At 27.1% G+C, this 50,949-nt stretch overlaps 6 protein-coding genes and 1 long non-coding RNA gene across 9 annotated transcripts; 2 read left to right on the top strand and 5 right to left on the bottom strand.

Moving 5' to 3' along the window:
* Window positions 1-4,357: 4,357 nt before the first annotated feature.
* On the bottom strand, window positions 4,358-11,925 carry LOC119684083 (heat shock 70 kDa protein cognate 2). Its single transcript, XM_038098032.1, has 3 exons — window positions 11,514-11,925; window positions 4,777-6,258; window positions 4,358-4,711 (listed from the first exon to the last, which is right to left on the bottom strand). The coding sequence occupies exons 1-3, from the start codon at window positions 11,682-11,684 to the stop codon at window positions 4,454-4,456; spliced, it is 1,911 nt and encodes a 636-aa protein (XP_037953960.1). The 5' UTR covers window positions 11,685-11,925; the 3' UTR covers window positions 4,358-4,453.
* A 2,351-nt stretch (window positions 11,926-14,276) lies between these two features.
* Window positions 14,277-15,846, bottom strand: LOC119680230 (small lysine-rich protein 1-like). The gene is made up of 2 exons (XM_038092943.1): window positions 15,664-15,846; window positions 14,277-14,345 (listed from the first exon to the last, which is right to left on the bottom strand). Exons 1-2 carry the CDS (start codon window positions 15,844-15,846, stop codon window positions 14,277-14,279), a joined length of 252 nt encoding a protein of 83 aa, XP_037948871.1.
* Window positions 15,847-18,078: 2,232 nt separating this feature from the next.
* LOC119676552 (serine protease snake-like) lies at window positions 18,079-20,285 on the top strand. Its single transcript, XM_038087792.1, has 5 exons — window positions 18,079-18,111; window positions 18,257-18,778; window positions 18,851-18,987; window positions 19,515-19,624; window positions 19,700-20,285. The coding sequence occupies exons 2-5, from the start codon at window positions 18,478-18,480 to the stop codon at window positions 20,283-20,285; spliced, it is 1,134 nt and encodes a 377-aa protein (XP_037943720.1). The 5' UTR covers window positions 18,079-18,111; window positions 18,257-18,477.
* A 517-nt stretch (window positions 20,286-20,802) lies between these two features.
* On the bottom strand, window positions 20,803-23,487 carry LOC119681097 (serine protease snake-like). The gene is made up of 8 exons (XM_038094172.1): window positions 23,200-23,487; window positions 22,726-23,130; window positions 22,474-22,646; window positions 21,813-21,934; window positions 21,589-21,741; window positions 21,448-21,530; window positions 21,165-21,322; window positions 20,803-21,079 (listed from the first exon to the last, which is right to left on the bottom strand). The coding sequence occupies exons 1-8, from the start codon at window positions 23,309-23,311 to the stop codon at window positions 20,912-20,914; spliced, it is 1,374 nt and encodes a 457-aa protein (XP_037950100.1). The 5' UTR covers window positions 23,312-23,487; the 3' UTR covers window positions 20,803-20,911.
* Window positions 23,488-26,801: 3,314 nt separating this feature from the next.
* Window positions 26,802-43,924, top strand: LOC119678583 (zinc finger BED domain-containing protein 4). Of its 3 annotated transcripts, XM_038090496.1 has the most exons (12): window positions 26,802-27,409; window positions 27,473-27,652; window positions 29,714-29,812; window positions 29,880-29,916; window positions 34,388-34,414; window positions 40,514-40,567; window positions 40,804-41,062; window positions 41,130-41,370; window positions 41,485-41,597; window positions 41,668-41,952; window positions 43,592-43,736; window positions 43,798-43,924. In XM_038090496.1, exons 1-11 carry the CDS (start codon window positions 27,324-27,326, stop codon window positions 43,609-43,611), a joined length of 1,401 nt encoding a protein of 466 aa, XP_037946424.1. In that variant the 5' UTR covers window positions 26,802-27,323; the 3' UTR covers window positions 43,612-43,736; window positions 43,798-43,924. The 3 variants fall into 3 exon arrangements, with proteins under 3 accessions (XP_037946424.1, XP_037946422.1, XP_037946423.1); XM_038090494.1 differs by lacking the exons at window positions 34,388-34,414; window positions 40,514-40,567; window positions 40,804-41,062; ... (3 more) ...; window positions 43,592-43,736; window positions 43,798-43,924 and adding exons at window positions 31,275-32,789; window positions 32,864-33,183 and having other exon boundaries at window positions 27,142-27,176; window positions 27,251-27,409; XM_038090495.1 differs by lacking the exons at window positions 26,802-27,409; window positions 27,473-27,652; window positions 34,388-34,414; ... (5 more) ...; window positions 43,592-43,736; window positions 43,798-43,924 and adding exons at window positions 29,106-29,138; window positions 31,275-32,789; window positions 32,864-33,183.
* On the bottom strand, window positions 35,535-37,019 carry LOC119678586 (putative gustatory receptor 94a). The gene is made up of 3 exons (XM_038090497.1): window positions 35,936-37,019; window positions 35,705-35,863; window positions 35,535-35,639 (listed from the first exon to the last, which is right to left on the bottom strand). Exons 1-3 carry the CDS (start codon window positions 36,902-36,904, stop codon window positions 35,565-35,567), a joined length of 1,203 nt encoding a protein of 400 aa, XP_037946425.1. The 5' UTR covers window positions 36,905-37,019; the 3' UTR covers window positions 35,535-35,564.
* Window positions 37,165-39,830, bottom strand: LOC119678587. Its single transcript, XR_005252346.1, has 3 exons — window positions 39,752-39,830; window positions 38,065-38,481; window positions 37,165-37,928 (listed from the first exon to the last, which is right to left on the bottom strand). It is a non-coding gene; the product is annotated as an uncharacterized LOC119678587 (long non-coding RNA).
* Window positions 43,925-50,949: the final 7,025 nt, after the last annotated feature.

Here is a 50,949-nt window from a genome sequence, read left to right as displayed (position 1 = left end):
GAAAAAATAAATTCTATTTTTTTGCTTTAAAGCCACTATTTTCGCTTTAAGCTAGTACTGACATTAATTTCGCACGAAAAATTAATAGAAAACTCCAAGTAAAAAAAAACGTAATACAAAATGTTGAATTGTTATAAAATTTTTACACTGGTTTACAATTTTGAAAATATATGTTCTATTTTTTCTTTTTAATGCCACTATTTTCGCTTCAAGGTAGTACTGACATCAATTTCGCACGAAAAATTAACAAAAAACTCCATGTAGTAACAATGTAATACAAAATGTTGAATTGATAGAAAATTTTTACACTGGTTTACAATTTTGAAAATATATGTTCTATTTTTTCTTTTTAATGCCACTATTTTCGCCTTAAGCTAGTACTGACATAAATTTCGCACGAAAAATTAACAGAAAACTCCAAGTAAAAAAAATGTAATACAAAATGTTGAATTGATAGAAAATTTTTACACTGCTTTACAATTTTGAAAAAATAAATTCTGTTATTTTTGTTTATCCATTTTCGTTTAAGCTAGTACTGACATCAATTTCGCACGAAAAATTAACAGAAAACTCCATAAAAAAAAAACTAATACAAAATGTTGAATTGTAGAAAATTTTTACACTGGTTTACAATTTTGAAAAAATATGTTCTACTTGGCTTAACTCCAAAATCACACTGTATAATTTTTATTTGGATAAATTTATAAATAATAATAATTAAAATAATAATAATTTATAATTATAATAATAATAATAATTTATAAATAATAATTATAATAATTTTATAAAATAATAATAATAATAATATATTATAATATACAATAATTATTGGGAACTCACTTTCCGAATTTTGGTTGAGCCAAAGTAAATATAAATATGAAAAATTTCTGCTAAGCACGTAGCCAGAAATTCACTTTATATCTTTCAGATAATTTCAGTAAATAAGCAAACATTTTTTTCTTATTAAAAAGTCATACTACATTAATGATAAAAATATATATATATATAAATATAGTCATTCCATTCATGTCTGGCAGCCTCTAGGCTGCTAGCAACGTATCTTGTAGTTGCAATATTCTGTTTCTTTTTAGTTTAGTTCCTGAGATTCATTCAAAATTAACGCAGCTCAACTATACTACTATGGGTTAGAAATTAAATTTTATTCCGATTTTGTATATATACAGATTTAAATAAGTTTTGGCTCTCTAGTTTTTATATACAAACGGGTTGTAATCAGATAAACTAGCAGAATAAAATAATTTAGTATCAATAGAAACTTTAAGAAACAAATTTTTTATTTTGAAACTATAATTTTCATTTCATTTAATTTCAATATTGAAGTATAAAAATCAAAATATTGAATTACAATTCTCATATACTTTAGAATAAAAAGTTTATATAAAAACATTTTGCCATTGTATGTTAATTGTTTGGGAGAGTTTTAATAAAGGGTTATTTATTTTTTATAAAGTTTTGATAGTTTTCTGTACAAAATCCCATTTCTTTTTAACCGAGTACTAGTGATATTTAACTGATGTGTTTTCGTTCATAAGCACGGTTGCCACTTATGGTACTTTAGTACCAAAATTGGTACTTTTTTTCCGTTTGGTACTCTGGTACTCATGTTCAAAAAATGTTACATTTTCGGCGACCCAACTTTATTGTGGATATTGTATTGTTTTATACTTTTTGTACATTTTATATAAATTGTATTTTCTTATAAAAAGACAATAGAAAAATTTTGGACTTTTTTTACAGAAATGGTACCTTTTTAAACCAATTTTGGTACAGAAAAAAATTTTCAAGTGGCAACCGTGTTTATAAGCTCAATAAACAATTGGTGTCGTGTTCCACACCAATATTTTTAAAACATTTTAGTTACTAATTTACACAAATCAGTTTGTTTAAATAGATCAAATCTGGAATAATCTAAATATATCTGAGCTGAGAATTTATTACTAGTTTTTTAGATGAAATGCTTATCGACTTTCATTATTAGGTTTGTCTACAGCCAGATAAATAAAAGAGATTCTCTATAGAGGAACCATAATCGATCTTATGGGTCGCAGTGTATGGTTATTTCTGGGCAATATATGAAAATCAAAAGATTAATTTTTTCAAAGAATTAAAGGGTTTATAAACTTGATAGTCTTTATGATAAATTTCTCTTAGTGTTACAAATATCTTGATGAACTTAATATATATTACATTTTTGTTGATATACATTACATTTTTTTTTTCTTAAATTAGACTATTTATAATTTATAACTTTTTAGTCCGATGAGAGTTTGAAAAATCTTTTTTTTGATCGTTTCTTTTTTATGATCTCTTAATTAAAATTTTTCTATTAATTTTTTATATAAGTAAAGTACCATATATAGTATTGTTAAATATGTTTAATGAAGTACATTTTTTTTTAAATAATACAAAAGAGATATGGGCTTAAAAGACTATTTAATGTATACTTGAATATATAATGTATAGATAGATTATTAAATATGCTAATCTGATGATAGCCGCATAACTTATTGGAACTTACTTTCTATAAGTGGGATGAAAGCATTAAGTACTTTGTGTTAGGATTTGTAAAATAAAAAAACTATTTTAAAAGCTTTCCAGGTAAACTGAGTTATATACGTATTTCCAATTAGATATTTTATTACAAACAATGTATCTATTGTTTTAGGTTTTTTTTTAGATTATTATAAATGGAATTTGTACTTATTCCATTCTTACTATTGATAAAAAATTTCTATTTGAGATGTTTAAATCACTCTTCACTGCATTTGATTAGTTAATCATTAATATTAAATAAAGTTGATATATTTAAATGTTTAATCTAAATATATTTATTGAAATATTATTTAAAGCTAGATAAATATCACTAATGCACTTAGTAATATGTGATTAGTATTATGTTCTTACCAATATATTGATATAAAATGGTACTAAACTATTTAACACCCTTCACATAAGGAGACAGTGGATCATCAGACTGTGATAAAAAAGTAAACATGCCATCAGAATACTAACACATATCATGCTAATGGATTTATAAAGATAATTGAGTTAAAATATTTATACAAAAAATTAGTACCTACTAAGGTCTTAGCCTAATAATAATGAAAGATCTACTTGTACCATATTTATTCCAAAAATAGAGCATCTTATTTGGTGCAATTACTAAAAAACTGAATTATAAAGTGGAAGTATCCCATTGTGACTCAGCGATATACAATATTAATAATTATTAATAAAAAAGAGATTCTTTCTCTATCGACTTTAAAATACCGTTTTTTTTGTAGCTCCGTCTTTATCAATATTTGAGGTTCTTATCACTTTGCAATATGGGCTTCTATTTAAAATTTCTTGTCTAAAAATAAATATGTTTGCTTAGTGCTTGAGAAATGTATTAATCGTATCAGATTTAAATTTAATTATATTGATTAATAGATGTGCTAGCATATATATTTTTTTATTAATCAGTAGAACAATAAAAATAATATTGATAAGAAAATAAAGTTAGGTTTTTGGCCCCTCTTAATCTCTTGATGAAATATCAGGTATTTTGTTTACTTCACATAGTATCAGCAGATTTAGAAAAAATGGCTTGCCGGAGAGTTCCCCTAGAGGTTTCTAGCTAATACAGTAAACAACCACTTAAGTATGTAATTAAAATTAAATAATAAATATAATCTCCTGGACATACATATATGTAGATAATTAGGGTAGTTATTGTTTATAGATATTTTATTTTAAATAAAATATTTTTACTTATATAGTTAATATTAAATGAAATGAGTTTTTTCTGTTTAGTTCCAAAGACCATTAATGATAGATTATTAGTAATATTTGAGAGAATTTTATGGTTGATCTAAGAAAATCGCTTAATTAAAAACTTATTTAACTACAAAAATTTATAAATTTATTTGTTAATAGATACTTTGTTATTGCTATACTATTTAAATTAAATAATTTTTGCTTTTTCAAAATATGAATATTATTATTGTTATATTAAAAAAAATGTTATTACTATCTATAAGAACTTATCATGTTCATATGATATATTAGAATTAGACGATGGTATGTATGTTATAGGAATGTATTACTCATAAGTCATGTATCATTGCCCATAGGTATCTAATAACTGTTTCAGCTCAATAAATATTTAAAAATACCGAAACTTAATATTCATTAAAAAATAATTATAATTTGTAAGTCTTCAATGCTGACTGTTTGGAAAACTAATCTTATCAAATATAGCAATCATTTTACTGTATACAATAAAGCTGCTAATTAGAAGCAAGCGAAATCAATTTAAAGTTATAAAATATTATACAAAAGTTGCATCATGTGTTTAAAAAAAATAGATTTATTTATTAAAAAAAGATAAAACTAAAAGTTCAAAAGTTCAAAAGGTCAAAAACTTAAAACATTTTACAATTTCAACTTTTTAATCAACTTCTTCTACTGTAGGTCCACCACGTCCACCTTGACTTGGTTTTGCGCCTGCATCACCATTACCACCAGAGCCATGCATTTTAGCCATAACAGGACCACAAACACGTTGACAGTCCTTTAAGTGATCATCGAATTCTTCTTTCTCTGCTAAAGTATTCGCATCTAACCAAGACATTTCGGAAGAGCATTTATCGCGGACTGTGGACTTATCAGAATCGGTAAGTTTACCCTCGGGTACATCTTCAATAGCCTGTAAAATTTTAAAATTCTTAATTATTAAAAGGCTTCTCTTTTGTTAAGTCGCACTCCTCATACCTGTTTACAACTGAATATATAACCTTCAAGAGTGTTCCTAGATTGTATGCGTAGTTTTTGTTTTTCATCCTCATCTTTATACTTTTCAGCATCGGATAACATACGATCGATTTCAGCCTTTGACAGACGTCCTTTGTCATTTGTGATTGTAATTTTCTCTGACTTGCCAGTACTATTATCCTTAGCCGATACGTTTAATATACCATCAGCATTCAAATCAAAGGTTACCTCAATTTTAGGCACACCACGTGGTGCTGGTGGTATACCGGTTAAATTGAAGGTACCAAGTAAATTGTTATCCTTAGTCATAGCGCGTTCACCTTCATAAACTTGTATAGTCACAGCATTCTGATTGTCACTGTAAGTGGTAAAGGTTTGTTGTTGTTTGCATGGTATACGGGCATTGCGTTCAATTAGTTTGGTCATGACACCTCCAGCGGTTTCAATACCCAATGACAACGGTGTTACATCAACCAACAAAACATCTTGAATTTGTGAACTGCCAACACCGGTCAAAATAGCCGCTTGTACAGCAGCACCATAAGCAACAGCTTCATCTGGATTTATGGACAAATTCAATTGTTTGCCACAGAAGAAATCTTGCAGCATTTTTTGTATTTTTGGTATACGTGTAGAACCACCGACCAACACAACATCATGTATAGCTGCCTTATCCATTTTCGCATCGGTCAAGGCACGCTCAACTGGCTGCAATGTGGAACGAAACAAATCCATATTCAACTCTTCAAAGCGTGCACGTGATATTTTCGAATAAAAATCGATACCCTCGTGTAGAGCATCTATTTCAATCGATGCTTCAGTGCTAGAGGAGAGTGTACGCTTAGCACGTTCACAAGCCGTACGCAAACGACGTAAAGCACGTACATTTCCTGAAACATCACGTTTATGTTTGCGTTTGAATTCTTCCACAAAATGATTGACTAAACGATTATCGAAATCTTCACCACCCAAATGTGTGTCACCAGCAGTTGATTTCACTTCAAAGAGTGAACCTTCATCGATGGACAGTATGGAAACATCAAAAGTGCCACCACCTAAATCAAAGATAAGTACATTTTTTTCACCTTTGAGATTCTTATCCAAGCCATAGGCTAATGCGGCTGCTGTTGGTTCATTGATTATACGCAATACGTTTAGTCCAGCAATTGAACCGGCATCTTTGGTAGCTTGACGTTGACTATCATTAAAATAAGCTGGCACTGTGATAACTGCATCTGTTACTTTGGTACCCAAGTAGACTTCGGCAACTTCACGCATCTTTGTCAATACCATGGAACTAATTTCTTCGGGTGCAAAACGTTTACGTTCTCCTTTAAATTCTACTTCGATTTTTGGCTTGCCACAATCATTTACAACTTGGAATGGCCAATGCTTCATATCTTCTTGTATTTTTTGATCATCAAATTTACGACCTATTAGACGTTTAGCATCAAAAACTGTATTTCTGGCATTCATTGCTACCTGAAAATATAAGACAAGAGCAATAGGTCTTTAGTCAATAATTGGTAGAAGCAGAACGGCATATGTGATTTTTATTCGTGATATTGTAAGATATAAATTATAGAAATACTTAATTTAATTATGATATGATATTCCCATTTAATTATATAGAAAAAATATTAGAAGTGGTTTCAAAAACTACCTCGAAAATATCCAGTCCTCAATACAAGTCTCTCAAACTTAGAACTAAATGTATGTTAACTTAAAAGATAATCTATATAGAACTTAATTATAATCTATATATATATAAATATTAAGACAATTTTACCTAATGGAGTTTAGCCAATACTTCAGGACCTCTGAGAAGACCTACCACTAATTTCTAGGATTGTATAAGCCAAATTAACATTATAGAACGAATTCAAAAATGCAAATGTGGCTAGATAGAGCATACTGAAAGAATACTAAGTAGCAATATTGCACGATAGGCCTTAAAGTGGATCCCACAAGTCTCTTGGTACCCCTATACGCTGAGCATGACTTGCAAAAAACAGTAGAATGAAAGTTGAGAGATGTGAATTATTTGTGAAATTATATCCGTTACTTATTCCTATAACAGAGTTCTATTTTAGCTGATAGAAAAGGGTTAATGCTCCGCCTAGGGGGACATAATTTGTGTATGTATATGTATATATTAAATTATAAATTGTGTGTTTTTGTTAAAGAATAGTTAGTAATATAGAAAAAATTCTTGTACAACAAATATTTAAAGATAATAAAGTATTAACGTATGATATATATCAATATATATATAAATCTATATATAGACTTTGTATTAATATATCTATCTTAAATAAATAAAGTTTTGTTAAAGAAAAGTCTCGAACATTTGAATATCTATTTACTCATTTAATTAGAGAATTATTAGAGAAATTATTAGTAGGATTATTATTAGTATTACTATTATTATAGTATTATTATTAATCCTTGGATTACTAGACTAAAAAGCCCTATGTCACTCATTTGAATAAATAATTTTTAAGAAATTGAGATTTATATGATTGAAATTTTTGGGCAGACTTTTCTGGCATATTCTATCTAGGTAAAAATTTAAACTTAAACACACTCTTTCTTTACGACTTTTTTCGTTTTTCAAGCCAAGAAGACCCGACACAGCTGCTATCCTTTAATATTAGGGACTTGTGTAAGTGAATAGACTTATTATGTATAGGTTACACTTGAGTGGGGCAGTCGTGCCTTTCAACGTTGTTAGTACGTAGAGCATAATATACGTTTTTTTTGCTTCTTAGATCAAGAAGACCTAATATAGCTGCCGTCATTTAAAATTAGGTATTAGCGAACTTTATGGACTTATCAATTTGAAGAAGGGAGTCATGTTTTTAACGTGGTTTATACGCTGATTTCTGCGATCTTTGCGGTCGTCCTTCTGGTCTGCATATAAAGAACGTTAATTCGTGGGCAATTATTCGAGATCAACTCAAACTTTACTTAACCTTGTCTATGTTAATGTATCACCTCATCAATTTATGTTACTTATTTAGAAAAATTTCTATATGTTCTGTTTTATGAACAGTATTATAAGTAAAGTATTATTATTGGATTTTACTCATCAAATATAGTCTCGCAAAATTTTTAAAAATTAAAAAATTAATTTTCCACAGAAAATTAATAGATTTTCAACAATGAAAAACATATTTTTGCATTTGTTGAAAGCAGAAAAATATTATAAAAATAAACATAATGTCGAATTATTTATAAACATAGAAAAACGATTGCTATATATAAAAAGTTGATCTGATAGAAACAATAAAATTGAAGTAAAGATCACAGAAGCATTCAAGAGATTTAGTACCAGAATGTTCTGAAGAAAAATTATTCACACTCTGAAGATCTGCAATTTTGGGTTGTTGTTGTTTTTATTAGAAATATGTCTGCGATGACACACCTACATAATTACAAAAATAGTTTAAATATTCGATGACTATGAGAACAAATTTATTTTAAGCACTTTTAGTAATTTTAACTTGGTTAAAATGAGTTACTTAAATGGTTACAGCGCAAAATTATGGCTTACAGCATCAGTTAACACGATCAGGCTGACAAATATGGCGGCGTATCGGTGTCTGCCATTTTTGAACACATGTTCGAAGTAACTGGTGCGCTTGTAAAATGGATGAGGTCAAGACAAACTTCTGATGGGAGAGGAAAATTATAATTTTCGCAAAACTAATAAATTACAAAATTAAAAAGTTGTCAAATTATCTTGTAACCAATTTGAAATGCAATCCATTAATTGTTATTTTATTTAATTTAATTTAATTTATTTTTTTTAACATAATTGATTTTAATTAATTTAAATTAAATTTATTTATTTTAATTATTTTTGTTTGAAAGTGAAACAATTTATTTTTAATTTGTGAATGATGTGAAATATTTTTTCTAATTGCAATGATGTGGTTTTATTAAGAGTGCCAAAAGTATTTTTAGTTCACAATTTTAATATATTTTATTATATTTTAAAATTTTGATAATTTTTAATTTATATAAGTAGCAGAGGTAGTGTTGTTAACAGTCTTAACTGATTTGGCATCTTAGCTTGCTTTATCATTTCAACGCGATGTATATGTTTAAATTGATAAAATGTCGTCTTTGCCTAAAGGGGGAGGCAACTTCTAATCACATACTTTGTGAATATTCGGTTTTAAATACCTCTCTGATATCAGAAAATTCTCAATGGGAGACATTCTGGTTTCAGTTCGAAGAGTTCGTAGTATTCTGCTCTAAAGTCAAATTGAATCCCTATAATTTTTTATACTTTCAATTTTATTAAGGAAAAAATATTTATTTATTCATTATGTTGAAGCGAAGACATAAACAACCATTACCAGAGAAAGATATATATATATATATATATATATATATATATATAAGATAGATAGTTATAATGGTATTCAAAATTTCAAAATAAACTAAATTGTGAAATAAATAAATTAAATATATTTTAGAAAAATATATTTTTTAAAATTTGTATAATAATATTATTAAGTGAATTATTTTACTCTCTTAATTTAAAATCAATGAACTTATTAGACTCTATCGGTAGTAATGTTTAAATCTCTACAATTTCATATAAATGTCCAACAGATCATTATTCCTTAATTAACATTCAGGACAGATTTTAAGCAGAGTATTCTTATATATAGTGTTGGACTAATGGGTATGTAAATGGTATATTAATTAAAAAAGGGAATGCCAATAGTACATTCAAAAAGAAAATGATTATATATATCCTTTACTCAAAAAACTCACTCATAAAGTAGGAATATTTAAAATGATGTCCAGATCTCACTCATTACTTTACCTAATACAAATAGAACTTCTTTCTGAATAGACGATAAGATAAACTCTCTTACGCTCTTACTGACTGAAAACTCTAAAAAATAGTTCCACTTATTCCTTGTTGAAAATAATTATAAAAATAACTATTTTATTTTAATTTTTTTATTTTATTTCTGTATTATATATTTAAGTTTAAAAACAAAACAAAAAATAATTGAATTTGCTTTTTTCTTTATTTAGTGTTATTTAATTTTACTTTTGTATTTGCATTATTTATTAATATTTATATTATATATATTTATATTTATTATATTTTTTGTTTTATTTTATTTACTTTATTTTATTTTATAATATTTTAATTTATACTATTTCACTTTATTTAAATTACAGTAAACTACATTATTTTATTATTTTTTTACCTTAATTTATTTAGAATTTTTTTTTTATTTTAATTTACTTTGTCTTACTTTATCTTATATTATTTTATATGATTTTATTTTATTTTATTTTGTTTTATTTTTTATTATTTTATTTTAGTACATTTTATTTTTATTTTATTGTGTTTTATTTTGTTTTATTTTATATTTTACTAACTTATGTTCTTCTTCATTTTATACTATACGTATATAAATGATTAGTTTAATTTAATTTTACTTTATTTTATTTTACTTAATTTTATTGTACTTTATTTTATTTAACTTTATTTTATTTTTTTGTTTTTTATATTATTTTACTTTATTTTAAATTATAGTTTTTGTTTTATTTTACTTTACTTTATTTAGCTTTTTTTTTATTTTAATTTTTATTGTCTTATTTTATCTTACATTATCTTATATAATTTTATTTTATTTTAATTTATTTTATATTATATTATTTTAGTTTATTTTTAATATTTTATTGTATTTTATTTTATTTCGTTTTGTTATATGTTAAACGAACTTTAAAATGTTAAACTAACATTTTATTACATATATATATTATATATGTATTATATATATATAACATTTTATTACACTTTAAATTTATTTTACTTCATTTCATTTTACTTAATTTTATTGTTATTATTTATTTATTTATTTATTGTATTTTAATGTAATTTATTTTTTTATATTATTTTGTTTTAATTTATTTTACTTTATTTTGAATCTGTATTTAAACAAAAGAACAAATAAAGAAATTTATATGCATTCCGAATTGAATATAAAAAAATATATACTAGACATAAAGATATTACCATAATATTAAATGGTATCATTCAACCTTCACCTTTTTCTTTTTTGTTTGAAATGGTCTATATACTGAATAAATATATCAAAAAATTTCAAGTCTTTAAAAAAACATTAAAATAGAATAATAGCTTCATATTAATTTTCAAAATTTATTAATAAACAAAAAATAAAAAATTAGATCTGAAACAAAATTTTGTTTAAGAAATGTGGTCTGATAGTTCTGAAACTTCTATAGCAACAGCTATTATATAGTAGACTAAATATACAGTAGAGTTACTGAACCGCAATATCTATTCAGATTAAAATTTATTTATTTTTAAATTTTATTTATTTTATTTTATTTATTTTTAACTAATTTAATAAATTATTAATTAAAAAAGTTCCTATCAGTTTCTTTTTAATTACATGGAAATGCTTTTAACAAACCCATTAAAATCTATCACGGAGTATCACGGTATATCGAAAGTGAAATGTGTTATAATCTTATGAGGTCTTAGGAGGAGGAGGTCTAGGAGGTCAGTTATTAAAATATTCTTCTTTTATGTAAGAAAGAACCAGTTTAAGTCATTAAAAATAAATTTCATGATATATAGAACAATACTTAAATTCGGAGAAAAGTGTAGGAAAATCTGGTCATATATGGTATATAATACATATACACCATTTTATACATTCATTCATATTTACCTGATTTTTGGCAGCATCACCAATTAATCGTTCAGTATCATTAAATGCAACATAACTGGGAGTTGTGCGGTTACCCTGATCATTGGCAATAATTTCGACTTTATTATTCTGCCAGACGCCTACGCAAGAATAGGTTGTGCCAAGATCGATACCAATTGCAGCTTTCACCATTTTGATATATTAATTAAAGATATTTTATTTGATATAATAATTTTTATAAAACAAATCCAAAAATAGCTAGTGATATCACTACTTTCGACACTGAATGCACAATTTTTTTTTCTTCTAATATATATGTACGTATATAAGTATATTATATATGTTTTTAATTATGTACTTCTTGCACCCGAATCAGAACCGGCAAATATTTCTGTTCCCAACGAAACGCAATGCTAGACTGTGTGATTTTTGAGTGTTCCTCTCGAATTTATCTGTGATTCCATAAACAAAATTCTGCTTCGGATTGTTTCGTTTGAGTTTGTTTACCTTTTTTAATGCCTACGATTGATATTTTTAGTGAACTCGGTACACTCATGGACCAATTCCACTCGTGGACCTTTCAATGTGAACGTTATTTTTCATATCTTCTCAGAGCAATTCATTCCATGCAATTATGTTTATTTTACGATTTTTTTTCGCGATTGTCAAAATTAAAAATGTTTTTCCAAAAAGCTGCAAAATTTGTTGTTTTTAAATAAACAAAAAGTTTCTAGAACATATCTTTTTTTCGTAAATAAATTTATTTGTTTTAAGTGTTTTCGTTTGTCTTCTATTTTCACATTTCTTATATTCTATTTGTGACTTATTATGTTTAATTTTAGATCTTGTGATGTGTTTGACCAAGTTAAGTGGGTGTATTAATAGGGCTCTTTACATTTATGACAATTTGATTCGAATTTAAATATCTAAAATTAAAACACATTAATATTTTGATCCAAATAATTTGATTTATCAATAAACTCTACTCATAGTAAAGAGAGTAATTTTGATGTCATATGAGATGGAATATGTTTCCTGTATTAACTCCGACCTAATTAATAACAGTTTCCAAGCCGAAGTCTTTGTAATTAAAAAAGCTGGCTGACTAATTTCACAATAGAATCTACAAAGGAATATGCTGTGATCTTCTAAAAAGTTAGATTTGCAGTACCTCTACTACTCTGCACCAGCTGAACTGCCCAACAAGCAGTTTAAGACAATTAAAATCAAAGAGTAAACTGGGCTGATTTCACTAGTATCGGTTTCAAAATAAAAGATGGAAAAACAAAGAAATAAAATTTTATTGGTTCCTCTATTGAGAGTGCATTAAGTACCACGGCTATTCATTTTGAAAAGTGTCCCGAAATATATTGAAAACGGTTGACATAAATCCTCTGCCTAACCCTCCCCGTGGGTGTCGACTGGTAATAGAGAGTTCTGATTGCAGACTGTTCTAGCTAAGAATTGGAGTTTGCTCTGATTCATCGGCGTGAGGTCTCTGGGGACAACAGAGATGCACTAGGCTATACCGACGGATTCTTCAGGTCCTTAAGGGCTTCCCTTGTCGGATTGGCTACTGCGGAGCAAAAATTCTGTCCAACGGCCTTTACGGCCAAGTGGTTATAGGGACAGGTGTCAAATTCTTAGGATATCATAATGGACCTCATGGTCTAAGTGAGTCTTCGGACGGCCCCAGTAACCTAACCTAACCTATATTGAAAACATTTTTCGAAGATTAGCCGAAGATTATCCAAGTGACCATACAACAATCTTTAAAAGTCAAATATTATCCAAGATAGAGCCATATTTATCATAATTTTTGATGAATCTTATGGATTCCCTAATATCCGGAGGAAAAGAATGATATTAAATTCCTAAATAACTCTGCAAAAAACAATTAAAATATTGGTATCTAAGTTGAGGAACACCAATACTAACCTCGAATATAAAGTACTTAGAAATATATTAACAGCATTTTTCTAAAACTAACCGAATGTATAATTGTGCGAAATATCCAAGTAAACATAACCATAAAATAATTGTTCAAAAATCAGATATTATTAAAGATATAGCTTATATAGATATAAGATTAAAGATATAAGATATAGTATTAAAACTCTTTCACCTGTTTCGGAATATAAAGGAGATATCAAAAGCACTTTTTTTGAGATTATCCAAAAATATTTTAGTGTAATAAGTCTAAATTCATCATAAATTAGTTTTTTATTACCAGAGATCCTCAAGGATAGGGTTAGAATAAAAGTAACATGACTTGAAGTGGATTTTGGGAATTTTGTAAAAACGGGGGGCCATCAAAAGTACTCTTATGAGGATTGAATGCTGATCTCTGATAAAAAGATTAGCAAAATATATATTTGTGCGAAAATTCCAAATTAACAAGACCATACAACAATCTATTAAAAATCAAGATTCCGCCTATGTAGCACTGAAATAGAAATATCAAAAATCGTGGTGAATTTGATTTGTCTCACCGAGACGTACTGAAATCTTGGGCATCACTTGTAACGTATGTTGCAGTAGCTGCAGATATAAAGACGAAAAATAGACAAATATGTTTTTATTTATTTGTATTAACAATGACATTTTATTCCATATGTACGTAAGATTATTTGAAATATTGGCTTATAATAATATTGATTAATATTTGTAACAATATTGATATTATTAGTAAATAATAATAAGTAATTTTTATACATATATGTTTATACTAAAAAGATGAATATATAGTTTAATATATAGTTAGAGTTATATACTATATATGATTCAACGTTTTCCTTTTTTCTTTTTCTTTTGTCCATCGGGCCAAGCAAAACCTCGCGCTTTCAAAACATCCTAGAAGAAAAATTAATAATATTTACTATAAAGTATTTAAGATTATGAAAATATTTACAAAGAAATGCTTAATATCATTATCTGAAGTCGTTAAATTATACATAGATCGAAAATATCACAATGCAAGAGAATTAGTCTACTAAAAATCACTTCGCTCACTCAAGCAGTTAGTTCTCAACTTAGGTAGGGAATACCTACACAAAACAATTGTTACAAAAGAATAAAAAATTAAAAAAGTGCTATATAATATTACCGAAAAATATAATATTATTACCGAAAAAAAATAAATATACTTTTGCAATGTGAAAAAAAGGCATAAAATACATATATTAAAATAATATAGTTTTAACCTACTTATATATAGATTTTAAAAAACATATACAGATATATCTTATGATATATTTTAGAATAAAATATATTTAATATTAAAAAGAAATTTGAGTACCAAAAATTATATTTATAAAAACAAGCACCCAACTGGAGATTTAACATGATTTAACAGACGTAAGAAACTAGATGCTACGGTATTTCCAATATAGTATCCCTCTCAATTCTTACCATGGTACTGGCAGAATTTCCATATTAAGACCACGGTCGACTATATGCAATTACCTTAACTTAGGAAACCCTGAAATGCATCTGACCAAAACTGAAAACGATTTTTTTTGAATACATTCCGAAATTCATTCTGGTTACGTTTCGTGTTATGTTCTGTACTAATTTCAAGCCGAATATATACTAAATGGAAATTATCCAGAAACTAAGAGTTATATCCTACTATTCCTATAATCATATTCTTAAGTATAATTAAAATATGTTTATTGTAATAATACTGCAACAGTCATATTAATAAATTGGATTAGTAAAGTACCTCTGGTAACCAATTTGAAATGAAGTAACACAAAAAATTACATTAAAAATCGTTTCTGAAACTCATTAGATTTTTCTATAAACATCATTAAATACTCCTTTAAAGTTATGATCAGTGTAAGTTAATTTACAATTGTAAAAAAACGCAGAAACTGATTTTGGGACCATCTAACTTCTATTGCCCCACTTTTGATTATATTTCTTTAAAAGTCAAAGGGTTTAACACAAAATATAACACCTATGGTGATATAGGATTTGAAATAATTTAAATTACATGTGAACTACTATCTTTACGACTTTAATTAGCAACACAATCCTTAGAGATAATAAAAAAAATAAAACTGTACATTTACATCTTTTAGATTTCTTATTTGAATTATAATAATGAAGTCTATAAATATTTAATAAAACAATAGCTTATAATGAAGAAAAGATATATAACACAAACCTGCACATTATGACAAACGTAGTAAGCATTTTCCATTGCTGCATCATTGAGTATGTCACAACCTACAGATTTGGATCCACCGCCAGTTTTTTTCTTACCGCCTTCTTTCTTTTCTGTAGTTTCTTCATTATTGCTGGCTGTAGAATCTTTACTATTCCGTTTCTTCTTTGCTTTGGCACCCATTATTTTCAGAATCTATTATTTACTATATAAATTATTCATTTTTATAAAAAGGTAATGTTTTGTTTTAAAATAAACTTGTTAGTATTGATTAAAAATAAAACAAAGTACTGTTGCTTTAGTAACTTCTTGTTTGTTAGTTCTCTCGATACTTCAAAGGAGAAGTTATTGAGAGAGGTTACACTGAAAAATAATAGAGGAAAACATTGTTTAAAAATAAATAATATATTAAGTGACTTTATTTTTTAAAAAATTATGAATAATAATATCATTATAGTAGTACTAATATAATATTATTATTAACAGAAAATTGTTCTGCGGTGAAAGAAAAAACATCTCTATAGAAGAGCATAGAGATAGAAGTATCTCTATCTATTCCGTGTTCTACCTTTTAGATACTAGTATCTATTTTTAATGTAGTATATGCAACATTTTTTTTCGATCATCTTTCTAATCCCAGGAATAGAGGTTCATTTAGCTTAATTGGTAACTATAGGAATATGATTATTATGAATATTATTATTATGAAAAAAGAAATTTAATAAAAGTTATATATCATTTTATATAATATATATTATGTATTACTTGTATTACTTAAAAGCATAAAAAAAACCATAGCATAATAGTATTTGCTGTTCCAACGCTTTGTGTATATTATCATAAACATTATTTTTACGCTCATTGCTTTAGCCGTGAGATACAACAGTGTTTCATAGAGGATGGGTGTCTTTTGAGACTCAAACCCTGTTAAAGTATTTCAAACTGATTTATAATAATTATAATGGATTTTTTTTCAATTGAATATGTTTACATGAACTTTAAATTAGTTTTAAAAACCTTTCTTGAACAAGTCTTTTTATATGTCACGGCATTTATGGCCCATTTATGGATCTTCCTTAAACAAGTCTTTCTATACGTCACTAATGAGGTAGCGGCATTTATCGCTCCAAGAGTAGAAACATAATTATATTTTATAATAAAAGGAGGTTCCATAGGATGATGTCTTCTTAGTTACTTTTCTGTGGTATGTGTATCAGGCAGGTCTACAGTAAGCAGTATGTATGTTGACCCTTTTTTTCGAGTCAGCGCAACTGGACACTTTTACTCTTTGATAGCTGGGGGTACTACAGGGTCCCACCCATCTCATTGACTAATTTGTATTTGTACTTTTTTGATCATTTGAGAAGTAGTTTTTTATGTTCTTTTACTTTTTTTGTGTGGGGAATTTATTCCTGTCTACATTTTTTTTTCATTGTTACTGATTTTACGTATAGAAAAATTATCCTTAGCTTCTTCTTCCTGTTTGTACTACCACCCTGTCTATACTACAACATTTATCAAAACATTTTAATATATTTTTATTTAGATTTTAATTAGAATATGTCACTAATTGCATCACATTTATTGAGTTAATTGCGAAAGTGTAAACGTATGCTTGGAAATTTACAAACCATTTCGCACATTAACGAAAATTTATATGCTTGATAATTATTAATAATCTAGGAAACACATCTATAACAAATATAAATCTTTATATTATTAGATTATTGTATTAAGACAATAAAATTACTAATCTGCAATATGTGCAAACCTTAATTACGGTCCTATGACCTTTTTTAATTATGTGCATATAGGGTAGATATTCTTTTGTATTATATATTAAAAGCACTTGCTATAATAATAGGGTTCACTAACTGAAGGTAAAATTTTTTGTCCCTAATTCTTAGAAATGCATTTACTTGGCGTCTAAGTTGCGAACAGAAATGTGTATATGTCAGTTGAAAAGTGAGAATCTTTGCAAGAAACTTGCCGAAGTCTGACCATTTTACACGGTATGTTTATAAGTTTCAGGAATTTTGTAACCTAGCAAAATAGTATAAAAGCATTGAATGCTAATAATAAAATACAGTCGTTTAAAAATATTTAAGCAGTTTATATTTTAATATTTGGTTCTTCGAGTATACTTCCATATATATTTTATATACGTACAAAACTTCATATATGTTATTATAGGGTATAACTAGTGATCGACATGACGGATTAAAAAAATGTTCAAAAATATTATTTTGTTAATAATAGGCTTACATTAATCTTACTTATTTCTTTTGTAATTTTTCTTTATTAAGTTTTTGTAAACACATGTTATCAAAAATTTTATATTTTGTTTAATTAAAATCATAAATAAATTATATTTTGTATGAGTGATGTTCATTTTTAAACTAAAGTTACTACTAATTTTGTTATATTTTTTAAGACAAGCTGTACAGGGTAAATATCAATTTAATATTATTACCTAAAAGACTCAAATATAATTAAAAAAAATATTATATATAGTAATATAAAAAACAAAATAATTATTATATTATTATAACATATAATAAATATATAATAAAACTTATTCATATATTTCTAGCATTAAATGTATCTCCAATATATCAGTATCACACCACACGCTACACCTTGGCAAATGGATGGTCACACAATACTAATCAATTTGCTGGGAAGATAACAGCTTCAAATTTATCACGCGTAAAAAAGACTATTAAATCAACCAATCATTTACCAAATAGTCTTAATGTCGAGAGTGAAAATGTACCAGCTACGTCTTCAGTACAACCGAATAATCCGGTACCAATGTTGCAACCTAACCCATTCGCAAATAAGTTTGGTAAAAAAATTAAATTTGTGGATGAGAACCACATTGGACCCGGTAATGAAAATGCACCATTACGTCGTGAAGAAGGTAGCTTTTGTAGACGCCAGTTTGATGGCCGTGGTGGTTATTGTATTTTAGCTTATCAATGCTTACATGTAATTCGGGAATATAGAATGCATAATATTAAAATCGATGTCTGTACGTATAGAAAAAGTATACCTGTCATTTGTTGTCCATTATCGGATAAGCATGTTGATCACGAAAGAATCAGCGCAAAAAGTAAGTGTAATAATTTATTTATTAATTTTATACAAAATGTTTTAAACTAATAATTATAATTATTTATTTAAGAATGTCAAGAGTATCATGAAGTTATAAGAAATGTTAAAATAGGTCAACTACGTAATTTTTCTGGTAGAACTTGTGTACCCAGTGTACCTATGATAGTTGGTGGACATTTAACAAGCACAGTGGAATATCCACATATGGTAAGTACAAAATTTAGTAACGAATATAAACTTTATATAACTTTGAAAACAAAAAAAGTATTGTTTTCGTATTGACTCCGATATCACTAGAAGTGGAATTTTATTTTCTTAAAACAGATTTTATAATTACGGTCTTAATGTGATTCTAATAACATGAATTTCTTCACTTTAAAAAGGCTAAACTTAAAAAATAATAAAAAAATTGAGCCCGTGTTTGGTTTTGATCTTTGAGAATTAGCTCTTCGACTAGACTAACCCCTGTACTGCTATAGCGGTTCAAAACCTGTTCAGTACTTTTTAACTAAATTCACTTTATATTAATCTCTTATTACTTTTTATTTCCATAAAGTCTATATTTACCTAACATTTCTTACAAGTACCTGTTATATATCTCGATCTACAATAACGAAAATGGATAGTGTCCATTTAACGCAAAAAAAAAAACAACCCAATATATAATCCTATAATATATATTCAAAAATATAATCATATAATATAGTTTTAAAAGAAATCAATTTATGCTATAGGCTGCCTTGGGATGGACACAAAACAGTGACGATACTAAATGGGGCTGTGGCGGTACATTAATTAGTGAATTTTTTGTTTTAACTGCTGCGCATTGTATTTCCTCCAGTAGGTAAGTCATAACACTTACAGCTCTACTTTATTATTATATATATAAATTTATTATAAATATTGCTCATTTTTGCAGTAAACCTCCTGATATGGTACGTTTGGGTGCTGTGAATTTAAATATTACGTCCATTTATCAGCAGGATATAAAAATACTTCTAATAATATTACATCCAAAATATCAGTCATCAAGTTATTATCATGATATTGCTTTATTAAAATTGACCAAAAGAGTTAAGTTCTCTAAAGTAGTTCGACCAGCATGTTTATGGCAATTACCAGATATTGAAATATTAAGCACCTCAGCTACTGGTTGGGGGCGTACAGAATTTATGGGTCCAAAATCTCAAGATTTACAAAGAGTTGAGCTTAATATAATTGATCAGAAAGTTTGTAAAGATATATATCAAACCGAAAGACGTTTACCACGTGGTATAGTTGATGAGCAATTATGCGCTGGATATTTAAAAGGGGGCAAAGATACTTGCCAAGGCGATTCAGGAGGACCTTTACATATAGAAATACCAGAATTTAATTGTGTTAAATTTGTGATCGGTATAACATCATTTGGAAAATTTTGTGCTGCTCCTAAAGCTCCTGGTGTTTATACAAAAATATATTCCTATTTGGATTGGATCGAAAAGATCGTTTTTAAAAATATATAATATATATAAATTTTTTATTTCCGTGTTACTATATGTGTATATATATGTAGTATTTGTTAAGTTGGACAAGTATAATATAATATAAAATTAAGCATAAAATATCTGGTTCTTTTAATTAAAATTATAATTAATAAAATAAAATTAATTAAAAATGTGATTTTCTTGAAAAACTATTGCTGTAATCCGTTGTGAGACCCAGGATTCGCCTTGTCTAGCATGTTGTAAGTGATGAGATAAAGATGGTATTTGATAAGAAAAAATTAATTATGAGAGAACTGAAAATGTGAATAGGATGATTGAGCTAAGTTTTAGAAACCTTATGAAAATTTAAATAGATGGGCAAGGCAATGATCTTGAAAACGGCTGTGAATATATCTCGGAGCTATATGTCAAACTTGATAAACAAAAGCAGATACCAATTTGTGTAAAGGGTTTCTCATTAAAAAGTAAATAATTGTTCTATACAAATGATTTTCCAAATTTTATTTTAACTCTGAAATATTCGATATATATTTTTAATTGGTATACATATATATTTTTTTGAATCATTGAACTATTTAGTTAAGACAAAGTTTATCTTCTTTTTTTAAAATTTGATTGTTTTAACGAATAAATAAGTTCTAAAATTATTTCCACACAATATCCTCGATCCAGTCAATATAAGTTGAAATTCTAGTATATACACCTGGTGTACCAGCTGCACAGCCTGAACCAAAAGATGTTAAACCAACTATATATGGCACGATGTTGTTATAATTTGGCAATTTCATCAGTAATGGACCACCCGAATCACCCTGTAATTAGAAAAATATTATAATAAGATTAAATAGTATAAAATGAAAATGAAAAAAGAAAATACATTTAATGAACAATGCTTACCTGACAGGTATCCATAATACCTTGAGGGTCCCCAGCACATATTTGACCGGTCGTTACACCACGTGGTAACTTTTCTTCTTTTTTATAATAATTATTACAATTATCGTTTGTTAAAACACTTAAGAACACTTTAAGTAAAGTATTTGAAGATGGGCCAGCTAAATATATTGTATTATAAAATATTTAAAAATTATTATATATATATATAAAAGCATATATGAACAAGATAAAAATTATAAAATTACTTAAAACGTATTAATAAATAATATATAATTAAAATTACCAAATTTAGTTTGCCCATAACCCATGGCGATAAGAGTTTGTTGAGGTAAAGTTGGTGTAGACCAAAGACATGCTGGTACCTCTCTTCAATAACAAATTAAAAAACAATAGATATTATCAATACTTTAAATTTATATGCTACCTTGAACTTCGTTCCAGTTTAAATATAGCTATATCATTGTAAGACATATTATTATCATAATCTGGATGTTGAGTAATTTCTTTAATTTTCACCATTTCAGCATGACGTTCATCTAAGTTTATACCTCCCAATCTAATAATATTAGGTGGTTCTCTAAAATTAATTCAAATAATCAAAATAAAAGAAAAAACATATTTATATATATAGTATATTATTGAACTTACCCGCCTAAGGTTGCACAATGAGCAGCAGTTAGAACAAATTTAGGAGCAATCAACACGCAGCCGCAGTTATAATTATAAGATTTGCGATGAGTAGGATCAAAACTTTTCCAACCAACTGCACACTGAAGAAACAAAAGAAGGTAATAGAAAATTTGAAAAGTTAAAGAAATATAGATTTATTGGCTATATGTATATATAAAATATGTGAAGGCTTGTAAAATGCTGCAAATGGTTTGTAAGAATCAACAAATAATTTATTTTTTGGTTTTAAAAAATTTCAGGTTGTCCTTGATTCCTACATTATTAACAATGGTTGTCACCTAGGATGTAATAGTATACCTATTTATACCTATACACCTAGTTTTTATTGAACGATATATGTCAGATTTGATAGAAAAATGAAGCGGTGTCAAGATATATTTAACGTTATGCTATATCACTACAGCGCTAACAGCAAACTATTAGACAGTGATATAAATTTAAATGATAAAAAATTTCTATTAACAATTCAGTATATTGTGATTAAGAGTAGACGACAAGGGTCGTTGAAAACTGAATACAATATTATAAAATTCTCTCTAAAACGAGCAAAGAATTGCGTTCGATGATTTTTTAATAATTAAAATAATTCAATAGCTTTTCTTGGAATTTCTGAACTTACCATATAAGGAAATTCACTAATATATGTAGCTACTCCACCTACAGCTTGAGTTCGTGCAAAATCCATTTTTTTCATTTGATCATCCTCTGAAATTGGGCCCTCATTATTAAGTTCTCTTCTAAATCGGTGCTTACGATTACGATGTCCTCTTTCTTCATACATTTTAAAACATTCTACAAATATATATATGTATACATACATAAATATTAAAAGAGTACTAGCTATACCAAAAAAGTTGAAGGAACTTTTTACCTTGTTCACTTATACGCGTATAAGGATTATTCTCTTGATTCCTTCTTGTTATCCCATTATTTTGATCTTGATAATTTTGTTTTGGTGGATAGTGAATTATTGGTGGTTGTTGAGGTATCGGTATTTGTGGTGGCGGTTGTTGTGGCCAAAAAGGTGGTGGATTATAATCAGGGCAGCAAACAAAATGCTCAAATGTTGTACTATAACAAGTTACTGGTGGTATACGATGTTGCTCCCATGACCATACAGCTGTTCCACAGTCTATAAATCGTAAACAGCGTCCTCTCAATGGATTGTTGAAACTGTAACAGTTGCCGTAAGCATCAACTGATACTGTTGGTTGTATTGAACCTAATTGAAATTGATTGTCTTCGTGATGACGATTGCGATGGTGATGACGTTTTGCTAAATAATATTATAAGAATATATTAATGAGAAAGGAGATGCATAATTAATTATTAATTAATTTTTTACCATTTACTGTTGATTGTAGAATTATAAGTATTAAAATTATTGCACCTAAAAATTTGCAAAATTTCGTTCCAATCATACTTAAACGGTAGTCACACATCTTGCTCTGAAGCATAATTTACGAATGATCTTTAGGTTGTGCGTTGATCTCACTAGAATCTATTGCTGCTGTCTATCTTCAATTTTCGTATTCCAAGAAAATCACTTTTATAAAATATTTGTGAGTGATTATAAACAGAATTTTGTTAGTACACTTTCTTGCTCATTTTTGGTTTTTTTCAACAAAATTTAATTTATATTGTTACTGGAATGATCATTAATAATTGATCATAATGCTACAGTAGCGGATTTGCTGTTAAATTTTTTTTCATGAAATATTGTAATATTTTGAAATATGTTTTCATAGATTTATTTTAATAATTGGTTCTTATTTCAGGGTACATTATTATTGTATGGTCGAACAGGTTCAACATCCTCATAAATAATGAAACTTTAACCGAAGTAATAAGTGGTATTTAGTTAAAAAAGATAACTGACTTTGGTTTGGCTGCTCTTCGACATGATTTTTTACCTTATATAAATCCTTATTACCCTCATATCCTTATGACCCCTATATAAATCATATCATATATGGAATTTAGCAGCGTAAAATATATATTTTTAAAAGAAAGTTTCTTCTTGTGCACAATCCTTGCTAGAACACAAATATTGCAAATGCTGCATCTCATCTGAAAAAAGTGTAGTGTAGTTAAAACTGAGTTTGTTTTATAAATATTTATATTTTATTTAATACTTTCGTTTGTATTCTGGAACGGCAAGGGCTAACCATTCTCATAAATATTGAAACTCCAAAGAGAGTGATGAGTGTTACTTGACCATAGATAAGTGACATGACAACGTAGACTCGGTTGCTCGGTGTTTCCAGCCTATCTGAGAAAATGTACACATCACCTTTTACAGAAAATTTATTTTTATTGCTTTAATTCAGCAAATTCGTTAAGCAAAAGCGGAAGGTAATCTATTTACTTCAAATTAAAGTATGCTGACTTTAATGAAGGTCTGCTAATATGGATATGACGCAAATACACTGACACAGTGCTAGTACACATATTTGATGTATACCATTATTATATATAGTTTCATTTCCTTAAATATGTATATATCTTTGATATTTCTTTATTAATTTGGAGTTGATTATTGACTACTTTGAACTGTGGTTGCCTTTGTATATTACTGAATATTACTGAGTTGGTTAGTACTATACACCTCGACTCAATTGGTCTTTTGTGCTATGCATATGCATATACTTTGGATTCCTAATAATAAAATCAAAATATTTTGTTATAGGGAATATTTTACTGCTCGTTATTGTACTAACCGGTAAAATAGAATCTGTGGTAATTGTATCAAATGGCACCGATGCGAAAAACTGATTCTTCCAACCACATTAAACTTTGATCTCCGGTACTTGAGCTGTGATAAAATTATGCTCCTTTTTATTTTACTATTTATTATTCAGATTCGAATTTAATCAATAATAAACTTATATTTATATAGAAAAAATCCTTTACAACAAAATTATAAATAAAACTTTTTTAAATAAATTTATTCAAACGAAAACAGATGGTGGAAAACAAACGTTATTACGAATGAGTTCAAAAGAAAAATAAAAGCACATACTCATATTCACCACAAATATAACATATTAAGGTGAAATTTTTATTTATTTAATAGAGCAGTAAACAATTATTTTGTATATAATCTTATTATAATAATTATTTACAATTAAATTAAATGACAATAAATATATTTTATAACTGTTACTTCTTATTAGCACTTTAATTTTTGCTTGGCAAGCTAAGTAAATCAAAAAACTTTTTCTACAAATCAATGAAAAACACATGAATATTCGCTGCAACAGCGAATATACAACATATAAGCGCAGAATGAAACGCCTTCATCTATATGAAGAAAAAGTATAATAAAAGATATATCAGTGTGAGCACCTTAAAAAAGATATAAATTTAATTGAAAGCAAACAATATATTATTTTCCTATTTATATACATATATATATTCTATATATATAAAAGTTACAAATTGTATTTTTGTTTTAATAAAAAATGAAACACAACCGATTCGTTTAATTCTTCTTTATTGAATTGTTGTGATGTGAATAATAACTTATGTCTAAGCCTTAAGATCTAAGCATCACTTCCAGTCTCGCTTCTAAACATTACCATAAAAGGCAATATTTCACAAAAGATACGTTAATGCTGGGCTTGCAATTTGCAGGCGTCATTTCCAGCCTTTGTTCTGCTGAGCTTATGTTTACAATAAAATAGAAGCGTTGCATCCAATTGAGATTATATTTACGTTAAATAAGAAGTGTGGAATTGTATGCACTACATTATATATTTAAGGTATATTAGTTAGAGGTAAGACTATGTCAGTTTTATATATAAATAATTGTCGATTGCCAAAAAAAAAACTACATATGTATGTTTATATTTTTAGGGTAAAGCCTGGTGCTGATATAAATTCAAATAAAAAAGATATTTCATAAATGTCACATGTTCCTTGACGTTGTAGAAAATATTATTTTATTAAATGATGGATTAACCACTATTTAATTTAAAATAAAAATATTTAGCTAACAATTTGACAAATGAAAACATTTTTGATGAAAATTTGCCAAAAATTTATTCACCATAGTTACATAAGCACTTGCAATAACAATTAAATATTAGTAAATCCTTCGAGGAAACTACAGTACACTTGAATTATTTTAAGGAATAATGAAGGAAAAATAGAATAAGGAGTAATGTTTATGTGATTCAATACAAAATATTGAAAAAATATAAACAGCAAATTAGTTACCATAGACTTACCGAGTCATAACTTAAGTCACAATACTGACTCAATACTGAAGTTAGCAAGGTTGTTGAGATTAGCCAGTACTAAGATATGTGTTACCTTAAAACGGCACTTAAATCTTCGTAATATATTATAAGCTTATTGGTTCGATTTATTATAACAAATATATGTAACTTTGTTTTATTCATAATTTACATTATATACAAATATTATTTCATTTTTCTTAAGCTTGAATTCAAGTTTCCGTTTTAAATATGATTAATATTACTAATAATTTCCTAACAACAATATTGAATAATCGAATTATTGAATAAAATAAATAACTGTTTACTTATAAAATAGAACATCTGATGTATAAATAAAAATTTACTATGATATACATATATAAATATGTAGATTATACTTTAACTGCGTGGTGAATTTTAGTTATGAAATATAAAAAATATATTAAACTTTATATTATATAAACTATTTTCAGTATATAAAGTCTATTTGGTGAATTTTTCTCATGTGTTAATACACGCAGCATATTGCTTATTTACTACAAGGTCATTTTAGAATTATCATTTCCCCTTATTTCAAATAACTGTTTACATTTACCGTTTATCTTTCAATTCATTATTTGTCTCAACAATTCTCAGAGAAAAAGTGCTTTATAACTTTAAAAACTTAGGTTATGTTTTGTGATGCCTATTTTCTATTTTTAATATAAAATTTAATTAAATAAATTTAATCAATATTCAAACGTGCATATAAAATTCTTTTTTCGGAGGGGAATAAAAATTTGACGTTTCGTTTCAGTTCACAATTTCTTTCAACACACCATTTCGATCATTTGTTTTCTGTTTCACTTTGTCTTAAACGTTTGAGTTTGCCGGCTGTGCTTCGAGTTCCAATTGTTTAAATGAAATTAATTGTTACCTTTTTCTTCTTAATATATTAATTAAACTTGATTAATTGGATAAAAAGGGCTTATATTTTAAATTTAATAGAAGTTCTAGTTGATTTTGCATTTATTTTTGTTGTTAAGAATTTAGTGTAAAAAATTTGTGTAATTATAAAATTATTAAGAATATCTTATTAAATCAATGAAAAAATTGAATGGTATGTTTAAAAACTTATTTGAGCAAGTAAATGATCAATTGATGTAAACTTGGAAGAGAACTCGTGTTTAACAGGTTGTATTTTACGTATTTCATCACAAACAACTGCCGAAGGACGTGTGAATCAAGAATTGCAAAAAATTTTTGAATGTCGCGGCAGAATCGCGAGATGATTGACGAAAATCAAAATTCTGTTGGTGCAGAAAATGTGTACAGAGGTTTAGCTGGCCAATTGTAATTAATATAACATTTTACTAATATAAATAAAGAATTAAATAATGAATGCGTTTAATTTAGTGATGCTGAGATAGAATTTGTAGAAATGCTTGATAATCGGATGTATTGCAATATTGAAGTTCCTATGGCAGAATTACAGCAACAACATATTCAACAGGTACAGAATATAAACCAATCGCTACTTTATGATTTTCATCCACAAAACAAGATAGTGGTTGCATCTAACTTCATAGTAAGGAGGTAAGTAGAAATTTATTAGTCCTATTGTTCGTTTATTTAAAACAAACAGGTAAGTATTTGTAGATAATCTGTGTAATTAATGGTAGACAACCTTTGAAATCCAGTAATTCGTTATTACCGATATATTAAATAAATATATATACGTAAGATACATGTGCTTTAAAAGTGTAATAATGTATTAGTAGATATTGAGTTTTAGTTTTATTTAAAATATAATTGCAAATTCTTTTGTTTGTGCCATTTGTGGAACGAAGTATTTGCAAAATTTGCTGTTAATTTTAATGCACAGAGTTGCATTTTTAATATATGAACATGTAATAATTATTATTTGTATATATCATTTTAAATAGAAAATAATGAAGTGCATTATAAAGAACATATAATATATGTTCTATATTCCAATACATAAATATTAAAATAAAAATATGTGTTTTATTAATTTTATTTGCAAGTGATATAAAATAAAAATATGTTTGAAAAAAATGTTTTTTTCAATAAAATAGTAATTAACTGTTTTCGAAATATTTAATAATAGTACTTTTATTCACCATTTTTAATTATCATGCTAAGCTCAAGATAAAATATTAATGTAAACCTGTTAAATACAAGTGATTATTTGTATCAGATATCAACATTTAACATGCCGCAAGTTTACTATTTTCATATAATGTATTACGAGTGGTTTTAAAAGTTTCACTTAGTTCGGTTGAATTTTAAAGTAAAGACTTGCTAAGTTTTTTGGTAGCAACTTAAGACTTAATCATTTTGGCATAAGTTACATAAAGAAAGAAACGTATTTTATACAATTAGTTTTAAATAATAAATTATTGTAAAAGAAAAAAATTTATATTTACGAAAAAGTGTTTATGTACTTGAAAGTAAATAAACAAAAACATAAAATTTGACGAAAAATAACTGCTTTTTATAAATAAAATAAAATAAATTATTCTTAAATAGAAAACAAAGTGATTTTTTGTATATTACCATGGTGTAATAATTATGAGTATGCAGATTCTTAAAGTGAATTTATTAAGTGTGCAATAAAATTTAATAAAAGACGATAGTTGTGTGTTAAATATGTTATGTTATACCGTAATCGGTGTTATAATTAATAATTATTACTTTTATTATTATAAACAAGCTATTAAAGTTATATCGTGTACTGTTAAATGCAATATTATCAAATTAAATTTAGTTTAAATCACTATTTGTTATACTGTAACATGCTCACAAACGATTTACGAAAAATCAAACTTTCAAGCCGCAGTTAAGTATTTAATTAGAGCCACAAATGCAACTCTGAATGTTCTTACTGTGGAACTCATTTTTGGCGTGTGTTTTGTTTACGAGTGCATATAGTTTTCTTTTTATTTTCTAAAGGATACATTTTTCACAGTTTTAATATTTATTTTTTTATAAAGCAAACTAAATAATTGTATAAATTTTGCTTATTTCTTATTTTTTTAATGTCTTGGCACAAAATCTGGTAAATTTTCCTAGTGTAAATTGTAAATAGTGAACATAGCGGCTCTGCCCTTTCCTCCACTTAATATGAGATAACATTTATATTAATGAACATACGCTACATTATATTCGGTTTTTAGATATATTCCGAATATTATTTTTTATAAATAATTAATAAATTTAGATAAATGGTTTTTAAATGTTAAAGTCTCAATTTTGTCCAGTTTTAAAATGTGTGGTTTTTATTAGATTAAATATTTAGTTCCGGGGTTTTGAATATTTCTAGGCATTTTAATTGAAATCTCTAGAGACTTTACGTAACGTAAAAACAATATATAATTATATAGAAAATTGTAATTATATGTAAAATGTATTAGTTTTTAATGAGTTACCTTGTCCGCAGCTTCATAACTTTGTTATTGTTTGCAAATATTTAACAAAAAAACCTTGTTATCGTGTATATCGCTGAGCTCGACATGAGTGATATTTTAAAAGAATTTGTTTGGTAATATCCACACTAAGACATGCAATTTCTATTTTAACATAATTTCAAAATAACTTATGTAATTCTCAACTAAATAAATACATATTTTTTAGTGAGGAATATAAGCCTGCTGTTACGGATGCAGGCAATGATGTACAAGCTCATTCTGATGCTTCCACTGTTGATGAGCCCATTAATGAAGAAGATGTCGTGTAAGTGTGTGAAAATATATATACCATTTAATTTATATAACTAATTTTATTTTTATTGTTATTACAGGCAAGATGACGCTTATGCATATCTGCAAGGATTAAATGTAAGTATAACTTGTTTGTTAAAAATTTATGATTTCAAAAAAATCTATAAAATATGTTGATAAAATAATACACTACTTAAACTGAAATATCGATATATTTTGGTAATTAATTAATGACCATATTTGTATCAATATTCCAAATACCTCTCAATCAGAACTGAGTTACAGTTCATCAGCTTTTAAGAATGTTCGAACCTTCTTGCCCGGATTTAAAAGTCCCATTGATATGTATTATGAAGTATATTAATAGAAATGTCTTAATTAATAGAAGATGTCTTGCTCTGGATTCTAAATTGCTGTTAAAGCTGTTGTACCGGACAGAACTATTATCTTGCAAAATTAGATACCTTGCCAAGTTTATGGACTTGTCAGGTTGGTGCACTTTCCTAGAGTGAGGCAGTTGTGCCTTTTTGTGTTGTGAGTACGCTGACCTCAGGTCTGCATATCTGTAATGGCAATCTGTGATATGAGAAAGGATCATTATTTGCGCTTAAGTAGGCTTTGGTCACAAGATGGTTAGTCCAATCTAACCTGACCTAAGGCTGTTCTGATTTTTCCTAATATACAAATATAATTTTTACGACCAACTGCGGCATTTTTCATAACTTTGATTGACAGTTATGAGAGAAGAGGACTTTCTTTTGCGGAGCAATAAGTTTTAAGTATGTTTAAACCGCGCTTTGAGTTAACAATTCCTTGGCATTCTGCAAATACCCTATGTAGTTGCTTTAAAACTTAAGAAAACTTGATTTTACTTAAAGTTAAAGTATAAAGCAAATAAGTGAAGTTGTTCACAGTAACATTATTTGAATGCTGTTAATTCGATTTTTCTCTCCTGGTACCCTACCGTGTTTTTCTTTCTTGACCAATGAATGAAAGAAAGTTATTGTTGAACTTAAGGCATAATCAATTAAGTATCATTCTAATTGTGTTTGGTTTTCAAATTGATTCGTTTTTTAATTAATATTTTATTTTTATTACTAATTTCATTATATTATTATTTTTAATAATATTTATTTATTAATAATTAAGATTTAATAGTTTTTGTTTATTGTTTCACTAATATTTTACGGTAAAACAATATGAAATGAGTTACTTCTTATATATAAATGGAAATTAAATACGAAATTAATAATCTGGCTTAATATTTAATTATATTGAAGTATTAAATAAACTTATGTATATGTGAAATATATAAGTTTAATAAAAAATTGGTACAGCAGTTTCGATATCATATGTTATTCAAAATTAAGTATTTAAATCAATATAAATTGTTTAAATTTTGCTTACTTTTTATTTATGGTGTATTATTATATAAAAATATAAATATAATTAACTAAATCGGTTTGATGTATTAGCACGACAATGATGATTTTTTGTTGCGAAGGAGAGCACCAAAACGCAAAACAAGTAATATTTGGACACACTATATAGTGCAGGAGGCTGGTAGAGCTAAATGTAAATATTGTAAGTCCTCTCTTTCAACCGCTGGAGGATCGCAAGGAAATCTGCATCGACACATGAGGACGAAACATTCCTCGATATTGCAATTAGAGCGAAAATCATCACCCTTGCAACAAGATGTAGTAGATGTAGAAGAAGCTGCAACTATGGATGTTATAACGACAATAGCTAGTCCTCCCTCATCAGTTGGAAGAGAAGAACAAATCGATAATCAGGTTATAAAAATGATTGCCAAAGGACATCATTCACTGCGAATTGTAGAAGAACCTGAGTTTCGTAAATTGATTACACAAATATCACATTGTTCTGGATACGAATTGCCCACAAGAAAAACAATATTACAAATTCTACTACCTAAGTTGTATGAAAATGTAGAACTTCAATTAAAACAAAAACTTTTAACCACGGAGGCAGTGTGTTTAACAATAGATAATTGGGTATCCCAAGATGGACAAAGTTATATTGCAGTAAAGGTTCATTTTATTAATTTATTTACAAATCTGTGCTCAGGCTTAATCTTGTGCACATCATATGACGAAACAAATGCAATTGAGAGTATTCATACTTATTTGAAGAAAGTAATAGATGATTGGCAATTAACAAATAAAGTAGTCGCTATAGTCACTGAAAATAGTGCAAATATCCTCGCTGCGATTGAAAAGGGTAAATGGCAAAAATTGGAATGCTTTGCACATTGCCTTAATTTGGTAGTTCAAGAAGCTTTGAAAAAAATTGGGGCAACAATACAAAGAGTCAAAAATATTTTTACATATTTTGACAAAAACCCTGAAGCTTGTAAGAAATTAAAAGATTATCAAAAACAAATTGGTATAAATGAAGTCAAAATTAAACAGGATGATACTATGCGTTGGAACTCTACTTACAAAATGCTTACTCATGTTGTGGAAATAAAAGAAGTTTTGATTTCATCTGGTCTTTTGCAAAGAGAACTTAGATTATCTCCACATAATTGGGAGTTAATAGAAGAAGTTTTGGCAATATTGGAGCCATTTTATGAAATAACTATTGAAATATCTGCCGAAGAGGATATAAGTCTTTCGAAAGTAGTTGTAGTTTCCAATTTATTACGAACATTTTTAAGTGAACGTTATCCAAAGAACGCAGGTGCATCAGATTTCTTAAATTGTTTGTTAGAAGAAATGCAAAAACATTTTGAGTCTTTAGATCACAATCATCTTTATGCTGAGTGCACCATATTGGATCCACGTTTTAAGAAACGTGGTTTTAAAAATAAATCAACTTTTGAAAAGGCTGCAAAAGAAATAAGCAAAAAAATTGCATCTTGTGATTATGAATTGCCGACTGATAATACAGATAATACAGATAATACAGACGTGGTAATGGCGAGCACTTCAATTTGGAGTAAATATGATGAGACCTATGTTCAGGTACCTTTTAAAAGTTATTAAATTACTTTTTATTTTCGTTATTATATAAAAGTAATAATAATAAATTTTTAAAGGTAAAGGGAGATGAGGATAAATCTGTTGCTGCTCGCAAAGAATTAGACAAGTACATTAATGAACAATATTTAGAACGTACGAAAGATCCATTGGCTTGGTGGGAACAACACAAGATGCTCTATCCTCGATTGTACCAATTGGTATTAAAAAGATTTTGCATTGTTGCAACATCAGTACCATGTAGCAGGATTTTTCTAAATAACGATCGTATAATAAGTGAACGAAAAGCTTTTCTTAAGTCTGATGAGACGTCCGATTTAGTATTTTTACATAATAATATGTAATATACATTATTATTGACTATAAGTTGTCGTATTTGTTCTTGTGCTTATTATAGTATTTATAATATAATATTTATAATATAATATTTATAATATATAAATATATTATATTTATATATACTTATAATATTTAAATTATTTTATATTCAATAAAAAAATGTGTGTGTTTGAAACTTGAATAATTAATTAGTTTAAATGTTTATTAAGGTTAAACATATATTTGTTATATAGTTTAAATTAATTTCTACATGTAAATTTTATTCAAATAAGTTTTTTTTATATTGTGTTAATTGCATATAATTTTCTTTTCATATAGAGTTAATTGCATTTAACTTTTCTTTTTATATTGTGTTAATTGCATTTAATTTTTTTTTATTATTTATAAACGATGAGTACAAAAGTTATACCAAGTCTTGATTAGTATTCAATATATGGAAAATTTCACTGAAGTATACTCTCACAATAATATAAAAGTTTGATACATGGGGCTAACATCAAAAGTCTCTACTTAGTTCTCCACCTCAAATGCACCTAATCAGGCAAGAGTTCTAGTTCTCTCTTCAATGCAAAGCAACATGTTTTTTCTTTTATATGTATTATATCATATGTTATATAGTTTATTCTGAGTATAATTAATATGACAGATTTATATACATTATAGATTAGATATTAAACTTTTTGACAACTATAGAACGATTATTATTGTTCTAAGTAAATGTTTGTACAGACTTTGTTGAAATGATGCTCTCATAACATATCTCCTAACCATGCAATGTTCTTAGTCTTCAGTTTTCATTTTTCATAATACGTACGTAATTGCTGTTCCTGTCAGATCTGTTGAAACATAGTAGAAGATTTAATGGTATAGTCATGGGTTGGGAGTAGTGTCTGGAACGTTGCATTTTAGATGATATATGCCTATAAATTTAACATACTGAGTTTATAATGGGTTGATGGTAGGGACTGTTAAGTACTATGTAGTGTTATGATTTTTAAGATTTAATATTTATTTATTATCTACAACATAGTAAATTACTTTTGTTACATTATTTCTTTAAAATCGTTTTCCCTTCCCCCTTCTCTGATTTCTTTTATTTTTATGAGGTTAACAATTAAAGAGAGCAAGGGACTATTGTTTATTTAAAATAAAATTTTTTTTAAAATTGTTATTTAAAATTTTATTAAATTTTTTTTATTTATATACAAATATTTTAATTTATTAATTTTTTTTTTTTATTTCAGTCCGAAAATTTAATGCAATTCAGTCAGGTATGTATTTTTTTTTACATATATGCAAAATTATAAAAACTATAATTGGAATGTATATATTTATGAATTTAAAATATATCATATCAAAAACTTCTTTACAGCCAAATTAAAAGTTTTAAAAATAAACCGAATTATACTAGGGAAGATCGAAAGCCATAAGTCTGCTTGTAAAACACATATATTATAATCAGTGCTGCCAATGAACTGTTTTTAATTCCGAACCTAAAAAATGTAATATACGCAGTATGATTAAAAAGTAACAAGAATTTCACATTTATAAAATAATTTATTGAGTTTCAATGTCGTATCCATGAGAACTATTTTCGATATAACATACAACACTTATGCCATCGTAGTTTTCTGCAACACTGTTGTAACGCCCTTTAGATATGGTCTTCATTTGGTTTTATTTTATCTGTTGATGGAAAATATTTTTTGAGAGTCTCTCTCAATTTGAGAAATGAAAAACAGTTTCAGGGTGCTTAAAACTAGATAAGTTGGTTGTGGTATTACAATGTTATGTTTTGTCATGAGATACAATATACAAAGTAGTGAAACAAATTTTGATGTCACTTTATATTCCAAATATTCCTGAATTCTCCTCGCGAGTCACATGATACTCCTATCCTATTTTTTTAGACCTCTGCAATGGTAATTCTTCTATTAGCAAGAGCAGTCTGTTGAATAACTTTCACGTTTTTATCATTCATAGACTTGGTTGGGTATCCAGAACTTAGTCATCTTAAATATCTTCTTGGTCGCCATAAAAGCGTGACAAAGTTTCTTTCATGACAAAGTAATCTGTAGACACTTTGTCATGACAGACCTATGATGGTTACATGGTATCATCGCTAATGCTATTTTTTAATATTTTGAATGCTTTGTTTAACTACAATTTTTTTTTATCATAAAATTTCATATAAACTATGGGCTTCGATATTTTCTTATACAAAAAAATTGGCAAATACATTAATATCTATGACTTATTCATTTGCTTGGCGGAAACCAAGTACCGCGACTGCCTGATAATTAACTCATATTGCACTAGCAGTGCACCAATACATAAAAAACCATGACTTGATAAACAATGTACAACGCGTACAATCTAAAAATTTTTGGTACTTTAACTTATTTTAAATAAATTAAAAATTTATTTTAAAGAAAATCTTAGTGATAAATCGCTTTGTATTAAAATTAGTAAAAAACTGGTGACAGCTGATAGAACCTGTAAATTAAAATAAAATAATTTAGAATATACTTTACAATAAATTTGAAGTGATTTGAACTTACATCGTGTACTAAAGACATATCTATTTGCAGAAAGCCTAAAGGTTCTGTTTTATATTTGGTGACAAGTAACAGTGCTGAAAATGTTTCGGCAGATTGTTTAAAACGTATGTCTACATGAGTTATGTTCATATGTTGTAATATAATGGAGGTGTTACGTACCTAAGCACAGTGAATAATCAATATATATTTAATTATAATTTAATTTAAATAAAATTATAAAGTAAAACTTACAGTCATTACACTCTTGTTGCACATATAAGCCTGTAAAGCAATATCGCAAATAGATACTACCAAAAACACAGAGTTTGTTATAGCATTAAATGCATCATAGCTTTCTTCATTGACTAGCGTTTCCACAATGGCCAGATATTGTGTGAAGAATCCAACAGTAATGCCGAACAAATTGCAGACTAGAGAACAAATAAATGGTACAGCTACCAGATCAAAATATTTAATTGAATCCACACATATTAAAATAAATTTTTCCGTCAGAACATCCATATTATCTGCTAAATCACAAAACCGATGCATACGATAGTAGGGTTTCTGGAGTTTCATTTGCAAATCCGTTTGCAGACAATTTACCTCATTTACTATATTCTGTAGACGTTCATTGAGAATACTAAACAATAGACCACTCACGACTATTGCACCAAAGAAACAATTTGGTAATAAGCTTGCTATTATGGATGGCAATAATAAGAAAAGTGTTCGCACCAGGCTGTCATCCTTGTTGTTTGCATCGTTCCGGTAAAAGCGGATCACTGATACCAAACCAATTGCAACCTGAAATGCTATTGTTTTTGTTAACACTAGAGTAGCCGCCGTTGTAAATACTTTTTTTCCGGCCTCAAAATATGTTATCAACTCAAATAGTTTTACTCGTTGTAAGAATTCAATTGTAGGAACTACCAATGCCACCATGCTAATGTAACTAGCAATAACCGCAGCTACATTCATATAAGTATGCAGTTTACCAACGTTTTTCAAGGCAATCAGGTTTGCATTATAATCGTAGAGGAATTGTTCTCCGTAGAATAAAGTAAACACTGACAAAACCGCTATGGAATAGCAGAGCAGGACTTTGGAAAATATAAACTTCTTTTCTGCTCTAGAAAAGTAACTTATATGTAGGCCTAGTAATGTTAGTAAAGAAATAATTAATATGACTATCAATTGCACTAACTTTTTATTATTCATTTTTGCACTGAGATGTAAGGTGCTACTAATTTTATGAACTTCAGTATTTGGTCTGTAATTTTCTATTGTTTAAGCAATCGAAGAAGTCCATAATAAAAATTAAACCGTTTTTATATTATTTTTTGGTTTTGTATTAATGGCATTTTAATTGCTCTTAGATATTATTTATAAATTAAAGGATTAAAAATGGTTGGTGTGTTTGATAAAGATTCATTTGAAGATAAAATTAATAAAAAAATTTAATAGTAATTGATCCATTAATTAGAGCTATAGGTTTACCGCTAAAACTACATTAAATGTAAGCATTTATTAATTGTTGTGCTAATATAGTAGTTCCATTTGCTTAACTCCAGTAGCAAATCGATAAAAAATAAAATAAATAAAGTTTTTTTCTAACATTCAAAGTGTAAAATGAGCCGAAACCAGAAGTTGAAATATGTCATCACAGTTGATTGTGGTATCGTATTTTCTGTATTGGTTTACCTGTAGGTTTTGTTTCTTTTTGTGTTTTTTTACATTATTATTATTAATATTATTAATAAAAGGAATTGTGCACTGCGACCTAAAAGATGTATTTTGCCACTTACCCGGGTTAGAATGTTTCTCCAAGTCCGATTTCTTTAATGAGAGACAGTATAGAGCCGACCTTTCCTAGACTTGAATCTTTATGATCCATGAAATACCCTCCTAGGTGTTACATCCGCTTGTGCATCAATGCCGGGCACACCCCAAGCACATAGTATGCTGTTTTTTACATGTATGTACATACATTTTTTACATATATATATGTTGTTTTCTTGACCTCATCATATTGTCTGAAAAGAGCACAGTGCTTAGTTGAAAAGTATATCAAATTACCTAACAACCGAACAGAATTTATAAACACTTTAGCTGTATCCTATAATTATCTTATTTTGGTAACCTGAAGAATATATAAGCATTCTATAATGAGTACTTATGTTGACATCCTTGATTACTGCTAATAGAATCTACGTGGGCCTTTATATCGTTACACTTTGATAATCTGAAAAATTTAGAAATGCTTAGTATAGTCTATAATTGTGCTTAATGAGATTAAAGTTTATAAAATATAATTGCAGTTAAAATCTAGTACATTCATTCATTTAATAATAATAATAGTTGTATTAAAAAAAATTTACCACAAAATTTAAACATTGCAGACGATTTTTTTTATATGCGGATTTTTTTTTTCAATTTTTTGTGTGAAATAGATATTAGCACTAGATTTAAGTAGAAAATCTACTGTCATTCTATTTTAAGATTAGGTGTTACATAGACTTAAACACAATTTTTTGCTCAAATTTTGATAACGTTATCAAAAGATCTAATTTTTATTTTAAATAAGTTGATTCATGATAGATGTGAGTCGTCCTTGGTCACGTTTAGTAGTCATCGCCAGTCAGCTCGATCAGTGGCTTGTTGTTGTCAATCGGTTGTAACAAATGTCTTCGTATCGTTAGTCCTTCGACCGAAGATGTGGAGGTTCTTTACTGCGTTTTATAATAACGGCCATTGAATCAAATACTTTTTTAGATGGAGTATTTTCTTCCATTTGCCTGACATAAGCAAGTCAGTGAAGGTTATGAGATTAGCAATAGTGTATTATATTTAAATATGTAACATATATATTTATTTATATTCATATTTATCACATTTTTGTGTTATTGATGTTTGCTAAAAAATAACAACGATGATTAAGTTAATTTTTTTACTTCAGCTAACAAATAAACAGAATCGAAGCATGAGATAGATTAAGTAATAGTACGTTCGTTAAAGTAGTTTATTTGATTTAGGTTACTAATTAAGTTAATTAACGGTCCGAAGAGCTTTTGTGCTTTCCAACATAGTTAAGAATAAATTAAAATAAATTAGTTAAGATTTAAATTAATTACATCGACAACAATATTGCAAAATATATTTCCCAAAAGTGAAATGATCGAAATTTAACATATTTGACACATGAAACAAAGTGTAAATAAACACAAAAAAAAACAAATTAAACAAGCAAGAGGTAAGAATTATTATGTTTGTTTTTCTATAAATATAATATATAAGTTATGTATGAAAATATATAAATAAGTTTATATATCAAATATATATTTGGTATCATCATAGAATTTTATATATTATTTAACAAATTAATTTCAGTTGGATGTCAACTGAAATGTAAATAAACTAGAACTCTCATAGAACTTTTTGACGCATTAAAAGCTCTTTCACATTTTTAAATCAACTAATGCCAATGGAAACGATCAAATTTTAATTCAATTAATATAAATTGATTTCGTTGCAGTGGGAACATGGTATAACTGTCGCTGGTTACAGTAATTGGCGATTCTGCCATTGTTTAATTATAGTCAAACTTCTATAACTCGAGGGTGCAACATGTTTTAGAAGGCAATTTACATAGACTTAACAAATTTATAGACACTTCTTTAATTTGAAGTGTCTATAAGTCGAAACATTTTTTTTAATCCTCATTGTTGCAGTGCTACTGAAATGCATTTGAGAAATTATATTCTTGACAATTTCAGCTACTGTAGTCAGCGACTGTTGTTTAATCGTGCGTTTATCTATTGCATCGATGTCGCTTTTCTTCGTACCAAATAGAAACAATAACACAAAAATGTGAAATATATAATTATATATTGATATATATGTATCTACATATATATTTATTTTTTAATATTATTTACTACTCTCGTAGTAATTTCATCACAATTTTATAAATTTGTTACAGTCCAAGTATATAGTGAGAATCTGAGTATCATATGAGTATGAAAGGAGATACTTTGATATTTAAATTGTTTTTTTTTTCTGTTTTACTTAGTCACTTCGTTGTTATTTCGTGTTTATAATTAGTTTTTTAATATACTCTGTGGTTAAATATTATGGTCTGTTCAACACAAAAGATACTTTTACAATGCAAACCATTTCACTTTGCAAATATCTCAAAGCTGCAAAGTAATTTGCAACTCATAAAAAATAACAAGTTCTTTTGCTTTGTTTCTTTTGATAATTTTTGCCTTTTGACAAGTTTGAACTTGCAAGCATTCCCTTTTGTGTTCCCAGATACATTTACTTCTGGATTGATATGTGTGTATAGATAGATGTGTATGGAATTTTTCATTGATAAAAAAAAAATTACCTTTGATGACGTATGAGTCACTTATAAACATACTACTACTTACTGATTAATGAATAATAAATTTCACAATGCTACAAAGTGACGTCACGATGATGATACATAAAAATATTATTGCAGTGTGGTTATTTACTAAAAATTAAATGAAAACAAAGTCATTTCAAAACAAACTGTGCCACAATGAAGTTGTTGCAGATATATAGGCATAACGTACGTGTGACAACTATAATAATAATAAAATATTTATTTTTAAATTATTATCTATATTATAATCTTAATGTTAAATTATAATTGATGGATTTTTTTTTAATATAATTTTATAAATATTTTTTGTATAATTTATTTTTAAAATTATTTTATTTTTAATATCAATTTATTATTATTAATTTTAATTTATTATAAATTTTATTTTATTAAAAATTTTATTTTATTACTAATTTTAGCAATCGGCGCTGCAGGAGATAATGATTAAAGAACAATTAGATGCAAAATGTTTGGTAAGTTTAAAATACTGTATATATTGTATATAGTATAGTGAAAAAAAGAACTATTAAGCTGCAATAGCAATTGCGTGTGGTTGAGAGAACCATAAGTATTTTATATGAAATATGAAAACTGAGAACTAACAATGTTTATTTATGAATATTGTTTAAATATTTCTCTATATCTATTATATCTATTTTGTTTTTTTTTTTTAATATTTTTTATTAATTTCATTTTCTTTATGTAACAGAATGTAGATGTCTTACCCACATTTGAAGATCATGACATTGGAGGTTATAGATTTCATTTGAATTTGCAGTCTACCCGAGCTATGTTTTCAGAAGCACTGAATAAAGTCTATTTACGGATGAATGAAAATTTTAGCTTAGATGTAGTATATACACCTAAATTACCATTGCAACCTTTACGTTTAAGAGTATTTATGTGTTTTACAAAAGAAGCTAGTAAACCAGTACTTCGATGTCATAATCATATGAGTCTGGAGAAACGTATGTATAATATTAACATTATCAATTTGACACACAACAGTTTCATATATTTGTCATTTAATTATAGAATTGGATTCACAGTTACGAAATAGTCTGTTGCGATCTGAAAATCCTTCAGCAACCTATTGCGGTTCACCTGAAGGCAAAAGTATAAATGAACGCTTCTCAGTGCTTATACCTTTGGGTATCAATGGCATGCCACGTGAAGATAAATCAGTCAAGCAAACGATCGAATTGAAATTTACCTGTCAAAATTCCTGTATAGGTCGTAAAGAGACTAATATTGTATTCCTATTAGAAGCTGCTAAGTGAGTATAAAAATAGTTAATGACTAATTATTATAATTATTATTGTGATTATTATCAAGTTTGTAGAATAAACAAATGTTATGAAATTGTAATAAAAATATGTATTATCTTTAGCGGAGAAGTGCTTGCTCAGCGTGTTATAGATGTTAAAATTTGTACTTGTCCTAAACGTGATATGGCTATTGACCATAAAAATAATATTGATGGTTTAAAACGTAAAAATAATGGTAAATATTTTTAAAAATTATAATATTATTAATTTAAATATTAAATTCTTTTTTTTTGTTTGTATGATAGGAGTTTATTCATATTCACGTTCAAGTAAAATGCGTAAACTTCATAAATCAAAGAGTGTAAAAGACGAAAATAGCAGTGACTCCGAAAATGATGATAACGATAATAAACGATTTGATATACAGCGTACACCTAGCGGATCCATTCGATTGGTTATGAATGTTTCCAGCAAAGAAGAGGCACTACATCTCATAGACTGTGCGTATAATCAAGCTGCTTGCAAAATGTGTATCGAGCCAAATAAAAAACGTTATTCCAAAAACTTTAAAGCTTTAAAAAGATTACGTGGTAAGTTAAAGTAGTATATAGTATAGAATATACTAATTTTAACTAAAAATTATAAAATATATGTTTAATATATAAAAACGAAAACTGTTGAGACTTATAAATACATTTTATATATTTTAGTTTATTTGTAATGTTTATATTGTGATTTAATTTTAAAATTGTTTTTATTTAACTTTTTTTTAATGTAAATATTTTATTACATCAGTATTAATTAAAAAATAATATATAATTTTTAAATATGTAATACAATTATTTAACTGAAATAAATAAATAATAATGATTTTGTGCGGGTATAGACCATATTGGGAATGGCGAGTGGCGTTAGTCGTGGACATAAACCCATTAGTTCTCTTTGCGTTCACATTTGTCCAATAATTAAATTCTCAATTGGTCTCAGCTTAAAATCACTTAGGATATCTGTAAATTGTCTTTTACTCTTGCAACGAAAACTGTCCTTGCCTCATTGATGGTAGGATGTAGCCATATGTTAAATAGTTTCTTGTCACGATCCTGTACACAAATTTCCAGTGTATACCCCAATTGAAGTTTTACTATTCAAGACGTCGCTAAACTGTTGATTTATCAATTTATAGTTCCGTTCTATTGAGGTGGTGATAGAATCGTAGTTATATCCTATTCTGAATTGAGCTAGAACAGTTAGTTTTCTTCGCATAGATGTCAGTGAGACTTTGTCGCTATATAGATTTGCTCTCGAATAATGTATTGGTATGGAGACAGTTAGCACTTATTTATTCATTTTTACTGTATTTGCTCTCGTTTATATTCGACATCAGTGATGTTAGCCTACGATGGCTACTGATGTTAACCACCGTACTCGTCTTCACTAATGTTATCTTCATTGTAATTATTTACGATGTGAAGAATTATTCACGATGTGAAGAATTATTCACGATTTGAAGAAATGCTATAATATGGTCGTTGGAAGTATGTACCCTGTATATGTATGAACTGTTCTCAGTAGGTACAATAGATTGTGAAATATATTTTTATTAGTTTTGTTGTTGTTGTAAACTGAAAGTATTTGTAAATCAGATAGTATGAAATAAATTGCATGACTTAAGATGCGAATGAGTAATGGTAGTGTGAGAGGGAAGAGGATTATTAGGAATGGGAAGTTAATTGGGGTTTTTAATAAGTATCACCAGCAAAAAAATAAATACAAAAATTAGTTTTAAAATTTTTTTTTATTTAAGCTAAAAACTTTCAAATTTCTAGGATTTTAAAAATTAATTTTTTTTGTGAGTTAGACAAAGAGTAGAGATGATCAAGTTATTGTTATTTTAACTTTATCGTTATTGAAAATAAAGCTATATCGAAATGATCTGCAATATTATAAGGACATTTGCATTGAACACTCGAATTCAGAAAAGTGTGATGTGATTTAAATAGATTGAATATATCAGTAGCAAAAATTTATGCCGCTAAGATAAAATCGGATATGTCTATCTGGCCACCACAAAGACCCAATCCTAACTTACAAAAGTGCGATTATTACTCTGTACTACATGACATCTTATGCCATATACTTAATAAAAACATTAGATTACTTCATTATTAATTACTTCATTATTATAACTTTTTTATATTTATATATATTTTTTTGTTATTTATTTTGCAGATAAGGCTGAGAAGATATAATCGACGTATTTCGCCTTGTTTCTTTTGCCTTTGTATATATAATCTAAAATGATTATATAGTTTGTTAGATATGGTTAAACTATTTGACTACGTTTCCAAGTTACTGCTCCCAGTTACTTTAAGTGGTAAGTCACAATTGTATTATTTATTAAAAAATATAAACTATTGAAAACAATTTTATTGCAGGCATTTTTTTAAATTTTTTATTGGTACAGTTTTATTTCTTTAAATGTAACATATTATATGTCTAATTTTCTGTACATAGTAGTAGTTTTAATATATAATTTGTTTAGACTATATTTATATAGTTTATATGGAAGTATCCGTTTTTTTTTTGTTTTTTGCTAGTTTGTGTTTATTAAATTGTTTGAAACAAATATATATTTTAAACGATATCTGAAATTAAAACCATTTAATATTAGTTATATCTTAATTAATTAAAATTCATATATATATAAAATAAATATATTTTTTAAATGAGAAGTCAAAAACTATTACAAAAATTTTATAATTCTAATTCTAAACGAATGTAAATAAAGTACTACTGTCTTTGTAGAAGTAAAAAACTCCAAATATTTAATAAAAATATATAATATTTTTATTACTGTTTTAATAGCTTTAAAATAATATGATAAATCAATCATTTATTATTTCTGAAATGAATGTGCCTTTATTTGTGAATTGAATTAAAATTAAACTTATTCATTAAACATAATAATTCCTCAGGAGTCATAACTTTATATTTTAACAACAAAATCTAAAATAAATATTTAGCTAGTATAATAGTTTAGTTAAACTGATTTTATTTTTTTTTTATTAAAGCCTTACTATAACGTAGTGAACAATAAATTTATATATTCATATAATTATATATTTCTTTATATAAAATTTCTCAATAAACATACAAAATATGCTTTGTTATATATATTAAAAATTAAAATACACCCAACTCTTTCTTTTCCACTCTCCTCTCAAATGGAGTTTTTTTATGATGAATTTAAATTTCTGCGGTTTAGAAAAGTTTAAATAAGGACTATATTCACGGTTGCCACTTATGGTACTTTAGTATCAAAATTGGTACTTTTTTTTCGTTTGGTACTCATGTTCAAAAAATGGTACATTTTTGACGACCCAACTTTATTGTGGATATTTCCAATTAATTTTTTTTATAAATGCAACTTTGCACTATTTTATATTTTGTTCATTTATAACACTACCTTTTTTTACAGAAATGGTACCTTTTTAAACCAATTTTGGTACAGGAAAAAATTTTCAAGTGGCAACCGTGACTATATTATATATTTGAGTAGCTCGAATACATTCGAATATACTTGAGTAGCTTGAATATATTCGAATATACTTGAGTAGCTCGAATATATTCGAATATACTTGAGTAGCTCGATTATATTCGTATATATTTGAGTAGCTTGAATATTTGAAGTAGCTCGAACAGTTCGAATATATATACGAGCAACTCTAATACCTTCGTATAGTGCAAATATTTTCCAATAATTTTATTGTAATTGAGTATACTTTTAATAAATAACTCTTAACTTGTACATTTTGTATAATATGGGGTTTTTAAAATACATATAGTAATAAAGTATAACAAATTTGTTGAAATATTTATTTTTATTCACGTAAATTTCTGATGGAACATGTTTACTGTATAATAAAGGGTTGGAATAATATTTACAAATATTTAGTTATAAAATAAATTTTTAAAATTGTTTTAAAAATTAAGTTCGAATATTTAAAAAGTTCGAATATTGAAAAGATGCTTTATATTTTTTTTATATATTATTTTTCAAATGTTAATGAGATAGTCCGTTGTTTTTGTTTTTGTATATAAAACTTGAAACAATATTATAAACATCTTATAGATATAATACAAAAATTTATTATTTTAAAATTATAAAACTATTATTGTGTAATTTTATACAACATTCCAAATAAATGAATGACTTACTAAAATAAAGATTTTTACTTTCTCATGATGCTAGAGAGGAATAAAAAATTTGATTTATTTTTATGCCTTCATTGCTTCCGTTTATTATTAAAAATAAAATGACGATTCATAAAATTTATAGATTATCTTTAGTATTCAAAACATTTAAATCATGTAGTATAGGCAAAGCTATTATAAATAAATTGCATGTGATATAGAATTGTTAAAGATTTGTATATTAACATAATGTATATGTTCTTATTTGTAGTAATACATGTTAACAGTATTCCATCTGTTCATTATTAACAATAAATACATATTTTGTTAAAGTGTCTGTGATAGTGTAATTAATGAAATTATTATTATTGAAATTGTTATATTGAAAAAATATACTCCATGTGATATTTCTTTCTTTATATATTAAAATTTCTTTAAAGTCTGTAATCCTTTAAAACCATATGAACTTTTATGTTGCAAACACTTGAAAGAATATAGCTAAATCTTGAACCAGAATAAGTACAATAACATACTAATTTATTTCTGTATATTATAGCTTTATAGCTACGAATAATCAATCCAATATCGTATATATTTATACAAACGATTTTTCCCTACTGAGCCCATTAATGGCTTCGTCCCGTGAAAGACGCTAGATTGCTTCACATTCACTCAGGCTAACTTCAATAAACAATTCATAGACATCCATATCCGTATCCTTCTACTTCATATCTCATATTTAATACAATACTGTTCTATCAATATTGTATACATATATCTATACAAAAGATTTTTCTCTACTTAGCTCATTAACGGCAACGTCCCGTGAAAGATGCAAAGTTTCTTTACTTTCGCCTAGGCTAACTTCAATAAAGACTTCATACACATACATATCCTTCTACTTAATACCTCATATTAAATATTCTTCTATACCATCTCACTCCATGTATTCATCTTGCAGTCTATATAACTTTCCTGCTGTACAGGTCTTTATCGTTTATGACAACAACTACAACAACAGCGATGTTGTGTGAAAGAATCAAGTTAGCCTAACAGTCTGCTCGTGTACCTGTTTATCGGCCGATAGTGTCTGAATTAATCTCATGAAATTTTGCGTAGATCCAATATCCATAAACTCAAATTAGTATTAATCATCTATATTATGTAGCCTGCATATATAATAAAGTTAATGATTATGAATATGTGTCCATTAGAAGAGCTTTTACTGTAACTTTTTCGCATTGTTGTACTTAATTTAGATTGATGGGTTCTAAATTTGGTATAATATGTTGGACTAATTGTATATACGGGTATATACAGTCGGACATTAAGCTAATATAAAAGGTGTCTTTGGAATAAATTTAGTAAGTGAGTCTCAGACTATCACCGAAAACTATTCTTCAACATGAAGAGTTAATAAAATATATATTCGCTTAAATGTTCAGCTAATTTATTTATATAAAGTATATATGGTTAAAAATACCAGATAAAGTCCGTTGCGTACTTATATGTACAATAGTTAGTATCTTTTATTTTTCCTTAATAACTCAGTGCACACATGCGGACTTCAAAGTCAATAAACTTTTTCAATTCATTTAAAATAAGAAGACTTGCGATTTAAGTACTTTTAATGTCTAATAATATTTTGAGATATAATCTCTTATATCTGTTTTCTCTTACCACAGAAATCTTGCGAACGCATGCGTACATGCATCCACGCGTTGCAACATGTGTAAGCCTTTTAATATTACATTTCTAAATTTACAATTTTCAAAAGAGAAAAAAATAATGTAAAGATTTTATTAAAAATTTTTGCAATAAAAAACAAAACAAAAGTATAGCTGACACATGCGGTTTTTCTCGAGTAATGATTTCTTAAAAAACTGGATACATTACCATGAGTCGATTTAATTTGAGCGCAATGACCTAACCTAACATCTTTGTAATTGCGTTATCTGAACAGTAATTCAACTTTATTGTAATAAATACTGTGTGTTTTTATACAGACAATTTTTAATAAATATTTGAAAATAATTCATACGCTTTGCGATCCATTATTCGGGGTTAAGGATGGATGCAGTTTACTTCGTTTAAAAGTATTGTAAACTTCTGAATGGTATTTCAGTAGCCAACTCCACCAGAGAATATCCGGTCTACTGCCTTTATACCGAAGGCCTTCATATGACTCTGCTTTTTCTGAATATGGTGGATCTAGAGAGGAAAACTAGATAAAACTCGTAATCCCCGGTGTTAAACGTACCGTACCGAGGGATGAATGGCACTACGTGTGTCATTGAACGGTGTACTTTAGATATATGGGCCCCTAGTTTTAATAAGCCTTACCGTAGTAATGGGAACTAGTTAAACGTAACAGAGTGGTTCAAAAACGTTATGAGACATATCTTAAACAAGGGTTCAGGGAATTGTGGTTGAAGAACTTGCTAAATCTAAAGATTTACAAAAAGTAGTTTCCAATCCCAAATCATATAAATCCTTTAATTTTGAATCCGATACTGAAGATAATGACGCGCATTTTGTAGTGATCTGGTAAAAGGATCTTAGAAGCCTATCATTGGTAAGGCTCTTTGGAAACTACTATTCTTTCATTGAACGAGATGAGTTGGTGTAAGGATCACCGAATAAAATGCACTGTTCCTCGAGAGCTTCTTACTCGAATCCAACAATGGAGTAATACTAGAAATTTCGCTAGCTCATTCCATTTTAAAAATAATTCTATACACCACGATACACGACCAGTGATAGCACTGGTACGGACAGGGGTAGTGTCGATAACTGTTAGTAACATGTTTGTAAATTCTTTAAATGGTACATCTAAAAGAATTGCTTTGTTACTGTCAGTACATTCAAACATATCCTGGACTACAACTTATTTTGAAATTCTACAATAATACATTTTATATGAAATCAGAAAACTATCTGTGAATTCTGACAAACCAAATTTTTATGGTTGTATATTTAAGTATGGATTTATAACTTTATTATATGATAATAAAAATGTCAGTACCAAAAATTGGATAAAATTTGATAAAATTGGATCGGTTGTACCCACATTAAAACCATGACTATATTTTTTCATCAGAATTGTTTTGTCTATGAATATAAAAAGATTTATGAATAGGGATGAAATTTTCAACCCAGCGTACTTAAGAGAACAACATCATTTTAAACAACAGTATGCTAGCAATGGATACTTAAATTATTATTCCTTTTTATAACGAAATTCACACCAACTATATTATGAAAAACAACATTATGAAAACATACTGTTTGAATGTCAAGGAAGTTCCAGGAATGAGAATGAAAGCCAACAGTGTCATGAACAACAGTTTTTACAAAACCATTGGATCCTAATCAAAACTGTTCTGTGACACAACAATGGGATGAACAGCAAGTTTCTGGAAGTAAATGATGTGAAAGATTTAGTAGAGTTATAAATGATAGGAAGAATTTTGATGTAAGATATTCTACAACACAACAAGCTCAATATCAATCACGTTTAGAAAAAAAGTATTTCAGATATTCTGAAAACAGATATTTTTCTAAAGAGGACTACCAATTGATTTATTCAATTATTGTACATCATAAGAAAACTGTGGAGAGGATTGCTTGACAAATTCGCATCATGATAGTAATCATTGGATGCCGGAACGTAATTATAGGAGATCAGACATGTCTCGACAAAATTATTCAACGAACAGTAATGACAAAAACATGCCTGATGGTCCTTCAAAGATGTTTTTGTAATGATACAATAATATCTATTTTTGGAACTTTGTGACGAAAATACTGAAGCCAAGACAGACTTATCTACATAAAGTTTCTTCGACAATCGTTTACATTATTTGAACTTCTTATCAATAAATAGGTGAGTCCAATTGGAGCGATTAAATTGAGTAATTTAAAATTAATCAGGTGCTCTTTCAGCATTTATGGATCGTTGGTGAATATTGTGTAAATAATTAATTGAATAAATAATTAATAGATTGCATAGAGCCGCGTTATTTCAAGTTACAGCGGGAGTAATTAATAGTAGTGCTGAATCGATCAATTTTACCATGAAAAGGTATTGAAGAAAAACGAAAGGTAAGTAAACAGAGTTGGGTGTTTAATTAGTCCTAATTCTTTAAAATTAAATAATTAATGTTGAGAAACTTTACTTATGGATAATTAAAGTCAAGTCGTACTAAATTAATATAATGTTTCTTTAGATACATTTCAAAAAAAAATTTGTGTTATAATTTTTTTAAGTTTATTAAGTGGATGAATTTTAATTCGTACCATTACTTTCAGCTCCAGTGTTTTACAATTATAAGAAAATATTCTTGAAGAATTGAATTTAATTAAATAGTTTTAACGTATGTTTTGTTTGAAGATTTTTATTATTGAAATATAATAAGAATTTTATATATATAAGACTTTATATATATAAGACTTTATATATATAATACTTCATATATATAAGACTTTATATATATAATACTATAAGACGTTATATATATGACTTTTTTTTCTTCAACTACTTTTTGTAACTATATATTATAAACGAGAGAATTTATATGTGCTGTATTATGTTATGATTTACAACATCAAAAAATGTAGAAAAGAGTGCTGATATGTATAAAGTTATATATGTTATATGGTTACTTTTTGTAACGATATATTACGAACGATATATAGTCTATGTAGAAGTTATATATGCTCCATTATGTTATGATTTGGGTGAAAAAGAACATTGAAAATGGTAGAAAAGAGTGCTGATTGTTTTTAAAGTTATTTGATTAAATCAAATGAAAACTATAACAGTAAGTAGAAATAATAAATTTATACAATATTTGTATAATATATTATATTTATGTTATAAGATATTACATTTATGACTAAAATCTATATTGTTATGGATATTTTTATTATATTATACAATATTTATAATATTAAATATATTTTATTATAATATTAAATACTTCAAGTATTACACTATTTAAATACTACTTCTATATAAATTAAAATTTGATTTTACTTAAATTAATTATTTTGATTTAATTTTAATTAGTTTAATTAATTACAGATTAAGCGCATGATTTTGTTTCCATGATATCTATAATTGTGTGATATTGAGTCACCTAAAATAGCTACCCGAACATTCTCAAAGTAAATATTGTATAATATATAAAAATAAAATTATAAATATTATGCATTATTGATTTTATAACCAAAGCTGAACTGTACACAATTGCCAAATGTGAATACGTAATTAAAATAATATAGAGTGTAACATACTTAATAGTCAGTCAGGTGCTAAAAACGGCGGAAGTGCTATGCCGGTAATATTTCCTTTATAAGTTATGGTGTGTACACATTGCATACATTTTTTA

This window comes from Teleopsis dalmanni, chromosome 2 (genome assembly GCF_002237135.1).
Source record: "Teleopsis dalmanni isolate 2A chromosome 2, ASM223713v2, whole genome shotgun sequence".
Classification (NCBI taxonomy): domain Eukaryota; kingdom Metazoa; phylum Arthropoda; class Insecta; order Diptera; family Diopsidae; genus Teleopsis; species Teleopsis dalmanni.
This window is presented reverse-complemented; position numbering and strand designations above follow the sequence as displayed.

Bases quoted from the DNA above. Each gene is read 5' to 3' on its own strand.
- LOC119681097 (XM_038094172.1), bottom strand. From the start codon at position 23,311: ATGCTTCAGAGCAAGATGTGTGACTACCGTTTAAGTATGATTGGAACG. The intron at 22,647-22,725 runs GTAAAAAGTTCC...ATATATTTGTAG, and splicing joins TACGCGTATAAGTGAACAAG to AATGTTTTAAAATGTATGAA. The intron at 21,935-22,473 runs GTAAGTTCAGAA...TTGTTTCTTCAG, and splicing joins TTAGTGAATTTCCTTATATG to TGTGCAGTTGGTTGGAAAAG.
- LOC119678586 (XM_038090497.1), bottom strand. From the start codon at position 36,904: ATGAATAATAAAAAGTTAGTGCAATTGATAGTCATATTAATTATTTCT. The intron at 35,864-35,935 runs GTAAGTTTTACT...CACTGTGCTTAG, and splicing joins GCAACAAGAGTGTAATGACT to GTACGTAACACCTCCATTAT. The intron at 35,640-35,704 runs GTAAGTTCAAAT...TTTAATTTACAG, and splicing joins ATATGTCTTTAGTACACGAT to GTTCTATCAGCTGTCACCAG.
- LOC119680230 (XM_038092943.1), bottom strand. From the start codon at position 15,846: ATGGGTGCCAAAGCAAAGAAGAAACGGAATAGTAAAGATTCTACAGCC. The intron at 14,346-15,663 runs GTTTGTGTTATA...TTTTTCTTCTAG, and splicing joins ACGTTTGTCATAATGTGCAG to GATGTTTTGAAAGCGCGAGG.
- LOC119678583 (XM_038090494.1), top strand. From the start codon at position 27,324: ATGTCGCGGCAGAATCGCGAGATGATTGACGAAAATCAAAATTCTGTT. The intron at 27,410-27,472 runs GTAATTAATATA...CGTTTAATTTAG, and splicing joins AGAGGTTTAGCTGGCCAATT to TGATGCTGAGATAGAATTTG. The intron at 29,917-31,274 runs GTAAGTATAACT...TTGATGTATTAG, and splicing joins CATATCTGCAAGGATTAAAT to CACGACAATGATGATTTTTT.
- LOC119676552 (XM_038087792.1), top strand. From the start codon at position 18,478: ATGTTGCAACCTAACCCATTCGCAAATAAGTTTGGTAAAAAAATTAAA. The intron at 18,779-18,850 runs GTAAGTGTAATA...TATTTATTTAAG, and splicing joins CGAAAGAATCAGCGCAAAAA to AATGTCAAGAGTATCATGAA. The intron at 18,988-19,514 runs GTAAGTACAAAA...TTTATGCTATAG, and splicing joins CAGTGGAATATCCACATATG to GCTGCCTTGGGATGGACACA.
- LOC119684083 (XM_038098032.1), bottom strand. From the start codon at position 11,684: ATGGTGAAAGCTGCAATTGGTATCGATCTTGGCACAACCTATTCTTGC. The intron at 6,259-11,513 runs GTAAATATGAAT...TTATATTTTCAG, and splicing joins GTGATGCTGCCAAAAATCAG to GTAGCAATGAATGCCAGAAA. The intron at 4,712-4,776 runs GTATGAGGAGTG...AAAATTTTACAG, and splicing joins ATATATTCAGTTGTAAACAG to GCTATTGAAGATGTACCCGA.